Raw genomic sequence first — 72,089 nt, 5'->3', positions numbered from 1 at the left:
AGTGGAGACGGATGAAGCCCACTGAACCAATGTTACCGCAAAGGCAGTAAAAAGCAAGTTTTCATACCTTGTGTATCCTTTGTTGTGCTGCGGCGCCTGGGTCTGTTCAGTAAAAAGTTCCTGAAGGAGTGTGAGTTTGCACGGTTCCATTTTGTTGGATTCCTCTCGGAGGTCAAGTCTTGCGCGAGGGGCGTGGTCTCCACAGAGACTTCTGGTAAAGGAAGTTCAGGTGATGGTGATGTCACTCGACTCGTGTGATAGCTAGACATGCTGTTAGGCTGAAAATATTGTTGACCGATTGCCCTGTCTCCTGCCAGTAGTTTTAGAAAGTTGGCATTTTCTTGCCTAAAGCCTCTCGTATTCTTTTCAGAGTTAATACCCAACTGTCACCTGACAGCCTGCTGGGAAGTGTGAATGGCTCCCAGGAAAGGGAACCAAAGGGCCTTGGCTGGGAGGGACCTCCTCCTGAAAGGATGGCCCGGGGGATGTTCCCACCAATTACACAAGCTTCAAAGGGGTATTCCCTAATACAACCATTGTCCAAGTAGCCAATTGGGTAGAAAACAGGTTCCAGAAGGGGTTTGCAGAGGGAGTTCCTCGTTTCCATAGACACACCTCAGGAGTGTGCCCAGAGGTCTGACAGGTTAAGAAAGATTCTACCATGTTGGATTTTGACAGAACAGGGCACTGTGGGGCTGTTTAGGGAGAAACACTCACGAAATTATATTAAAGTCGATAGAGTTGCCCCTGGGAACTTCTTCCCTATTGGAAGTGGAGATTACCCCACCCACAAGCTAGTGCCAAGCCTACATGTGGCACCCTTGGTTATCTTCTTCAGAACACTGCTGGACCTGAGGAAGACAGAAGCAGGACTGCACCTGCTGAACCTCTTTTGCAATTACGAAAGCGGACGGCACCTACTGTAATCAGTTGAGAGAGACCCCACAGGGTGGACCTGCTCCTACTTGTATCCAGGACTGAGAAGTGGACTCCAAGGGTCAGGTGGCTGACCTCCTGTTACGCTATGGGGTCACACAAAATCTGCAAGAAGTCCACCTTCCTGAAGCGCCAAGAGTACAAGTTCCAACTGGACCTGCCCTGCACCCTGCTGGTGCCTTCTACGAGAGTGAGTCCTGACACCCAAGTGGTGTCCATAAGGTCTTGAGGCCCTTTGATAAGTGTCAGAGTGTACTTCTACTTCCTCACCCTAAAAGCTGGTACTTAGAAACTTTTTCAAGGATTTTTGCCAAAAGAAACAGAGGCTACCACCGGAATGCTGCCGAGCCACAGCCGCTGACATCAAACTGCTCAGCAGACTCAACTTGCTAGTTTGCCCCCACTAAAAGGATTTTGGCTTCCAAAAAAGTTTCTAAGTTCGAACATTGAGGACTTCACTGGAACCAATGCAGAGCAGCACTCCGTCGATGACTACCGTCCTGCACCTGATATTCAGACTCCGCCTGCTCTAAGTTTTCCTGTCTTTGACATTGAAGTTTCAGCCGGAGCTCCTATCGAGGTCCTGCATTCCAGCCAGCTGACCTCAATTAGCTCCTCTTTCAATCCAGCTGGCACCCCAAACCACTGACGGCCCAGTCGACAAAGTTTTCTTCAAGAAAGAAATCAGAAGGTAAACGTTGCACCTGATCAAACCTGGCCCCTGTATCCGACATGAGCTCCATCGCTCACTGCCAGCCTGATAATGCCAGATTCTTATCTTATCTTATCTTACCACTCTTAAGAATCCTCGGCCAACTGGATCTTTTTATCTGCTGAGAAGTGTAAAGGGGAGAGAACCAATATCTTCACCACCCACAGTATGAATTGATAGAATTAGACTTGGAACAGGATCACTGACTCTGAATTTCAACTTAGGGGTTTTATTACAAAGCCAAAAATAACTCAACATACAAACACCTCATGACGAGGTTAAAGAAATACATAGGCACTAACACGAAATTCATTCTGCGTATTAGTCTAATTCTGTGAATCATAGAAAGAATGAGAAACTCTAAAAATAACAAACAAGCGATGACTGCTCCGACATCTAAATCACTCTTCATGGATACTTACAAGAAAATCTGTTAACCTGTCCCTACACTAAGGTGACATCCCTACTTAGCATCTCCCAGGCAAAATCGAGAAAGGTGTCAGCTCGTAAAGACTTCCTAAGAAGTACACTCACATTGAAAGGGTCAGTAGCCAAAGCTACAGATTCGTTTTAAGTCCCCTTCCTCAGTATTGATCCCTTCCTTCTATCCTCTAACAGCTCTCTGCTCACATCTGCTTCTCCTCCTCCGGGGCACTGTCCCTAATACAAAATGATCACTCAATAGAACACGCCCCTGAAACACTTCCTCTGGACGGGCAACTCTCGTTGGTAACTTTCCACCGAAACTTGTACTCAGTCCAGCAGCGGTTGGTATGTCCTTGGGTCTCAGGCTTCTTTAACGAATTCCCAATTATCAGCATTCCGAGATACACTGTTGAAGGTCTCCTCCATACCTAACTCCTAAAACAAAGAGCATCAGTCTAACTAACGAGAACGATGTCCTTGCACCTGCAACGGAAAGCATGTGAACGAAATACCAAGCAGGCACATGAAATCTGCTGAATGTCTTCAACTGAGAGCTCCTCCAGGGAAACACAATTCGGACCTACACAATTCAGCTCACATAAGCAATAACAAATAGGCCTTTCACAGCAAACGTGAACATCCATTTAGGCCTGTACACAGCAAGGATTACACGTATTAATAACTTTGCATTTGCAAGCATTACATTTCTTCACCTTAAGGCACATTTAATCCCCTCTACACATGCAACTTTTACGGTTGAATCTAATGCATTACATTACATGTGAACTAATTCATTAAGCATCTTGCAGTAAGCGGTTACATTTAAATCTCTTTTATTCTTTCAACTAACACAAGCTAATTTTATCATTACACTAATACATTTCGTTATTACCCCACATTTCTAATGATTTTCATTTAATATAACATACGAATATATGCGGGTGCGGACTATCCGTGGTTATAATGCACCCCTACAATTTTCAGAACATCATGGCGCTCTATCAATTCCCCCCTTTGATGACTAGTGTCATCACCAAAATCACAATTCCCTGGAGAAAGAACTAACCTAAACAGAGCTCGTAGCCATTCTTCCCTGTTGGAACTTCTCTAAATTCTTGATATTCTGATAATGACTGTCCTACAGTCTAGCCATCCTTATCTCTTGCTCCCTAAGGGATTGTTCAACTTGATTCGCCTTGTACCACTGTTAAGCTCTAGCAATTCCCCACAAGCAAACCACACAAACCACAATTATAATGATGAGCTTCAGAACATAACCAAGAATATCTTTTCCCAAGTTCGCAAACCAATTTCCCACTTTGCCAAATCCCTTACCAACCTTTTCCCAGACACCCTCTTCAGTCAGATCCTTGATCTCATGATGTATCGCAGTGATGTTACTTATATATTTCTCCAGATGTTTGCAAAAAGTTCTTTGCAGAATCTTCCATCGTAAAAACATGATCACACGAACTTTGTCCTACATAGACCTTATCATAATAGGTCTATATGCGCTTCAGACACAACTTCCCCTTCTGCCCTAGATCCAATGCTATAGGGCCATAGCTTCCTTTCGCTCTGTGAGCTCTCTCCTCGTCTGTCCAGTCTACTGGACTCTCTCCAGTGTGACGTGTTTGCGTTAGCTGTCTATATCTATCCTCTATTTGATCTACAAATTTCTTCTCTACATCTGTTAGTGAGCAGGTCAGGTTATGTCTATGGGCATAAGAGGTATCTAACGTTGCAGCCGGTATGAAATACTTCCCAATCCTATCCTTCTGTTTATAGTAATCATACTTATTCAGGTGTTTGTAAGCTGATACATTCTGAAAGCACAGCATCATAATTCGTGAGAAGTACTCATAATGACCTCTCCTATAGAATATACTAAGCAACAGACTACATGAAATTCCATAAGTCAGTGGAAGATGGTGATACTTAATACCCTCATCCACCTTCGTATCCATCGCCTCCACATACTCATACAGCAGCTTGGCATACGCATTAAGCTTAAAATCACCTCTAGACAAATCTACATGCAACCTACGATTATTCTGATCTAGCAAAGCCTTTTCAGCTCGTATGATGCCCTCTTCCTTGGTTGAAGTACAAGGTGTAGGTGTTCCCTTCACCTCTCCAACTTCTACCTCATGTGGAATAGCTGCAAAAACAACAATTGATGGACAGAATGCAGAACAATGTCATACATTCACCCCAGTACAGAGATCTGGGCCTAAATCCATCGTTTTTTTGCTCACCATGCCGTTCCAGTTTGAACCCAGCCATATGCAAATCAGTCTTGACCCTGTGCCTCATGGGAACAGTCCAGCCCGAAGTGCCAAGCCAGGTCCTCCCTGGACTAGAAACAAGCATCCTAGGACCGGTTTCGGGGTTTCACCCCTCTTCAGCCAGGATAGCTTGATTCCAGTGGCATGGAGAGCAAGGGACCCACGTCTGGGCATACCCTTCCCACTCAGGGTGACAAATGCAAAAACAACAATTGATGGACAGAATGCAGAACAATGTCATACATTCACCCCAGTACAGAGATCTGGGCCTAAATCCATCGTTTTTTTGCTCACCATGCCGTTCCAGTTTGAACCCAGCCATATGCAAATCAGTCTTGACCCTGTGCCTCATGGGAACAGTCCAGCCCGAAGTGCCAAGCCAGGTCCTCCCTGGACTAGAAACAAGCATCCTAGGACCGGTTTCGGGGTTTCACCCCTCTTCAGCCAGGATAGCTTGATTCCAGTGGCATGGAGAGCAAGGGACCCACGTCTGGGCATACCCTTCCCACTCAGGGTGACAAATGCAAAAACAACAATTGATGGACAGAATGCAGAACAATGTCATACATTCACCCCAGTACAGAGATCTGGGCCTAAATCCATCGTTTTTTTGCTCACCATGCCGTTCCAGTTTGAACCCAGCCATATGCTTTTCGCCCCAAGTGGGATGGGTATTCCCAGACGTGGGACCCGTGCTCACTACGCCACTGGAGTCAAGCTATCCTGGCTGATGACGGCTGATAGCCAGAAACCGGTCCTAGGATGCTTGATTCCGGTCCAGGGAAGACATGGCTTGGCAGTTCGGGCTGGACTGTTCCCATGAGGCACAGGGTCAAGACTGATTTGCATATGGCCATGTCTGAACTGGGGTGGTGTAGTGGGCAAAAGAACGATGGATTTAACCCAGATCTCTTGACTGGGGGAGAATGTCTGCATTGTCAGCATTCCGTCCATCATTTGTTTGTTGTAACGCTTTTCGCCCCAAGTGGGATGGGTATTCCCAGACGTGGGACCCGTGCTCACTACGCCACTGGAGTCAAGCTATCCTGGCTGATGACGGCTGATAGCCAGAAACCGGTCCTAGGATGCTTGATTCCGGTCCAGGGAAGACATGGCTTGGCAGTTCGGGCTGGACTGTTCCCATGAGGCACAGGGTCAAGACTGATTTGCATATGGCCATGTCTGAACTGGGGTGGTGTAGTGGGCAAAAGAACGATGGATTTAACCCAGATCTCTTGACTGGGGGAGAATGTCTGCATTGTCAGCATTCCGTCCATCATTTGTTTGTTGTAACGCTTTTCGCCCCAAGTGGGATGGGTATTCCCAGACGTGGGACCCGTGCTCACTACGCCACTGGAGTCAAGCTATCCTGGCTGATGACGGCTGATAGCCAGAAACCGGTCCTAGGATGCTTGATTCCGGTCCAGGGAAGACATGGCTTGGCAGTTCGGGCTGGACTGTTCCCATGAGGCACAGGGTCAAGACTGATTTGCATATGGCCATGTCTGAACTGGGGTGGTGTAGTGGGCAAAAGAACGATGGATTTAACCCAGATCTCTTGACTGGGGGAGAATGTCTGCATTGTCAGCATTCCGTCCATCATTTGTTTGTTGTAACGCTTTTCGCCCCAAGTGGGATGGGTATTCCCAGACGTGGGACCCGTGCTCACTACGCCACTGGAGTCAAGCTATCCTGGCTGATGACGGCTGATAGCCAGAAACCGGTCCTAGGATGCTTGATTCCGGTCCAGGGAAGACATGGCTTGGCAGTTCGGGCTGGACTGTTCCCATGAGGCACAGGGTCAAGACTGATTTGCATATGGCCATGTCTGAACTGGGGTGGTGTAGTGGGCAAAAGAACGATGGATTTAACCCAGATCTCTTGACTGGGGGAGAATGTCTGCATTGTCAGCATTCCGTCCATCATTTGTTTGTTGTAACGCTTTTCGCCCCAAGTGGGATGGGTATTCCCAGACGTGGGACCCGTGCTCACTACGCCACTGGAGTCAAGCTATCCTGGCTGATGACGGCTGATAGCCAGAAACCGGTCCTAGGATGCTTGATTCCGGTCCAGGGAAGACATGGCTTGGCAGTTCGGGCTGGACTGTTCCCATGAGGCACAGGGTCAAGACTGATTTGCATATGGCCATGTCTGAACTGGGGTGGTGTAGTGGGCAAAAGAACGATGGATTTAACCCAGATCTCTTGACTGGGGGAGAATGTCTGCATTGTCAGCATTCCGTCCATCATTTGTTTGTTGTAACGCTTTTCGCCCCAAGTGGGATGGGTATTCCCAGACGTGGGACCCGTGCTCACTACGCCACTGGAGTCAAGCTATCCTGGCTGATGACGGCTGATAGCCAGAAACCGGTCCTAGGATGCTTGATTCCGGTCCAGGGAAGACATGGCTTGGCAGTTCGGGCTGGACTGTTCCCATGAGGCACAGGGTCAAGACTGATTTGCATATGGCCATGTCTGAACTGGGGTGGTGTAGTGGGCAAAAGAACGATGGATTTAACCCAGATCTCTTGACTGGGGGAGAATGTCTGCATTGTCAGCATTCCGTCCATCATTTGTTTGTTGTAACGCTTTTCGCCCCAAGTGGGATGGGTATTCCCAGACGTGGGACCCGTGCTCACTACGCCACTGGAGTCAAGCTATCCTGGCTGATGACGGCTGATAGCCAGAAACCGGTCCTAGGATGCTTGATTCCGGTCCAGGGAAGACATGGCTTGGCAGTTCGGGCTGGACTGTTCCCATGAGGCACAGGGTCAAGACTGATTTGCATATGGCCATGTCTGAACTGGGGTGGTGTAGTGGGCAAAAGAACGATGGATTTAACCCAGATCTCTTGACTGGGGGAGAATGTCTGCATTGTCAGCATTCCGTCCATCATTTGTTTGTTGTAACGCTTTTCGCCCCAAGTGGGATGGGTATTCCCAGACGTGGGACCCGTGCTCACTACGCCACTGGAGTCAAGCTATCCTGGCTGATGACGGCTGATAGCCAGAAACCGGTCCTAGGATGCTTGATTCCGGTCCAGGGAAGACATGGCTTGGCAGTTCGGGCTGGACTGTTCCCATGAGGCACAGGGTCAAGACTGATTTGCATATGGCCATGTCTGAACTGGGGTGGTGTAGTGGGCAAAAGAACGATGGATTTAACCCAGATCTCTTGACTGGGGGAGAATGTCTGCATTGTCAGCATTCCGTCCATCATTTGTTTGTTGTAACGCTTTTCGCCCCAAGTGGGATGGGTATTCCCAGACGTGGGACCCGTGCTCACTACGCCACTGGAGTCAAGCTATCCTGGCTGATGACGGCTGATAGCCAGAAACCGGTCCTAGGATGCTTGATTCCGGTCCAGGGAAGACATGGCTTGGCAGTTCGGGCTGGACTGTTCCCATGAGGCACAGGGTCAAGACTGATTTGCATATGGCCATGTCTGAACTGGGGTGGTGTAGTGGGCAAAAGAACGATGGATTTAACCCAGATCTCTTGACTGGGGGAGAATGTCTGCATTGTCAGCATTCCGTCCATCATTTGTTTGTTGTAACGCTTTTCGCCCCAAGTGGGATGGGTATTCCCAGACGTGGGACCCGTGCTCACTACGCCACTGGAGTCAAGCTATCCTGGCTGATGACGGCTGATAGCCAGAAACCGGTCCTAGGATGCTTGATTCCGGTCCAGGGAAGACATGGCTTGGCAGTTCGGGCTGGACTGTTCCCATGAGGCACAGGGTCAAGACTGATTTGCATATGGCCATGTCTGAACTGGGGTGGTGTAGTGGGCAAAAGAACGATGGATTTAACCCAGATCTCTTGACTGGGGGAGAATGTCTGCATTGTCAGCATTCCGTCCATCATTTGTTTGTTGTAACGCTTTTCGCCCCAAGTGGGATGGGTATTCCCAGACGTGGGACCCGTGCTCACTACGCCACTGGAGTCAAGCTATCCTGGCTGATGACGGCTGATAGCCAGAAACCGGTCCTAGGATGCTTGATTCCGGTCCAGGGAAGACATGGCTTGGCAGTTCGGGCTGGACTGTTCCCATGAGGCACAGGGTCAAGACTGATTTGCATATGGCCATGTCTGAACTGGGGTGGTGTAGTGGGCAAAAGAACGATGGATTTAACCCAGATCTCTTGACTGGGGGAGAATGTCTGCATTGTCAGCATTCCGTCCATCATTTGTTTGTTGTAACGCTTTTCGCCCCAAGTGGGATGGGTATTCCCAGACGTGGGACCCGTGCTCACTACGCCACTGGAGTCAAGCTATCCTGGCTGATGACGGCTGATAGCCAGAAACCGGTCCTAGGATGCTTGATTCCGGTCCAGGGAAGACATGGCTTGGCAGTTCGGGCTGGACTGTTCCCATGAGGCACAGGGTCAAGACTGATTTGCATATGGCCATGTCTGAACTGGGGTGGTGTAGTGGGCAAAAGAACGATGGATTTAACCCAGATCTCTTGACTGGGGGAGAATGTCTGCATTGTCAGCATTCCGTCCATCATTTGTTTGTTGTAACGCTTTTCGCCCCAAGTGGGATGGGTATTCCCAGACGTGGGACCCGTGCTCACTACGCCACTGGAGTCAAGCTATCCTGGCTGATGACGGCTGATAGCCAGAAACCGGTCCTAGGATGCTTGATTCCGGTCCAGGGAAGACATGGCTTGGCAGTTCGGGCTGGACTGTTCCCATGAGGCACAGGGTCAAGACTGATTTGCATATGGCCATGTCTGAACTGGGGTGGTGTAGTGGGCAAAAGAACGATGGATTTAACCCAGATCTCTTGACTGGGGGAGAATGTCTGCATTGTCAGCATTCCGTCCATCATTTGTTTGTTGTAACGCTCATGTGGAATAGCAACTGATACTATGATAACTACGACTACTGAAACTATCGCTCCCACTATAAGTGTACCTATCATACATTTGGACATACGGTTCGGATTTCCAGTCTCCATTCTCTTTGTCGGTTTGGATTTCAGCAAACGAACACTTAGAGCCTCTTTCTCCACCACAAGTTGCTATTCAACCAGTTCAGACTCCGGAAGTGCTGGAAATCCCTGTTACAGTATCTTTGTTCCTTATTCACACAGTCCAAAGAAGACTTCCTTAACCCTCTTTCTTCTTCTACGGAAAGTCCCTGAATGTATTCTTCCACTTAGGCCTAGGTTATCTTCTTTAAACACCTATTTACATGACACAGTTCATTCGCAATCTACAATGAGTTCAGATCCAATTGCAGCTAAAACATGTTGCAAAATTTCAAGACGAACAGTTACCAGTTCATGAGTTGATTGTTCAAATCAAAATGTCGGGAAAACTAGTTTGTGTAAGATCCGGATTCGCACCTTGCTCAAGACTGGAGGTTTCAGAACTGTGATTGTCAACCCCCCGTCGATTTCAAGTCCTGGTACCAACAGTACCACCTTGGTTTTCAGTAGCGGATTCCTGCTGACCACTCTTACGGACCTCAGCCTCCCGGAACTCACTACTCCCGGCATCAGTTATTGCGTAAGTCCACTCCGGGGTAGCGTATCTCTGGTTAGGCACTCTCGTCCTACTTGATCTCCTCAGGCTTTGATTCTGCTCTTCTTCGCTCTCTTCCAATTCAAAGACCTCAGACACAGGCACAGGATCTCTCTCGGGAGCCAGTCTCAGATTCTGCCTCCTCTGTTTTTCGCGCCACGCTTCTTCTGTGCTCCTAGCCCTTCTGCTTTCCTCTTGATTACTCTGCGCACCACTTCCTTCTGCTGAATCTGACTCTATGCCACTCCCAAAGTGACTTTCTTCCTTAGAGTCAATGTGCGGGTCATGGGTATATGGGTAGTGTAACTCTCCTCGGCTTGTTCTGGCGAGCAACGAGCTTTGTCAGCGACCCTTACAGCTTGGCCTGTCCCCTCTCGTGGCCCTGCTGTCACAACTGGATTTACAATTGTGAGAGGACCTGTTTCTTCCAAAGGTGCTGAAACTCTGCGAGTAAGAGAAGCGTGTACCCAATTTGGCAATCCTCCACACTTCACTGCCGTGTTCGTTACCAGTATCACCTGATAAGGGCCTCACCACCGAGCACACAGGCAGCTCTTCTTCATGTGCTTGCATACAAGTAGCCAATCCCCTGGGCACAGGTCGTGGCAAAGATCACTTGAAGCAGGAACAGCGGCAGCCTGCACCTGCTGAGACACAGAACAGACCACATCAGCTAGTCCTTTGCAGTAATCATGGATCAAGTCATCAGTAATGTTTATTAAAGCTGTGGCTGGTACCGCTGGCAACCGCATCGCCCTCCCTATTAAGATTTCATGCAGGAAAAGACCGGTCCTCCTATCTGGGACACTGCGCACACTCATCAACACCAAGGGCAATGCATCAGGCCACTTCAGGGATGTAGACGAGCACACTTTTGCCATCCGTGCCTTCAAGGTTCCATTAATCTGCTTCACTATTCCAGAAGCCTCTGGTCGATAGCTACAATGGAGTCTTTGATCAACACTTAAAGTGGTGCAAAACAACTTCATGATCTCACTGTGGAAGTGTGTTCCTCTATCTGACTCCAAAGAGGTTGGAAAACCGAATCTAGGTATTAACTCTCTCAATAGCAGCTTTGCTACAGTGAGGGTGTCACATCTCCGTGTTGGGTAAGCTTCCACCCACCATGAAAATACACACCACTACTAAAATGTACCTCAACCCATTGCACTTAGGCATCTCGATGAAGTCTAGCTGCATCCTATTGAAAGGTCCCCCCGACTGTGACTCAACGTAACCACAGTCTTCTTTCCAGCATTCATTTGTTGACAGGTAACACATCTCTGACACACAGCTTCAGCAACCCACAAAATCGTGGATTGTATCACGTTTGTCTGAACACTCGCACTATCGCATCTCTTCCAAGATGTACAGCACCATGAATCAGTCTTGCCATCGGACTCAGGAGATCATCTGGTAACACTGCTCGACCATCATTCGAGACCCAAATGTCAATATCCCCTTTCTCACATCCTGATCTGATCCATAGTTCCTTCTCCTGTTCTGTAACCCCTTCCTGCAGGCACTTGAGTTCATCCCAAGTGTCTTCCATGGCTAAGATCATGTTGAGCTCTGTTCTCTGTTGGCTCTTTCCAGTGTAATCTCCAGTAAATATACACCCTTGCTCAGCGCAAAAACGTGCAACTTCATCGGCATACTTATTGCCGAGAGAAACAAAGTCGGTTCCCCTCCCATGGGCTGCACATTTTACAACAGCAATTTCCTTGGGACATTGCAAAGCCTCCAACAATTGTCTCACATATTCCAAGTTTATGATGGGTGAACCAGATGATGTCATGTAACCCCTCTTAGACCATAGCTGTCCAAAATCATGAACCACACCAAACCCATACTGGCTGTCAGTGTAAATGGTGATTCGGATCTGATTAGCTGCCAAACAGGCACGAGTCGAAGCAATGATTTCGGCCACCTGTGCGGAGTGTACTCCTTCTAAACAAGCAGCTTCAACCACTCCTGCAATGGTACATACAGCAAATGCTGCTCTCAACTGAACAACATTGTCTCTTAAGCAAGAACCATCGACAAAGAAAATGTCATCAGGGTCATTCAGAGGTTCATCAACAATGTCAGGTCTCGGCTTGGTGCAAAGTTCAGTCACATCGAGACAGTCATGGTTTTCACAATCTTCATCATCGGCAGTTGGTAAAGGCATCAGTGTAGCAGGATTTAAAACAGAACACCTTTGCAGAGTTACATTCTCCGCAGCAAGGATAACTTTCTTGTAGCGTGTGAGTCTATTGTTTGTCAGTTGCTGAGTTTTAGTCCTCGTCATCAATAGTTCAACAGAGTTCGGAATGTACACAATCAAGGGGTGACCCATGACAATACTTTCACATCTCTCAATGCTGACACCCGTTCCAGCAACGGATTTGAGACATCAGGGCAACGCTGGAGCTACTGGATCTATAGTAGCAGAAAAATAGGCAACTGGTCTACGGACACCTCCATGATTCTGAGTCAAAACTGATAATGCGCAACCTTCTCGCTCACAACAGAACAATGAAAAAGGCTTGTTGTAGTCAGGCATTCCCAGAGCCAGAGCACAACACAGGCCCTCTTTCAACTCTAAAAACGCCATCAATCGTTGTCCCATGGTACCGGCTCACTCACATCCTTGTGCGTCAGCCTCTGCAAAGGCTTTGCCTTGAGAGAGAAATTGGGAATCTATTGGCGACAGTAGCCAATCATCCCCAGGAACATTCAGACTTCCCTCTGAGTGGTGGGTACAGTCATATTCATGATTGCAGCAATTCGATCTGGTGACACCTTTCTCCTGCCTTTCTCAATCCAATGACCCAAGTACTGTACCTCTCTCAAACAGTACTGCAACTTGTTATGGGACACCTTGTGTCCATTCTCTGCCAAATGATTCAGTAAATCAATCGTGTCAACCCTGCAAGCGTCCTCCGTTTCTGACGCAATGAGGAGGTCGTTGATGTATTGCACGAGAACAGAGTTCTGTGGCAACACGAGACTCCTAAGATTCTTTTTGTTAACACGCGGTCTTCCAGCCTGAAGGCAAACAAAAATTGGCTCTCCTCATGAAGGGGTATCGAGAAGAATGCTTGACACAGATCAATCACCGTAAACCATGCTGCTTTGCATGGAATCTGGAATAGTATTACTGATGGATTCGGTACCACTGGACAACATGGAACCACAATCGTGTTAACCTATCGCAGGCCCTGCACGGTTCTGAATTTCCCGCTAGGCTTCTGTCATACCATAATGGGTGAGTTGCATGGACTATCCCTTATCTCTTTCAAGATTCCTTGTTTGATCATGGAATCGTTTACAGGTTTGATCCCTGCGATCGTCTCCAGTGACAGATTGTACTGGAGTGTCCTCGGAAATTCAACATTCTGCTTAATCTGGATCTTGACTGGCTCAACACCTTTGATCAACCCAATCTCTTCTCCTGTAAAGTCCCACACATCCAATGAAACAGAACCTCTTAGGTTGAGTGGAAGCTCTTCCACTGTCAACACAGGATACATCTCTATGCACAAATGCTGATTCACAACCTTAAAGGTGGCATCATCATCCCTTGTCTGTACTTCCACTCCCTTGGGCGTGCAGTAGATGGTACAGTTCAATTTGCACAAAAGATCTCATCCTAACAGACAGACTGGACTTGAATCGCACACCAAAAACTGGTGTCGATCTCGGAAAGTTCCTATTCTCACAGCAATTGGCTCAGTCAATGGATTAGTCATTTTCTTATTCGCCACTCCTACAACTTGGATTGATTGTCCCGAGAGTGGTAGGTTGAAAACTACTGCAAATCTCACAGTAGAACGGTTAGCACCAGTGTCATCAAAAAAGGTGGTAGGATGACCGTCAACATCCGCCCCTACAAACGGTCCCCTGTGGTCTACCTCCAAAACTGCCCCAAGAGTGCAGTCTTCCTCCCCCCTCAGGCCACTTCATTTCAAGGCGTCTGAGCTGTACTCGTCATAATTCTCAAAAAGGGGCATCTGCTGGTACGTTCGACTCCCCTGCGGCATTCTCGGAGGTTGCGGGACTTGTACCTGCGGGGCCAATGTCCCCCTTGCATAGACCTGGGTCTTGTCACTCTATTGACGACCTCAGATACCTCTTGTTGCACTTGGTTAGCTGGGTTCAACCTACACTTGCGCTTCCACTTGTAGTCTTTTTCAGTGTTGCCACATCCATCCCTGTCTTGGGGTCTACAGGTTTCCCTTTCCCTTGACCCTGCGCATTCTGCGTTCCTCCTTGATTGTTTCCCTGTCTTCTCTCTAGTGTCCCTCCATTTGGCTGTGTCTGGAGTTCCCTATCAGCAGTTTGCATTTGGACTAGCATCAGCTTATCCTTAAGCTTCCTGTGTTTCGAGTCCACCTCATCGCTACAGTACATATCATACCGCAGTATTTTGTCCACTGACTGGTCTCAGACCCAAGACGAACTTGGAAACAAACTGTCCCATGTCCTTGGGTTCTAATGTTTCTAGCCCACTATACTGCTTAAAGACTTGTAGGAGCCTTTCATAGTACTTATGTACAGACTCCTTTGGTTCTTGACTCAATCAATGTCCTGTGGTAAGATCTTGGACTTCAGCCATGTAATTACCTGTTCAAACTTTTTCATAACGATAGGTGAAGGACCATTTGTAACAGGATCCCTGTCTGGTTCAGAAGTTGGCCAATCAACTGCGACCTTACAAGTTGCCCACAAGTCACTTGGTACTACAATGTCAAACAAAGTATTCAAATCAACCCACAACACTTTCGAGATTTTAACAAACCGATCAACCCACTAATTATCTCCTCTACCTCAGCTTTCAACCTTACCACGTCCAACATTTTTGCTTCTATAGCAACCTTCAGGGTCCCTCGGCTAGATGCACCACTCGATTCTTCGTTCTCACTGCTCTGATCTCCACATCGATTCCCTTCTACTATATCCCTAAGGGTTTGCCGATTTTCTAGAATTTCCCCGATCACAGTGTCCTGTCATCCTGTCTTCTGATTCCTCACTGGAGGTTCCCACATCCTTAGGTCAGATCGTGAATCGGCCAAAGACCTTGGTCTCGCCGTGCTTACATCCACCTGTCTTCTAGAGGAGACCGTGGTGGCTGGTAATGGGGTACTCGATTCTATGGGTCTTGGCAGATGAGCTATCCTGCCCACTATGCCATTCCCTCCAGAGCCAGTCTCCTCTCCTACTGGTGACTGTGCCAAACTTCCATTTCTCACTTATCTGGGTCATATACTGACACTATGGGGCCAATTGTAACCAGCACTGTAAGAGCATCTGGTAACCGTATAACTCCATTAGCCTCAACATTTTGCTGATGTCTGTGTCCTCATCCCTTCTGTTCCTGTTCCTGTTGCGATTTTCCCCATTACTCTCACATTGGGTTGAAACTGCAATTCTCCAATCCCCTCTGTCAGTCCCAACTTTCCCTTTTCTGAGTCTGGATTATAAGGGGGTAATTTTTCTGATAATAACCTTTCTACAAGCTGTCATCAGTGTCACTATCGTCTTCCTCAACACTCTTCTTCTGTGTGTCCCCCACCTTTACCATCAACGGGAATAACCTATCCCCCTCAATAGTTTCCACCCTCTCCAATGCATCCCATCGCGCATCTTGAAACGCCCTGATCAACTTTTTTACTCTATCCTGACTTCGATCTCTTTTCCTGTCATGTCCTGCTCTAATCCATGCATGTAGCGCCTCAAACTGTGTTGGTCTAGGCAAAGGTCGCAATGAAGACATCACTGTTTTCAACTGGTACAACGCTTCTAACTTGAAAGTACTTTCACGCGTAAAAGCCAGTTCTCCCTCTTTTTCCGTCATCTTGTGCCAATTTTCAAGCCAAATTATAGTATGCAATCCCACATTCGTAGCCATATAATGGGCTGCGGTATCCTCAGGAGGAGCTTCCTCTCCTCCCTGAGTAACCACCCAAGATGGCCGCACCTTGAGTGGGCTCTGCCGCCAAGCCGTTAATCTGCCACGATCCTGCAGACATCAGTGGAGCTTGCTCCACGCCATCCTGACTCTCATCTGGGGGCGCTGATCAATCCCTCTGCAGGCCCCCGCCACCGCCACCGCCGCTACATCGAGTTTCGCTGCTGGTTCCAAGCGCGGCTGCTGGGCCTCCTGCTGGCGTGTGACTGGTGTCCGTGCCGTGCTGTTGAGGTGCTGCCGAATTGCTGGTTCTCCTGTGCCCATCTGTGGGGACTGGATCGCCTCATCGGAGCTGGCCTGCCGCCCGGCCCCTTCTGGCCCCAGTGAGTTGCGCTGATGCGGGGGCTTCCCGCAGCAGGGTAGAGGGCACGCGCGCTGGACCATGGGGCCTGAGCTTCTCCTCTCTTCATTTGACGCCTACCGACACCACCCGGGGTCATTTTCTCCAGCTGTCTCCCTCGGGCCCCGCGACGTGGGCGGCATGCTCTCCACGTATCCCCGCTGCCTTTGACCCCGCGGGCACGGACTCCTCGCAGCGCTCCTGGTTTCTCGCCTCAGGGGCCGAGGCCCACGCGGCTACCATCTGCCTGCCCGCCGCCCGATGCACCAGACTTGCTACGCTGGCACGTCTACTTCTCTGAGGCCCGCGAACCTGCTCAGCGGCCTTCGTCATCCACCACCGCGAGCGGCGACGCTCCTGGGCTCTTATCAGCTTGTTCCTCAGAGTGTGGCTCGTCTGCTACTCCAGGGTCTTTTGCCGGGTTGGCCTTGCGGGTGTCACTGTGGCCGGATACTGGTTGCCTACTCCTTCATTCACCGCCATCACCTGCTCCCCGCCCCGCACGGCCTCCCTTGCCTGGCGCTGTTGCCGTTGCCTGCTGATGTTCCTTAGGCTGCACACCTCACCCGGAGCAGTTCTGCATACCTCCGTCACCTCTCCAGATCTTTCCATCCTGCCAGTGGGCACTGAAGTTACCGCAGTTTTCCCGTACGGGCCCTAAACTGGCAGCCCAGGGTCGCTGGCCAGCTCTCCACCCTCTTCAGCCTCCTTCTAGGGGCCTACACCTGCCGCACTGTACAATCCGCCTACCACGGCCACAGCCTTTTCCACCACCGCTTGCCTTCACTGGGCGCCGACTCACCGTCCTTGACCCTCAGCTGCTCTGGCTATGCGACTGTGTCTGGCCATAGGGAAAGTTGACCCCAAACAACCTAAGCTGGCCTTCGATCAACGCTGGCAAACACGACAAGATGGGGCGGTCAGTGACGCGGGTGACTCTGTCGCCCAGACTGACGTTGGCCCGACCAGAGAGGATGACTTGAAGGCTATCATGAAGGCTATCATGCTGGATGTGAGTCACTGGCATTGCCACCCAACTCAACCAGTTGTCAGCCCAACTGGACACGGTTAAGCCCCGGGTTGACTCGCATACACACGATTGACCCAGGTAGAGGTGAGGGTCTCGGATGCCGAGGAAGCCGCGACACAAGACCATCACAAGCTTCTACAAATGGACAAGGTTCTCAAGTTAATCAAGAACAAGAACGAGGATTTGGAAGCGCGCTCCCGTAGGAGCAACCTTCGCATCACGGGCGTGCCCGAATCCTCCAACATCTCCAAAATGGAAGATTTTGTGGAGCAGCTCATCCGTGACTTATTTGGCGATGTTCTCTCTCCCGTTTTCATTGTCAAGTGAGCTCACCGCTCCCTGGGCCCTCGACCTGCTCCTGCCCTGCCAGCTTACCCTATTATCGCCAAGCTGCTGAACTTTAGGGACCGAGACGCTGTTCTTCGTGTGGCCAGGGAGAAGGGGGAAATTCGACATCAGGGGAACTCCCCGGCCTTTTTTCCTGACTATACGATGCCGGTGCAGGCTGCCCACCGCGAGTTCCTCCCGGCCAAGCGACTACTCTTAAAACTAGACGTCTCCTACCCCTTGGCGTACCCTGCTAAGGTGTGCATCCGGCAGGGCTCCAAAATGCACATCTTCCCAGAGCCGAAGGCTGCACTGGCCTACGCGAAGAAACTTGATCAGTCACAACACTCTTCACAATCCGGCTCCCAGGCTGTTGTTGACGGAAATTTAAGTGATAATGACTGACTCCTGCCTCTGTTATGGTGTATTTGCAGTCTGTGATGTCTGATGCAATGCCGCCTTCCTTGGCTGATTTCCACTTTGTTATTGCATGTGTTCCTTCTTTCTACTGTTGCGCTCCTACTCTTTGACTATTGGGCCTTGGGCTCGTTATGGCTGTGGGGTTGCTCACTGTTCCTGCAGTACTGGCCATGCAGTCATTCCTGCCCTCCGCCCGCATCTGACGCTCTCCTGTTGCCCGGCATGTGGGCCCGGTGGTTTACCTTTGTCAAAGAGGCACCCATTGCTTCTAATACACCAGCCCTACACTCCCTTCTTCCTTTACGCAGTAATTATTGACTCCTGCTCTGGACTACCCATAATCTTGTTTGCTCCCATATGATGTGCCCGGGGAACAACCTTTACAACGCAACTTTTACAACGCACTACCATTACAACGCATTTTTTACAACGCATAATCCATTACAACGCATGACATTACAACGCATGACACTACAACGCATTTTTAAAAACTACCTTTACAACGCATTCCATTACAACGCATACTACCATTACAACGCATACCATTACAACGCATAATATTACACTATACTATCCAACACTTACCCTACTGATGCACCCCCTGGAGTTAGAATAGTAATTTTTACCCCTATACTATCCACCACTTACCCTACTGATGCACCCCCTGGAGTTAGAATAGTAATTTTTACCCCTATACTATCCAACACTTACCCTACTGATGCACCCCCTGGAGTTAGAATAGTAATATTTACCCCTATACTATCCAACACTTACCCTACTGATGCACCCCCTGGAGTTAGAATAGTAATTTTTACCCCTATACTATCCAACACTTACCCTACTGATGCACCCCCTGGAGTTAGAATAGTAATTTTTACCCCTATACTATCCAACACTTACCCTACTGATGCACCCCCTGGAGTTAGAATAGTAATTTTTACCCCTATACTATCCAACACTTACCCTACTGTTGCACCCCCTGGAGTTAGAATAGTAATTTTTACCCCTATACTATCCAACACTTACCCTACTGTTGCACCCCCTGGAGTTAGAATAGTAATTTTTACCCCTATACTATCCAACACTTACCCTACTGTTGCACCCCCTGGAGTTAGAATAGTAATTTTTACCCCTATACTATCCAACACTTACCCTACTGTTGCACCCCCTGGAGTTAGAATAGTAATTTTTACCCCTATACTATCCAACACTTACCCTACTGTTGCACCCCCTGGAGTTAGAATAGTAATTTTTACCCCTATACTATCCAACACTTACCCTACTGTTGCACCCCCTGGAGTTAGAATAGTAATTTTTACCCCTATACTATCTAATACTTACCTTAAATGTAATTTAATATTATGCGTTGTAATGGTATGCGTTGTAAAGGTAGTATGCGTTGTAATGGTAGTGCGTTGTAAAGGTATTTTTTAAAAATGCGTTGTAGTGTCATGCGTTGTAATGTCATGCGTTGTAATGGATTATGCGTTGTAAAAAATGCGTTGTAAGTGCATGCGTTGTAAAAGTGTGCGTTGTAACGTCATACATCCGATGTGCCCTGGTATATGAGGCACCCTATTGCCTTATATGTCTTCACTCACTGTCCGCGATCATCCGCGGCTTGGCCACCCTGTCCTAGTGGCAGGGGTGTTCGCTGTGCAGAGTCATGCCTCAACTGGATAATTCCCTTCATTTTTTACATTGATCTTCCCATTCCTCTTTGAGGTTTCTCTGGGTGGGTGGGGATGGTCTCTCAACCTGATTGGGGGGTTGGTGTGGGTAGTTGGGGTATGTTGCCTCCATTCCGAGGCCTGTTGACTGTCTCGTTCTATGACTTTTTCTGTACCGTGTTAATTGCTACACTGTCTTTTGCACTGCGCATCCCTTCTCAATCACATCTGGCTCCCATTCCGCATCTGCCCTCATCCGCCATTCACCTTCATGGCATAGCAATATGACGGCTACCACACTCTAGACTTGGAACGTCCGCAGTCTTAATGACCATCGGAAAGCCCGCCTAGTACATGCCCACCTCATCCGACATAAGGTTGACATTTGTTTCCTCCAGGAAACCTACCTATTACCTGCTACTGCCGCTACGCTTCACTCTAGGCACTGGTGCAAAATTCACTCCTCCTTTTACTCCTGTTACTCTCGCAGGGTATCCATCCTCATGCGCAGAGGGCTTCCTTGGCACACATCCCAGATTATTGCAGATCCTAAGGGGCGCTTTGTCATCCTGAATGGTACACTCCTGGCCCAACCCTTGATCCTAGCAGCGGTATATGGCCCCAACTCTGATGACCCTGAATTCTTTGCGCAAGTGTGGCTGCACATCTCTTCCTTAGGCCCTGCCGCACTGCTTTTGGGGGGAGATTTCAACATTACACCTTCAGCAACCCTTGATAGCTCCGGGCCTCATGCTCTGCACCCGCGCACTACATCTCTCTTGCATTCCATACTATCCGACAGCTTCCTGCTCGGCGCGTGATGGTACACCCACCCAGAAGTGCACAAAGGCACATGTGTTACGGGCTCTCTAGGCTGCTGGTTTCAACTGGACCTATGGATCACCACTCAGGACGATTTTGCGTGGGTCACCTCTGGCGAGCACATGGCGCATACTCTTTCTGACCACGCTCCGTCTGCCTCTGCTCGCTCCCCTGGCACTCCCCGCAGCGCATGTTTGCCTGGCAGCTGCCCCCCAATGCGCTTCACGATTCGGTGTTTTGCGATGAGATCCAAACCGCAATCGTGAATTATTTTGATCTTAACGCCGGCTCTGTTGACTCCCCTTCCACACTTTGTGAAGGCTTCAAAGTGGTGATTTGGTGCGAATGTATCTCTAAGCAGGCTGGCGTCTTGCGCTCTATTCGTGGTGCCCTTGATTGATTGGAGGGAGAAATCAAGGCTCTTGACTCTCTACATTCTCTTAGCCCTAATCCCGACATCCGTGCGCAGCTCCGGGGTAAACTTTCTGATTTTAATGATGAGGCCGATAGGGAACTCTCCTTTCTGGGTGGGGAGGCGAGGGCATGTCGATTTAGTGAGGGGGATCGCCCGGGTAAGAACTTAGACAATCTCCTGCGACTGCCTCATGACGCCTTTTATATCACAGAGCTCCAGGACGGGGGCCCGGAACGAACAACCTCTCCTGATGAGGTGGTGACCAAGTTCACCGCCTTTTATTCTCAACTCTACAGTGCTGGAAATGTTCCTTCGCACGACATCATTGACCAATTTTTCAACACTCTTGAGCTCCTCTGGCTAGGCAACAGCCATCGGGAGTACCTTGATGAACCTTTTTCTAAGGAGGAGATCCTGGCAGCCATTAATAGCCTGCTTGGCGATATGGCTCCGGGTTCCGACAGCCTACCTGCGTCATTTTGCAAAGCCTTCACGTCCCTTCTCGTTCCGCACCTTGCCGCTATGTAAAATGATTCCTTCGAGTGCGGCCACTTCCCCCTGTCACTTTGCGAGGCCCTGCTAACGCTGCTCCTGAAACTGGACAAGTCCACCGAGCTCCTTGACTTTTACCGCCCGTTATTGCTCATCAACACCGACAATAACATTTTTGCCAAGCTGTTGGCCTCCCGCCTACTTCCACCCATGCCCCTTATAGCTCACCCTGAACAGTCCGTTTTCATCCCTGGTCGTGCCACGTCGCATAATCTCCGAACCATATTCGCTGTTCTCCACCAAATCAACCCTGCTCTTCCCGCCGTGGCTGCCCTTTTAGACGCTACCCTTTGACACTCTTGAGTGGCCCTTCCTCTTTTATCTTCTCCCTCGCTTAGGCTTCAGCCCGGTATTTCAGCGCAAAGTCCACCTCCTTTATTCTCTCCCTACAGCCCGCCTTCGGATCAGTGGCCAGATCTCGGAGCCATTCCCCGTTTCTAGGGGCACAAGGCAGGGGTGCCCACTCTCACCCATGCTCTTAGCTGTAGCTATGGAGCCCCTTGCCGCTAGGCTCCGGCAGCATCCTACACAGAGGGGTCTTGGCTTTGCGGCCCGAACCTAGGTCGTCTCCATGTACGCGGACGACGTTACACTCTATGTTCGCAACCCCCAAGAAAACCTCGGCCCCATGGTACGTGAGGTGGTGCACTTCGGGGGCTTGTCTGGTATCCAGGTTAACTGGGGTAAATCTATTCTCTTTCCCCTGATGGACACCACTGTCCCCTTCACTTCGGACTATCCGTTTGTGTGGGCATCGGGGCCCACTAGATATCTGGGCGTTTGGCTCAGCAGGAACGTGGACGAACTTTGGAGGGCAAATTTCGGCCGGGAGGTTGACTGGCTTGAAACTAAGATCCCCCTCTGGCGGAGCTTGCTCCTGTCCTTGGCGGGGCGCATAGCCATCGCCAAGATGGCGGTGCTCCTGAAGTTTCTATACCTGTTCCTGAATGTCCCCATCCCTCTCACGGCTCATTTTCTTTCGTGCACTTCGCTCCCTCATTATCTCTCGCGTCTGGGCTGGGTGTCAGCCTAGATTTGCATATGATAGTCTCACAGCTTCCTTCACTTCTGGCTGCATCCGACGCCTTTTCAGCCTAGCGGCCCCCTCGCCACTCCAGACAGCCATCTTTGCTCCCGCAAAACCCCCGCACGGAGAGATCGACACGGTGGAGACACTGCGCTGGGCCAGGGACAGTCTTCGGAGATACTCTGCTCCAGTTTACTCTCCGCCAATGCCATGCCCCTCGTGTACAACCCGGCATTCCCTTCACTACAAACGGCCGGGATGGTAAAATGTGCGACTTGCCTGGGGCTGTCCACGTTGTCGGACCTCTACCATGCCGGCAATTTCTTTTCTCTTCCAGCCGAGTCCGGCCCCATGGACACTCTGCTCTATTACCAACTTAGAGCGTCCTGCCGGGAGCTGCACCCCACGTTTCCCCAGCCCCCTCCTTCGATGGCTGCCTTCGACCTTGCTTACACTTCCGCCTCTCCCCGCAAACTGGTCTCCAGACTTTATACCCTTATGCTGGCGGCATCTCCAATTTACGCTGACCACGCCCGCGCTGCTTGGAGCGCGGAACTAGGCACCGATCTTTCTCAGGAGGTCTGGCTGAATTGTTTCAAGCAGACCAAACGTCTGTCCCCTAACTATCGCCTGCGCCTCATACATTTTAAATATCTGCATAGACTGTACCGCTCCCCTGCTCAGCTGCATAGAAAAGGCCTTGCTTCTAGCGATAGATGTCTCCGATGCTCTGCCACCGCTGCTGACTTTTCTCAACTCGCCTGGCAGTGCCCCAAGGTTTCTGCATATTGGCGCGATGTGTGCACCGCCATCACTGAGATCATCTCCTCGCCCGTCACGCCGGACCCACTGATCTGCCTCTTTGGCTTTGTGAAACATTGTCCTGACGCCTCCCGCCGCCTCACCGCTATGCTGCTCGTTCTCGCACGACGCAGGGTCGCCATGCATTTGGGTAGGAGACCCGCACCCAAGGTTAGCGCTTGGCTTGAGGATGCTGCGCGTTGTCAGACGCTTTTGTACGAATTCAGGGATTTGACGCCGGCAACTTGCCGGCGGCTTGATATATGGGGTACCCTTGTTTCATACCTCCTACGCCGGAGCGCTTTGCCTTCTGCAACCTCTTCTGCACTTCCTGCCGGCTCATTGCCCACAGCGGCCGCCGGTGTTGGATCGTAGAGGATTGCTTCCCCATCTCTGCGCACTGCTGGTTCTCTGCGGCCCTCTCCCACCAGCACTTTGCCGCTCCTGGGCGCTCCACCATGTCCTTCCTGTTTCATCTCCCGTCACTCCCTCCCGTGTACTGATGTGGGCTACTAATGTACCATTGTTCCTATGATGTATGTAACAGATGTGGTTCTTCCTCTTTATTTGAGGAATCCCCGCCTGCATACCTTGTAACTTGATGTGCAAGTTTCTCAATAAAGGTCTTTGAAAAATAAAATATAATCAAAAAAACTCTGGCAACCATTTGTTCACGAAACGACCGGACAGCTGCCTTAGACTATGTGCCCACAAACTGCCGGGCAGTCATGTACTTAATCAACAGGATCCAATCACTAGATGTTCCACTTACAGCAACCCACAGCCTGCGTCGGTTACTCACGCACTCACACACACGTTTCGCTATCACTGGTGGGTCAGTCAACGACGTCTCATGACTCCCACAATCACTGGTCAGACAATTTCAACTCTGGGTGTCTTCTACACCGCGATCTCTTACCCCAGGGTATCAAAATCAAATCTCATGGACCGCGCACGCTCACAGTCCGAATCCACAATCACTCAACTCTCACCCCAACTCCGCAAGACATCACACAATCAACCCAACACCACAATCTAACAGGCAAACATCCCTGTTCATACTCAGTATCCCACGAACTGCTGTTTCGCCCACATCGCTACTCTCCGCCGGCTTCCATCAAACGCCATCGTCCTCCATTCACAATTCACTGCATCACCATCACTTGGGCTCTATGGGATCCAAATCTACCCTTCTCTAGTTCTCCCCTTACTCCAGAGATAACCATCCTACTCTGCTACTAACTGATAACGCTGGATTCTTATCTTATCTTATCTTACCACTCTTAAGAATCCTCGGACAACTGGATCTTTTTATCTACTGAGAAGTTTAAAGGGGAGAAAACCAATATCTTCACCATCCACAGTATGAATCGATACAATTAGACTTGGAAAAGGATCACTGACTCCGAATTTCTATCTAGGGGTTTTATTACAAGCCAAAAATAACTGAACATACAAACACCTCATGACGAGGTTGAAGAAATACATAGGCACTAACACAAAATTAATTCTGCGTATTAGTCTAATTCTGTGAAGCATAAAAAGAATGAGAAACTTAAAAAATAACAAACAAGCGATGACTGCTCCGACATCTAAATAACTCTTGATTGATACTTACAAGAAAATCTGTTAACCTGTCCCTACACTATCACTTAGGTGACATCCCTACTTAGCATCTCCCAGGCAAAATCGAGAAAAGGTGTCAGCTCGTGAAGACTTCCTAAGACGTTCACTCACATTGAAAGGGTCAGTAGCCAAAGCTACAGATTCGTTCTAAGTCCCGTTCCTCAGTATCGATCCCTTCCTTCTATCCTTTAACGGCTCTCTGCTCGCACCTGATTCTTCTTCCCCGGGGCATTGTCACTAATACAAAATGATGACTCAATAGAACAAGCCCCTGAAACACCTCCTCTGGCCGGGCAACTCTCGTAGGTAACTTTCCACCAAAACTTGTACTCAGTCCAGCAACGGTTGGTATGTCCTTGGGTCTCAGGCTTTTTCAACAAATTCCCAATTATCAGCATTCCGAGATACACTGTTGCAGGTCTCCTCCATACCTAACTCCTAAAACAAAGAGCATCAGTCTAACTAACAAGAACAATGTCCTTGCACCTGCAACGGAAAACATGTGAACGAAATAACCATGCACGTACATGAAATCTGCTGACTGTCTTCAACTGAGAGCTCCTCCAGGGAAACACATTTCGGGCCTACACAATTCAACTAACATAAGAAATAACAAATAGGCCTTTCACAGCAAACGTGAACATCCATTTAGGCCTGTACACAGCAAGGATTACACGTATTAATAACTTTGCATTTGCAAGCATTACATTTCTTCACCTTAAGGCACATTTAATCCCCTCTACACGTGCAACTTTATGGTGCACGGTTGAATCTAATGCATTACATTACATGTGAACGAATTCATTAAGCATCTTGCAGTAAACGGTTACATTTAAATGTCTTTTACTCTCTCAACTAACACAAGCTAATTTTATCATTACACTAATACATTTCGTTATTACCCCACATTTCTAATGATTTTCATTTAATATAACATACGAATATATGCAGGTGCGGACTATCCGTGGTTATAATGCACCCCTACAATTTTCAGAACATCATGGCACTCTATCAGCCTTATCTATTGACTTTAGCCTGGTCTAGCAGGACCAAATAACCACGATTGGTGCTTTGCGCTTTTTGGCGCTAGATACACCTAAATCTCTGAAAAATCATACCTTTGGTTCCCTGCATCTGATTTTGTTGTTTTGGTGTTTATTTGCTCAGTAAACTTTTCTCTCTTTTTATAAATTGGAATGGGATTTTTGTTTTGCAGTATGTTTCCTACTTTCTAACTGTTTTGGTAATTGGTAATGATAAATGCTTTACACGTTTCTCCTAAGTTAAGCCTGGCTGCTATGTGCTACAGCTACCAAAAGTTGTCCTCAGGTTTACATTATTGAGACCTAACCGGACCGTGTAAGGAATAGTGCCGTTAGTACTTGAAGAGGACTACCATCCACTTCAACTAAGGTGAATAAAATTCTTTCATAAGAAGGAATTAAACAGGAATAAAGATGTCCAAAGTTTATTTCATGTAGAGAAACTCCAGCCACCACTTATTTAGGCCTGGGCGGTGAACTTCGCTCTGTTAGAGGAGTTTGTGGAATTTTCTGCACTCTGCGGTGCACGTGGAGCAGAGTTTTTTCCTTGCTTGCGCTCGCCAATGTTAAGTTAATCCAACGCTAGACCACCTTCCAGCGAGATTTCTCAACACGGGTGGTCGAGGATGGTTGCTACCGCTCGTGTTGATAAACCTACTGTTCGCGGTGAGGAAGCTGCCATTCAAGTAGAACTTCTATTCGAGTGGCAGAAAGAAGCAGCGCCCTTTTGTGCTGCACCTGATGCAGTTTGCATAGATTTTACAGCTTGGGACAAACACCCAGCGTTAAAAATCAGCGTGTGCGGCGTAAGGTAACGCACTCTGCCACTTGCGGAACTCCGAATACTGCTGCAGAGTGTTTTTTGTCACTTCGCGGAGTTCCGCGTATGAAACTGCGAACTCCACCCAGGTCTATACTTAACGCGTTGCCAGATCTCCCTGCAACTGTCCTACCACACAGATTGAACCCATAACATTTTCTTTCAGTACTCCAGATAAAAGAATGCAGGTAAGAGTTCTAAAGATTGGAGAGAATACAAACTGCATCACGGTTCAGCAGTGACTATGTGTGCCCTGCTCCTCTGGCTTTGAGCCACTAACAAATTGGGAAATGTTCTTCATCTAAAAAAGACATGAACTAGACTTTCTGCAATGATGTTGTTATGTTATGTTATTTCAATTTATATATTGCACTAATCACCCTTGAGGGTCCCCTGGTGCTTAAGCAGGTGTGTAGGCATGTGGACCCTGCAGAGTTATTTGAAGAGCCAGGTAGTGAAATTTAAGAGGTGAGGAGGAGGCTCTGATGAGTTGAGGGAGATCATTCCACATTTTGGGTGCGAAGCTTTGCTTTTATGAATGCGGGGGTCTGTGCCAGTGAGATTGATGCAGAGGATAGTTGTCTGGCAGGCTGGTGAAAGGGAATGCAGTAGGTCAGGTATGTTAGTCCAATGTTGTGCAAGGATTTGTATGTGTGCATGAGAAATTTAAATTGGCTGCGCTTGTCAATGGGGAGCCAGTGAAGCGCCTTTAGGTGCGGTGTAATGTGGGTGTAGCTTGGGAGGTCGAGAATGAGTCTTGCAGCGGTGTTCTGGATGGTCTGAAGTCTGTGTAGGAGAAGCTTGGAGATTCCAGTGTAGAGTGTGTTGCCATAGTCCAGCCTGCTGGTGAGGGGTGCTTGCGTGACGGTCCATCTGGTATTCTGCAGCAGCCATTTGAAGGTCATTTGTAGCAAGTGTACAATGTGGAAGCAGGAGGTGCTCACTGCAATGGCTTCTGCCGGCATGTTTAGTTTGTCGTCAAGTATGAACCTCAAATTTCTTGCATGGGCAGTGGGTGTTGGAGTAGTCCTAGCTCCGACAGCCACCAAGTGGATTCCCATTGGGAGGTCTTCTTTACGAAGATCAGTACTTCTGCCTTGTTGGAAAAGAGCTCTAGGCAGTTGGTTCTCATTCAGTCTGCTACGATGGTCATGCAGTTGGTGAAGTTGGTTTTTGCAGTGGGATTCTGGCCCATCCCGAAGAGGATGAGTTTGGTGTCATCAGCTTAGGAAACTATGTTGATGCCCGGAGATTGAATGATGTTGATGAGCAATGTCATGTAGACGTTGAAAAGGAGTGGGGCTGAGAGAGGATCCCTGGGCCACTCCACAGATCAGGTTCTTAGCCCCTGAAATGAAGGGTGGCAATCTGACCCTTTAAGTTCTTCCCGAGAGGAAGCAGCAGATCGAGGTGATTGCATCTCCCTGGATGCTGATCTTGTGGAGCCTTCTGGTGATTTTTATTACTTGTTTCTCTATCCTGCACCCTAAGTGGATGCGTATTTGAATATTAGTTACAAGTGTTTCAAATGCTCTGCCCCCCAGAAAATGCTTTTTTAATGTTTGACACAATCACCAGCTTAAGAAAGGCAGATGTGAGTGAATTATTTGGTTTGCAGGGCAAAAGAAGATCAGACAGAATTATCAGGTCATATTGAAGTTCAGAGAACAAGGCAGAGCACCTTAAAATGGGTGACATGAATTACTGCTGACACCGTGAACTGCTAACAAATTGTCAAAATTCCGAAGCCCACATCCAAACCTTTCCACCAAGGCATCAGGCAGGCCTGTAAAAGTGGCATCAAGATAATCAAAATTCTTTCCTCTGGCGTGAAAGTGAGGATACTTTCCAGCAGACGTAACAAACCAAGATAGGTGTGCAACCTGAATATTGAACCCACCATATTGGTATGAAAGGATATTGAGGACAAAATATTGAGGGGAAAAAAATCCATGGGTAAGTAAGTCTAGATGTTGTATACCTAACTCAACCTAATTGTACCTAGTGGTACATATATGTTCACGGTAAATAGATGTGGAGGTAGGAATAGTAAATCCATACTTCCCTATATACACTTGCCTTTCAATGTTTTGACCCTCGATATTCTGGTCTCGATGTTACACCACGATATTGCTGGTGTTGATATTCAGTAGTACAACCACCAAAATAAAAACATTCAATCAATCAGGGAATTGTAAGCGCGCTACTCACCCGTGAGGGTCTCAAGGTGCTGAGGGGGGTCTGCAGATCTGTTTAGCCGAAGAGCCAGGTCTTGAGGGTCTTCCTGAAGGTGTCCAGGGAGGGGGCGCGTCTGATGTCTGTCGGTAGCTCATTCCAGGTCTTGGCTGCAATATGAGAGAAGGATCTTCCGCCTGCTCTGGCTCTGTGGATGCGCAGGGTTTCGGCCAGTGCAAGGTTGGAAGATCTGAGGTTTCTTTTGGGTACGTGGAAGTTGATTCTGTCGCTGAGGTATTTGGGTCCGTTGTTGTGTAGGCATTTGTAGGCGTGAGTGAGGATTCTGAAAGTGACTCTTTTCTCTACGGGGAGCCAGTGGAGACTTCGTAGGTGTTGACTGATCTGTTTGTGTCGGGGGATGCCGAAGACGAGTCTGGCGGCGGTGTTCTGTATTGTCTGGAGTTTGTGCAGTAGGGACTTGTTGATGCCGGCGTAGAGTGTGTTTCCATAGTCCAGTCTGCTGGGGATGAGTGTGTGGGAGACTGTCTTCCTTGACTCAGGGGGGATCCACTTGAAGGTCTTGTGGAGGATGCGGAGGGTGTTGAAGGAGCTGGAGGTGACAGCGTTGACCTGTTGGTTCATGGTGAGTGATGAGTCGAGTATGACGCTGAGGTTCTTGGCGTGGTCTGAGGGGGTAGGTGGGCTTCCGAGGGCAATCGGCCACCAGGTGCTGTCCCCTGCGGATCCAGTCCAGGGCTGTTCCTTGTATGCCTGCGTCGTGTAGTCTGGCGATTAGTGTGCGGTGGGAGACGGTGTCGAAGGTCGCTGATAGGTCGAGTAGGATGAGGGCTGCGGAGTGGCCTTGGTCCAGGAGGGTGTGGATGTCATCTGTGGTGACGAGTAGGGTGGTCTCTGTGCTGTGGTTGCGTCGGAATCCGGATTGGGACGGGTCGAGGACAGCGTTCTCTTCAATGAATCGTGTCAGTTTCCTGTTGACTGTTTTCTCTGCAACTTTGGCTGCGAAGGGGATGAGCGAGATGGGCCGATAGTTCTTGAAGTCAGTGGGGTCAGCTGTGGACTTCTTGAGCAGAGGTCTGACTTCTGCGTGCTTCCAGTCATCTGGGAAGGTGGTGTTGATGGTGCGTTGTAGTTCGGGTGCGATGGTGCTGCGTCTCTGTGGTTCATGTGAGGGGGTCAGGGGTCGGTGGGGCCCCTGAGTGGATGCTTCTCATGGTCAAGGCGGTGTCTTCGGCTGTGATCAGTGTCCAGTTGGAGATGGTGGGCTGGCTTGTGTTTCTGGAGGGCGGGGGGCATCTGTGGCATCTGTTGGATGGTCGATGAAGTTGTCATAGAGATTTTTGATCTTGAGGTGGAAATAGGTTCCAAGCTTGTTGCAGAGGTCTTGGGATGGGGTGATGTCTGTGGCTTCGCAACCTGGGTTGGTGAATTCTGGAATTACACTGAAAAGTTCCTTGGAGTTAGTGGAGTTGGCCAGGATTTTGTGGTGGAAGAAGTTCCTCATGGTGGCTCTGATCTGGTTGTGGTAGTCCTTCATGTCGTCCTTGTAGGTGGTGTGGTTTTCGGTTGTCTTGGTGTTTCTCCAGTTCTTCTCCAGGGGTCTGCAGGTGCGTCTGGCTTTTTGGAGAGCGGTGGTGAACCAGGTGGCTTTCCTGGGGCGTTGTCTATCAGGGTTGCGTAGCGGGGCGAGCTCGTCTGCGCAGACGGAGATCCAGGTGTGGAGTTCTCTGGCTGCGTCGTTTGCGTCGGGTGCCCAGGTGTGGTTGTCTCGGGTGAGGGTGGAGTTAAGTTGCTCGTCGGTAACCTTGCTCCAGTTCCTTCGTGGTGGGAATGGGGCTGGTTTGGCTGTCTTGGGTTTGTTGATGGCGAAGTGTACACAGTGGTGGTTGGTCCATGGCGGCTGCGTTGTGTGGCTGAATTGGACGCTGTTTCCTGCTGCGAAGATGGGGTCGAGGGTGTGTCCTGCTCTGTGGGTCGGTGTATTAACAAGTTGTTTAAGTCCGATGCTGGCGAGGTTGTCACAAAGGATAGTGGAGTTGGGGTTGCTGGGGTTGTCGAGATGGAGGTTCAGGTCTTCAATGAGTATGTAGTTTGTTGAGGCAATGCCGTGGGGTGCGATGAAGTCGGTGGTGGTGGCGGTGGTAGTGGCGAAGGGTGTTCGGGGGCCGGGGGGTCTGTAGACGAGGGTTCCTCGTGGCTTTGGGGGTAGTCTGGATCTGGAAGTGCAGATGTTCGGCAGATGGGAAGGTTTCGCTGGAGGTGGTGCGGCGGAGGGTGCTCTTGTGGGCGATGGCGAGGCCCCCTCCTGGGTGCTTGGGACAGTCTGTCCTCGGGATCTTGTATCCGTCAAGGATGGTGGTGCTGATGTCGGGGCGGAGGATGCGTTGGTCCAGGTCTCTGTGAAGAAGGCAATGTCGGGCGAGAGAGAGTCGAGTAGGTTTCAGATTTCCATGGAGTGTTTGTGTACGGAGCGTACGTTGAGGAGAATGCTTTTTAGGGTGTCGCCGGTGCTGGCGTCGGAGGTGTTGGAGGCCGGGGTGGTGGTGAGGGTCTGGCGGCAGTGGAGGCAGGAGAACTGGCTATGGGTCGTGTTTTCAATGAGGCCTGTTGGCATTCTCTAAGTCTTCTAAGATTGAGTGCGAGGAAGGTGGTGGTGTTGTAGCAATGGGTAGTGGGAGGTCCAGGGTTCCTGGCGCTGGCTGCGGTCGGGTCGCGGACGGGCTTACCTTTGTTGCGCCTTCGGTGCACCAGCAGAGCCGCCATTAATTAGGGGAGGTGGGAGGGAGGAGAGGCTGGGAGGCGGGAGTGGGGGAATTCTGGGGGAGGGGAATTCCGGGTGGGGGGGCCGCAGGGGCAGCGAAAGGCAAAATGAACAGGCTGGCATGAGAAAATAAAAACAGTGGTGGAATTAGAGCAAGACACAGATGGGCACAATAACAGTGGCACAACAGGGAAAAATTAAGAAGAAAAAAACGGCTGAGAAAGGTTACAGGTGGTTGCAGGCAGTCTGGTCCACGTTGGAGCGGGCAGCAGGCACAGAAGCGGGCAGCAGCCTCAAACCTCCCAAGGAGGCGGTCGGGGTCTGGAGGCAAGAGTCGGCAAAGCGGAGCTGCGGGGTGTGAGTGGACCTAGACTAGGCAAAGATAATACCCAGGCTTTTGGCAGTCCTCACAGATTCTGACCTGTGTATGCTAGACAAGACTGACATGTTAACCACCACAGTCAGGTTTTGTCATCATTCAGTTTCAGGAAGTTGGAACATATCAAACGTTAGATGCCCCTAACAACCTCTCTCAGATGCAATTTACTGCTCAAATAGTGATTGTCAAACTTTTGCAAAACTGGATTGTCATCTGCTTTGAAGAGTGCCTTGAAACTAAACAACCACCGACTTAGAGGGAAAATAATATTCCAGAGAGTTCAAAGCCTTTTGGCACCACCCAAGTAATGGAACGTTTGGTGGAGCGAAACGCGTGGAAAGCTACCACCTGTCCTTTTGGTGCAAAAGAACCTGAAGCATCCCAACATCGACTCAGTTACACTAACTACCTATAGACAGGCTACCAGTTACTTATGGTTAACCATGCTGAAAGCAGCCTGACAGGTAAAAAAGTCAAAGGCCTGCCTGGTTTCTCTGATCCTTCTTAATCCTAAACTCTCCAGGCATGAAACCCCTCTTAGGATTTATCCATATCGACTACACTGGGTGGTGTTAATAGCCTTTTACAATGGGACCGTGATGGCAGGGGTCATCGCTTGGGGCATGGGTAGTTTAAAGAGGCTAACTAGGTAACATATCAAGAAAAATAGTTTAATATTATTGTAAGTATTGTGTATTTCCATAGCAAAGAGACCATCATCAAACAAGTGGACAGAAAGAATTATTTGTGTATCTCTGGAATTGTACCTGATGGTGGTCTAATACTTGAGCCAAGAGCAACATGTATTGAAGAGACGTGGGGAGAGAGAAAATTCCCGTGGGACTGCGCATTGAACAGTGTAGGAGAGTAGGATCTGCTTCTTATAGTTACCCCCACTTTTTGCTGATGTTTCACTGTTTATTTACTTTAGTCTGGCAGGAGCCCTGCTAACCAGGATCCCAGCCTAGCTGCTTCCTCTCTAATTTGATTACCAGTACTTTAGGTACACTCCAGATTGGATTCTGGGGTATCCTTATAAGTCCCTAGTATATGGTATACTATGTACCCAGGGCATAGGTACACCAGAGGCCTACCAGGGGCTGCAGCACATATTATGCCACCCCTGGGAAGCCTTCCAAAATGACACTACAGGACTGCTACTGCAGCCTGGGTAAGGTGGTGCATGCACCCCTTACTGAGATATAGGTTCACTATCTCTCCATATCACTGCACATATAAACCTATCAGTTACCCCTATGGCAGGCCCTACCAATCCTGAAGGCAGGGTGCTGGGTTTTATGTGAGAGGGTGCCCATGCATGAGCAGAGCCCCTCTGCAGCCTTCGGAACCTTTATTCCGGGGTTGTTTGTGATGCAGCCAAACCATATACTCTTAAGTGCATTATAACCAAACGGTAAATGCTAACTTTGGGATGGCTGCACGGAAACATGTTGTGTTTGGTGTCAAACACCTTGGAATCATACCCCCACACCAGTAACTGATGTGGGATTATGATCCCACCCTTCTAGAGGGAGATACATGACAGCACCGGTATACCCGGTACCAGCTAACTGAGCCCTTGCATCACAAAATGGATGCTGCCAGCCACAGACACAAGTCTGCCCTCCTGCTTCTGGACGAAACTCCGGCAAGGGAGGCCTGGACAATAGGATTCCTGTCACAGGGAGGTTTCACCACCTCCCAAACCGGCTTTAGTGTATTGGGGCTGGGTGTGTGCACTCCAAGAGTGCTTTGAAGTCTGCACTGGGGGTACATTTGGTGTCCCTGTGCATAGTCCAGCTCAAACTGGTTGCAGGGGCTACCAGCCCCTGCTCTGGCGCAAAACTGGACAAAGGAAATCGGTGTAGCCAATCCTCTTTCCTGACCCTCCCATAGGTGGGTCCCTAGAGTTTGTCCCTCCCCTTCCTTGGGTATAAGATAGGAACCCCTGGCAACAGGACTTTAGATAACACCTGGACGAAACTCTGATACTGAACCCTGGAACTTCGACGATCTACATTGAACTAGATGACTGAAGAATCTCCCTTGGAGTAAAGGAGTGACTCCCCTGCAAGGCAGGCACCAACGACGCATCTGACTGATTTGCATCTCCGAAGCTCCCGCCGGACTCCGAAGAATTTTGCAACACAAGTGGTGGGTTTCCGTGGTCTTAGAGGTCTATCAGTGCCCCAAGCAAGTCTGAGGCCCGTATCCCTCATGGCGACCATGCAACCCTGGACACCACGTCACTTTGCAGAAGCATCAGCTTTCCAACAACTCCTGCAGCTGAGCTTTGGGTTACTTGTAGCCCTGACCCGAGCAGCATTTGCACCGAAGATTGCCCGCCTACACTCCACGAGTGTTCCGTAAACTGGCCCTTTGTGTTTTCTCTCGGGGTCCCTTCGCGATCCCTAGTCCGCTGACTGGTGGGTCCCTGTTAAGGCAACTTTAACTTTAATTGGGCTTACCTGGTTGCTCCAGACGTGCCCTGACTCTCCATCGCTTGGGGAGTCCCCAGGACCTTGCTGGTCCGCACCGAAGCATCTTTTCTCTTCCTGCGTGGGTTGCTGTTGCCAAGGCTTGTTGGGTCCAATCTGGGCACCAACACCGCAGAACTTGACATCCTTCGTGGGACAGCTCGAATCCAGCTCTTGGTTGTTGATGACGCCTCCTGGTCCTCGTGGCTGCAGAGTCAAGCTTCACCTCTTCGCACCTGAAACACCCGACATCGGTAGGCATTTGTCTATCGTGCCCCTGGTCACTGGCAAGTGACCCAGACTCTGTCCCCTCTGCTTTCAGGTTCTTCTGATCTTTGATCCAGGCTTGGATCACACCGGACACTTTTCTCCTTCCCGGCAGCAGAACTTTGCAGCAGATCGCCATTGAAATCAACAACGATTCCCGACACCATTTGACACCTATGCACCCAGCTTCCCTGGGTGAGGTAACTCGAGTACTCCGGTGCTCCCATGGGTGCGGGCCCTAGAACCCCCTAAGTCTAAAGGGGTTTGCTCAAAGTCCTCTCCTAAGTGTCCTTAACTTCTAAATTTTCAACCGCGACTTTCCCATAGAATAGTACTGGGCTCGCGCCTGTGTTCTCACACTGCACGCATCCCCCGTGGGTCTCCTGTGTCACTATCTTGGGTGGTTCCTTGGGTGGTTCCTTGGGGTCCCAGCGATTCTACGTGCTCTAGGCACTGTGTCTAGTCAAGTCGTGGTTCTTATACCACTTTCTTAATATATGGTTTGGTCCGCCCCTGGGGTCCATTGTATATTGTGATATTTACTGTCATTTTAGAACTGTATTATTGTGTATCTTGAACTCTAATCTCATAAAGAGATTAGTAGTGAGTGTTTAGAAATAAATACATATATTTTATATATACCTTGCGTGGTTCTCCTTTCATTTAGTAATTCAAGAGGTTATAATCTGGTAAACCAAGCTGCTTTACACTCCTTCAAGACTTAGCCTGAAGGCTGCTCTCCATAGCTACCACTAGGATAGCTTTCAATAAAGGTTGTCTTTAAACCTATCATCAATAAGGGTTGTTTGGACTGGTGCAAGGTGCCCACTATAACTAGTGGACAGCATATGCCAGGCCAACGTCTCACACAGAGTATTTGTTGAGTCTGATTATGAAGAAATCAGTAAATCCATTCAAGTCCTTTCCCTACACCCCGTCTATTCTAGCAGGGTGGTGTGGATACCCATGTTGTAGGCAGCTGAGAGATAAAAGAGTATTGGAGCAGGTTACTCTTCCTTTTTAAGGGTGACAAAGAGTATTAGCTGCCAATACTGATTCTGTTCCACAAGGTCTGAAACCAGAGTAGTAATCGTTCAGAAAAAGGTTCTGTTCTGCATACACTTGCAGATGCCTGGTGAGGTACCATTGTAGGATTTGCTAAGTTATTAGCAGTATGAGACTGGGAAAAACTTGGACAACACAAGTGAGTCCCATACTCTCAAGGAGGATGTATGATTCTAGGTTTCTAGGAGGAGTCAGGAATTGGACTGCTTAGAAGATAAAACATTAACTATGCTTGTAAAGTCAGTAATTAGTGATGGAAGGACATTTTTTGTGAAGGAGGAGGAGAAAATTCAACTGAGGGTTGGAGGTGTTGGTTTTCAGGACAAGCTGTCCGAAAGGTCTTTAAAAAAAGAGAGAAAAAAATCGAGAGTTGGCCAGAAGATGAGTGATCAGGCAATCGCCATGTGTTGCTGTGAGAATTCTTAGCCTCGAAGAAGTCCATAAAATGTTCTCAATGATGCTAGGGGGTGCTATATAATCCATAAAGGTTTACAGACTATGATTTTGGTGTGCATGGCCGAGAGGCACATTGAGGTTACAACATACTGTAGCAACAAAGAACTCTGCTACTACCAGCGGAAGGACAATGAACGTGTACACATGCGTATGGTGGACATGTCCCCCTCAAGTGCAGTGTATGAAGTAATTGCGACCTGAAAAGTGGCATGTGGTGTAAATGCACATACTAGTGTATACAACAGGGCTTTAAGTGGGCTGGGTCTTGCCGGCAGTTCTTAAAAATAGGTGCCGAAACACGTCTCTATCGGGCTCTTCATTTTTGCCCTCACACTCAGGGTGAAAATAATTCTTACCTCTATAGCAGTACCACTCTTCACTGCCTTTGAAGTAACTTCAAAGAGACTCCTTATAGTTCTTTTACAGTCTCATCATTTCAGAACGGAAGTATAGTCAATATTATATACAACTAAGCCATAGTTGTTGCTTATGTATCTTATGCAACTAACAGCCATTGATAAAGCCAATAGTCCAGGCTTGTTGTAGGTAATCTTACTTATTGAATTATAAATATGGATTAAATCACAGAAGCAGCAAAATGCTAAGCACAGATTTTTAGCTTACACATTTTAAGCCACGGCAACGTCCCTTTGAGAGACCCCACATTTTTTTCATCCCACTTAAAGCCCTGGTGTACAATATGAGAAGAAAGGCGCAGATGTAGTAAAAACCATGACATTCATCAAGTGATGACGGACAATGAATGTCGCTAGGGATGTATGACGTATTCATACATTCTTTTACAATGCATGCCTTTACAACGTGGGTATTTCAACAAACGTGTCGTTACCACACTTTCCATTACAATGCAAGTTGTTACAACGACTGCTTTAGGGAAGCACTGGCTTTTGGAATAGTATATATTACTATTCCAACTCCAGTCTGTGCAACAGTAGGGAAGGTGTCGGATTTAAAATCCGACAATGCGCGCTCTAAAGCAAGTCGTTGAAACAACTTGCATTGTAATGTAATGGAACGCGTGGTAACCACGCGTTCGTTTTAGTGGCACTTCGTAATTCTGTCTGCGTTGTAAATGCTGTTTCCCATTGCTAGTTGCAGCCAGACCCAATGGATTTTCTGCAGCACAGCAAAAGTGTAAACATGAAGACATCTATACAAGTCACCATGTTTCTGCTGCCGCTGGCTATATATTTTTTGCCCCATTGAACCTAATACGGTGTGAATACGGAAGACATCAAACAAGTGGTCCAGATAAACAAATCTAATAAGGTTTCTTTGAGAAACAAAACTCCAGAAATCTCTGGTTCTGCTAGAAGAGTGTACCGGCATAAAGTTAGGATACAGTGCTCTCGTCACACAAATAAATACATTTTCTATAATATTTAGAGATCTTATTGAGTGCTATGGGTCTCCTTCCGACGACTTCACACCACTTCTTAAAAGACCGAATCAAGTTAACAGTGGCGTAATTGCTGGCTTTTTTACCTATATAAACACACTTGGACCAGTACTCCGCACTACACGTTCAACTTCACTACCCAAGGTGAAGGATGTTGTGTCCTGCCGGGCACAGTCTAGTGTTTCACCAGCCTCCCTCACGAGGGACTGGACCGCGCGCAGGTGCTCGTGGCCAGTTCCAGTAGTATACACACTGTGCCTCTGTCATCATTTCCCTAGCATGTGGACCCAGGGACCACAACACAACAAAGGACAGAAGGGAAATAAACTGTATGCCACAATGCCAGCAAAACGTTGTTTGGAAATGCACTATTTAAAATGTACTTGATGCACAAAATATGTGGGCGCAAATTGGAGCCCCTATATTAGGACCACTGCTAATTCTGTGAAAAAACGAGGCGAAACACTTGCTTAATTTGAAGCTTTCTTAAATTAGCGTCATTTAGCGCAATTTATAAACTCTGACCATTTCGAGTAAAAATCCACACACCGACGCATTTCTCAGACCAGTCACTGAGTGTGGAAAGCGTCGGTTGTGCCGTGTAAATTCTGGTAATCCTCGCAGGAGAACAATATCCAGGGCATGGAAACGCCTGGAATGCGGGTGACACCCAGCAGCAGCAGAAAGGGCCTGTACTAGGAAGACAAAAAGAGCATTTGGCGGGGGTTAAAGTACTTCTTGTGCGGATGCCTTCTCGAAGATTATACATTTCAGCAGTTAGCTGAGGTCTTTGTTAATGGGAAATTCGATCCTCGCACATTAAACCTTCGCCGAACTCCCTCCAGTCTGTGGAAACCACGACAGGCTGCCTTTGAACATCCTTTGTTCCCATACAGTCATAGAACGGGAGAAATCCCTGGGACAATAGGGCGGCCAGAATGCGAGGAATGCCGGATCAACTGCAGAGCCAGGCCGGGGTGTTGGGTTTCCCTTCGCGCCGGCACTCGGCCTGCTTCTGTCGCTGGCCCCGAAGAGGGAGCTCGGCCCTGACGCAGCCGGTCGGTGGCTATGGCGCAGGGCAGCGCGGGAACGCGCTCGCGCGGCAGCGTGCTGTGCGCGCACAGTAATTACACCGTTTGTGTGGAGCAGTGGAACGTCACAACGTTAAAGTAACTAATAGGGGAAAGGGTCCAACGCGGACAGAAAACAGGCGCGGGCATCAACATAAAGAGTGCCCCCGAGCTAACGAATCAGCAAAAAAAGTTGCCCACATTTTACAAATGTGTGCAGTTATGAACTGGCGAAGACAGCCTGGGTAGGTGTTTTGCAAGCTATAAGGAGACTGCTTGTGCACGCTGCACGCAATGTTTGGTGTAATCAGTGAAATCAACAGTAAGCAAACATTGATAAAGCCAATTGGTCTGGCTGTTGGCTGCCAACCTTTTGGCTATTCTTTTGTCATGGTCTTTGCAAAACTTTATTGTTCAGGAAGTGCTGGGTACACATTAAATCCCCCCAAAAAATTGGCTAAAGGCAAAAGTGTTTTTCTTGTCTCAGAACAGTAGATATTACCATGGTACACCCGGCACTAAAGGGAAAGTACTTGTGGATGCGCTTCTTGTGAAAGGGCGAACAGCAAAACACACAAGATGATGGACGGAATGTTGCACATTGGCAAAACATTCACCCCCAGTCACAGATCTTGGTTTAATCCATCGTTATTTTGCTGACCACACCACCCCAGTTCAGACATGGCCATATGCAATCAGTCTTGACCCTGTGCCTCATGGGAACAGTCCAGCCCGAACTGCCAAGCTTTCTTGTGAAAGGGCAGCATGCCATAACTCAAAGTGAAGTCAGTCAATGGCTGTAGTGGGCTAACATTGCCCTTGATGCATGCTGGAGTTTGGTGTAAAAACATATTAATGGCACAGTCACAGGCTAATTGATGAAGTCTGGCTGAAAACCCCTAGCAGTAACTATGTTATGCATACTTTTAGTAAAAATTAAAATGTCTTGGCTAGCACAGACCTTAAAAATGTATCAATCTGGCATTGGCTGTTAGCCTCTCCTTTGATAAAGAAGGCAAGAAAGAAGTGATGAAAGGAAGGAAGGAAAAAAGAAGGAAGACAGACTAAAAGGAAGGAAGAAGGGAATGCAAGAAATGCAAATAGGAAGGTAGGTAGGCAAAAGAGGAAGGAAGGACGGCAAAAAGGAGGAAAGGAGGGATGAAAGAAAGAAGAAAAAAGGAAAATAGAAAGAAAGAAGGAAAGAAAAGAGGGAGGAAAGAAGGCAGGAATAAAAAAGGAAAGGAGGCAAAAAAGAATGAAAGAAAGAAGAAAACAGAGAAGACGAGAAAGAAGGGGAGACGGAAGGTAGGAAAGAAAGAAGGAAAAGAAAGTAAAAAATTAAAACCAAAGAAGGCAAACAAGAAAGAAAGAGGGAAAGAAAGAAAAAGAAAAGAAAGAAAGAATGAAAGTACACAATAAAAAAGGTAAAAAAAGAAAAAAGAATGAAGGAACGATGACAAGAATGTAAAAAGGAAGAATGGAATGAAAACGGGAAGAATGTAGAGTAAAGGAATGAAGGAAATAAAAATAAGAAGGCAAAAAGAAAGAAGGAAGGCAAAAAAGAAAGAGAAAAGAAGGCAAGGAAGAAAGAAAGAAGGAAAGAAGAACAGAAAGAAACAAAGAAGGAAAAAGGGAAAGAAGGGAAGAAATATAGATGCAAAAAAAAGAAAATAGGTAAGAAAGTAAAAAAGAGGGAAAGAAGGAAAGAAATACAAAAGGGAAAAAAAGGAAGGAAGGAAAGAAAAGTGAACCAAGGAAGGAAAACAGGAAAGAATGAAAGACAAGCATTTACAATGCAATGGTCTCGGCAATATTATAGGTAGAGCTATTGGTATTGCTCATTATTTTTTTATCATTATTGTATCCCTAAATAAATGGCATTGTCATTTCTATTGGCATTAGCTTTTTTTTTGCATATGTGATACCTATTGCATTAGAGAGAGAGAGTGAGGTAGTGAGATAGAGAGAGTGAGGTATTGAAATAGAGAGTGAGGTAGTGAGAGAGAGTGAGGTAGATAGAGAGTGAGGAAGTGAGATAGAGAGTGAGGTAGATAGAGAGTGAGATAGAGAGTGAGGTAGTGAGTGATGTTGTGATGTAGTGAGATAGAGAGAGAGGTAGTGAAAGAGAGAGTGAAAGTGAGTTAGTGAGATAGAAAGAGTGAGGTAGTGAGATAGAGAGTGATTGAGGTAGTGAGTGAGAGAGAGTGAAGTTGTGAGGTTGTGAGCTAGAGAGTGAGGTAGTGATGTTTTGAGAGAGAGAAGTTGTGAGATAGTGAGGTAGTGAGATAGAGTGCAGTAGTGAGGTAGAGAGTTATGTAGTGAGAGAGAGTGAGGTAGTGAAACAGTGATGTAGTGAGGGAGAGGGATGTTGTGAAGTAGTGAGATGTAAGCAGAGTGGTGTTGTGATGTAGTGAGATAGAGAGAGGTAGTGAAAGAGACAGTGAAAGTGAGTTAGTGAGATAGAAAGGCGCAGTAGCGACCCCCAGCTCCCCAAGCGAAGACGAGGAGGTTCTTGGCGCCGTGAGCAGTGGCAGGGTAAGGGCTTAAGCAGCGGGGGAGCGGATGCGGTCCGGCGGCTAGATTGCCGACCTTGGTGCGGGAAACCAGAGTTCGACACTCGGGGTCGCGTCCACATCTCGTGATCCTGGCTAAATCCCTTAACCCCCCCCTCATGCCTGAATGCGCAACGTAACCGGCGTGCATGTAAAGCGCTCCAATACCTTCGGGCGAGTTCGCGCTATATAAATAAAAAAAAAAAGTTAGGACAAGTACTTTACTAAAGCTGGCTCCTATTACTCCTTAATGTGCACCGGCATCCCCTCATTCCTAATGCACCGATCGTAAAGGAGTCTCCCCCGAGTGGAATGCTAAGTGGGCGCCATCGGTGCGGAGGGCGCAGGAGTCGTTGGAACAGATGCAAGCTGTGGCCTTAACTCTCGTGATCCTGGGTAAATCACTTAAACCCCCCCCCCCTCGTGCCTGAATGCGCAACGTAACCGGCGCGCATGTAAAGCGCTCCAATACCTTCGGGCGAGTTCGCGCTATATAAATAAATAATAATAAAAAAAGTTAGGACAAGTACTTTACTAAAGCTGGCTCCTATTACTCCTTAATGTGCACCGGCATCTCCTCATTCCGAATGCACCGATCGTAAAGGAGTCTCCCCCGAGTGGAATGCTAAGTGGGCGCCATTGGTGCGGAGGGCGCAGGAGTCGGTGGAACAGATGCAAGCTGTGGCCTTAACTCTCGTGATCCTGGGTAAATCACTTAACCCCCCCTCGTGCCTGAATGCGCAACGTAACCGGCGCGCATGTAAAGCGCTCCAATACCTTCGGGCGAGTTCGCGCTATATAAATTAAAAAAAAAAAAAAAGTTAGGACAAGTACTTTACTAAAGCTGGCTCCTATTACTCCTTAATGTGCACCGGCATTCCCTCATTCCGAATGCACCGATCGTAAAGGAGTCTCCCCCGAGTGGAATGCTAAGTGGGCGCCATTGGTGCGGAGAGCGCAGGAGTCGGTGGAACAGATGCAAGCTGTGGCCTTAACTCTCGTGATCCTGGGTAAATCACTTAACCCCCCCCTCGTGCCTGAATGCGCAACGTAACCGGCGTGCATGTAAAGCGCTCCAATACCTTCGGGCGAGTTCGCGCTATATAAATAAAAAAAAATAAAAAAAAGTTAGGACAAGTACTTTACTAAAGCTGGCTCCTATTACTCCTTAATGTGCACCGGCATCCCCTCATTCCGAATGCACCGATCGTAAAGGAGTCTCCCCCGAGTGGAATTCTAAGTGGGCGCCATTGGTGCGGAGGGCGCAGTGGTCGGTGGAACAGATAGTAACAAGCACACCACTGCCTTTCTCCGAGGCGAAGCAGAAATGCCTCGGAGAAACGCAGCGGCGGTTTTCAGATTCGGGGGCGTGGCTAAAAATTGGAAAGAAGAGCAGGGAACACGCCCCCGAATCTGAAAAAGACGGAGCCTATTTGGAGGGACGGCTCTCTCCTCCAATGGCTGGCCTCCGTTTAGGAAGCCAGCCAATGGAGGAGAAGCAAAAAGAGAGGCGGGCTAAATAGCCACTCTAAGAATCATTAAATCTCCGGACTTCCGGTTCTGCCTTCGGCAGACCGGACGGTCCCTCAACCTAAAAAAAGAAAGAGGGCTATTAAGAAAGAAATGAGGGAAGAAGGCAAAAAAGAAAGAAAGAGGGAAAAAGAAGGAAAGAGAATGAAAGTAAGGAGGAAAGATTGAAAGAAAAAGGAAAGAAAGAAGATTGAAGGAAGGAAAGAGGTTCATAAAATATTGGATAATAAAACCCAAATTATATCACATCTAGGTTTAAATAAAACTGTTATAAGTGCTAAACACGATAAAGTTTGTTTTTCTTCCTGGGCAAAGTTTATTAAAAAACAATTGGTGAAACCGAGTCCAGGAACACAATATGGTATACTGTGAAATAGCAGCAGTCCACTTCAAAAGGAATTTACAACAGCTTTGGAAGGAGGTTGGAACTGATAAAGCTGGAATGAGCCTTGCGCTCACAGCAAACGCATCCTATAGCCACACCAGGCGACACTGGCACTAAAAAGAACTACATTGTGCGTGAATGCCTACCTTGCGAAAGATCAAAATGCAGTCGCTCAAAATGCCATTAATCAGAGGGTGACCCATTGCCCCATGCTGTATGCTGTAGTAATGCTCCCACATAATATGCGTTTGCCCAGTTTTGAAAAATCTAAGATGTTTCTGATTGAAACTTGTGTTCCGTAAGCTTGGCATAAGACAATGTAATACGGCTATCTTTGCATGTCTGAGTGGTGTGAACTCGCAACTATCAGCTAGATGTGTGAAATTCCTCAAAGAAGCTCTAAAGCGCCTGAATTTGCCATTAAAGAGTTTTTAACTACCTTCCCCATCAAAGAGTCATCCATTTTCAGTCTGACTACACTTGGTTCCTGGTCTTTTGCTTTCAAACAGCTGTCCATATTGCATGCAAGAGCGATTGTCGGTGGAAGTTGTATTTGTATTACAGACTTTCTATAGCAGTATTAGACCAGCCACAGTACTACTTCCTAGAGCACATACCTTTGTACTGAAACAAGGTTTTATTGGCTGGGGTGGCCATGGCTTGCCTTGTACTGAAGTAGATTAATAGACCCCAGCCAAAATGCAATTCTTTTAGTAGGCCGCTGTGGCATTCCATCTAAACAACAATATAAACTATGTTCCTGCCGTTGGAAAAGCTGTAGAGACACTCTTTGAGGGTTTTGCTTAGTGCAGTTTAGTTACAATAATGTATCACTAAACATTTCCTCTTTATAGTTCTCGTGGTAGTCCACAAACCTTCTGTGCATGGATTAGGTTGTTATTTGTGCTTTAATTGGCAAACCTTCTGTGTATGGAGTAGGTTGTTATTTTTGCTTTATTAGATGGACCTTTTCATCTTATGTGGTCGTTTTCGCACCTTGGAATTTAGTGGATCTAGCTCCTTACAGAGTTAAGTGCTGCTACATACATCTACGGATTATGCCATGAATTTTCTGTTGTACAGTTTTATTTGTTTTAGCTAAATTGTTATCTTTTTATATTTATATTCCGATGGTTTTAAATAACTTGACACAATAAAATTCTGTCTATCTATCTATATGCTATAGCGGGCTGAAGCAAAATGGGAATAACACAACAACAGACCAATGAAGAGATAGCTGAAAGCCCATTTAAGTAAGTATAATATGCATATTATTTTAGTAAAATCAAATGGTCTTGGCTAGCATCAGATCTAAAAAAAAACCAGCCCCTTGGACCATAAAAGACCAGCAAACAGCCAAAAACCGCGAAAAGACTGGCCTGTCAGACCGCCCTTCGGCTGGTGTCTTGAACAGTTGATGGAATGAGCTGCACTATTTTACCACCTTAGACAGTAGTATATGGTGACTTGTCATAGGAACATTTAAGACCTGCTGTTTTAGGCTTGAAATGTAGCAGCATTTGTTGTGATAGCTAAAGAAAACAGCAAAACATAAACATAACGAAGCAACTAAACAACACATAATATAAAAGGGTGAAATTCAACAAAATTCAAACTAGAACAAGAAAATCACAGAACAACACAGCATGTATTCCAATAATGCAGTTCAAAAACATAACACATCAATAACTATAAAATGCCACACAACACATATACTCAACATTCTTTTCACGTTACTACCTTCACAAATCGTTTTTCATAAAACAGTGGTAAAAGGTGTTTGTTTTAAGCGCGGCTTTAATTGACCACCAAGGGCATGCAATAGTGCTAGTTAGAAATGTTTGGTGGTCTGGCCACCGGGTATTCATCTATTGAGGAGAATAATAGTGTTCTTATTTTCAGATTCTGAAAGGGCCAGGAGCAAATACTTGAAGAATATTTTTATTTTTGAGTTTAGCAATTCTGCTCTAATGGTTTGTATGATAGTTTAGGAGCAGCTTAAAAAGCTCTAACATACTTTTGAAGTGATATATTCTTCTATTTGCAGAATTAGCATTATATTTCAATGTGAAAACAATAATGAGTTTTTCTTATTTCCCCATTTATTTGACAGTAAATACAGACAATGTCGATACATTTCTGGTAATGTAACGGCGCTATGCTAGGGACTTAATGTTTTTTGTTTTTTAGTGAAAAGTGTGATGTGAGGAAGGGATGGGGATGACAAACTCCCTGTCTCATACATCAAGGCAGAGGATGAGTGTAATGACCACAAAGATCACGTTTATTCTGTTACAAAGCTCATTTTCTCATTCAAAATGTCATTAAACGCCCGCCACCCAGCCGTCACCACCCCCAAGATTCTAAAACTAATCAGCGTGCAGCAGTCCACACACACACACACACACACATGAGGGAGGAAAGTGGGGAAAGGAAGGAAACCAACAATGAAAAGACATCAATGCAAACAGCAGATAACCATATTACATCGTCTCCCTTTCTTGGAGGAGTTTACTCCATTACATAGACCTTGAACCTGACTAGCATTCAAACATTATGTGGCATGGGCTCGCCCAACACAATTTTACGATTAGTGGGAACATTAGATGGAGCACTGACAACATCTTGCGATACAGTCACACTGGGTTGTAATGGCCCTGTTACATGAGGATGGTCATGCGTGGATACATTGTTGGGATAGCAGTTTACATTTGCACTATTTTTACTATCAGCTGAGGAATTAGTTGACATATTAGATTGTGATACCCGTAGAGCATGTGAACCGTTCCACCAACTTCCACTTTCAGATTTTATGGTTGAACCAAAAGCTTTTACCACCCGCCGGATTACCAAACATGTTACCACTCAGTTTACTACGCAGACTTCTAATTCTGACCACTTTACCAACTTCAATTTTACTCTAAGTCACAGCCTTCCTTTGATCATAGTACTGTTTAATTTTTGATTGTTTTCTCTCATACATTCCACGTGTGGTCTTATTCTCATGGGTTTTATCAAGAGACACATCTTTTGTCTCTTTTTTAAACAGCAAGGTTGAAGTTTGGGTGAGTGTAACCTTCCTCTCAGTAGTTCATAAGAGAATGGGATTTTACCAGTCACATTATGAGTAGTGGTGCGGTGAGCCCAAAGGAGTGTTCTCAAATCACTTCTAACAGGTAAGTTGCTTTTTAAGTCTAACTATATCGTCTACTTAAAAATAGAATTCGATCATTCTGCCTGCGCACTGCTTTGTGGGCGATATAAAGTAGATTTGCAATGGCTAATGCCACAAGTTTTGAAAAAATCTGGAATTTCTGTAGATATAATTTGTGCACCATTATCACTCATAACATATTGTGGGAAACCTTCCCTGCAGAAAATTTCTTTTGAAAATTCCAATACCTTTTTGTTGTATGACACTCTGGGATATCCAAATCAATCCACTTACTATATTAATGTACTCTGACTGTGGCATAGCATATTTCAGCAGGTAATTTGTGCATTGGCCCAATTAGGTCAACCCCCACTTTCACAGGAAATGTAACTGGAGTAAGGGAACTTGAATGTACTATTATAGTTTTGTCGGCTTCCTTACATAAAGTGCATCCACTCACATACACACCTATATCATTAAACCATAGCTAGTCACCAGTATTCCTTTCTTAAATTTCTTTTTGTACCCATCACGCCTATGTGGTCTGAATGTGCTATGGCAAATAAACACGGTTTTAAAATAAATGGCGCTACCAACACACCGTTTCTGATAATTACTTTCCAGTACGGTCAGAGGTTCACCTCAATTCCGTTCTTCTTTGGTCAGCCATTAATGATAAATTCAGAGACATTAGAGTACTCTGGATGATCAGCAACAGTCTGTATTCCAATTAATTCTTTGCTCAAGCCTTTCGTACTGTCAGGCTTATCCATCAGCTGGGCAACAGTGCTCTCTTCAGCCATTTCAAATGTTATCTTCTTCACTAACATCATTTAAAGGCATGCAGGATAAAATGTCGGCAGTGATATTGGCTTTCATTGGAAGATATTCTACTTCAACTAAATATTCATGTAACTTACATGCAAATTTCGATATACGTGGCAACACTTTATCCAAATGACATTTGGTTTGGATACTCAGCAGTGGCTTTTGATCAGTCCTAATAAGGAATGGCTTATCTCACAGGAAACGTTTGAATTTGGACATAGCCCACCCACAAGCTAATAACTTTCATTCTATCACAGATGTTTTAGTTTCAGTTTCTCTTAGCTTGTGTGATGCAAAAGCAATTAGCCAATATCATTCAGGTGCTATTTGGCTGAGCACCGCCCGAATCCTATTGGGCTGGCATGAACAGTTACAGGAGAATGCCATGTCTCATCAAATGAATTCAACGATGGGGCGCACTGTAACTCTTACTTAAGTTCTTGCTTACTCCTGTTGCATCTTCTGTTCCACACAAAACCCCCAACTTCTTTTATCAGAATTTGCATGGGTTCCACCTTTTCGGCATTGTTTTAATGAATTTTGAATAAAATTCACACAGGCCAAGGAAAGATCTCAGCTCATCTTTGTTTGAAGGTGCTAGTGAATTGATGATGGCTGAGACTGTCAAGCTTTGCTTCATTCCATCTGCACCAATGACGTATCCAAGGTAGTCTACCTTATCCTTGAAAAACTTATTTTTTTCTCTTTTTAGGGTTAGATCACCTTCATGAATTATTTTGAGTACCTTTTTTAAGACTTTTTGATGTTCCTCATGACTTTCTGAAAAACTCTAGAATGTCATCCTGGAAGACTCTAACAACCTCCATTCCATTGAACAGTTTATTCATTACTTTTTTAAATACTGCAGAAGCAAAATTCAAACCAAATGTAATGCAGCAAAATCTGAATGCTACATTTTAGTAATAAACAAGGTAAGTTGGTGTGACTCTTTGTGTAATACAATCTGAAGATAAGCTGAGGTAAAGTCTGCTGTGGAAAATACCTTAGCATTACCCAATGTGGCGTCCCTTTCATGCACATGTGGTAAGGGTTGACACTCAACAACCACTTGCCACATTAACTGGTGTCAGTCTATGCACAGTTTGATCGTCCTAGTTTTCTTTTTCACTATGGCAACAGGTGCTAACCAAGAGAATGCTGAGAGGGACTCAATTATTTCTTCTTATAGCTATTTAGTTAACACCTTGTCAACCTTTTTGCATGCGGAGAGTGATACATTTCACACTTTCTGCTTAATGGGTATAGCTGTTTCCTTAATTTGGAACCCCTTCAAACATCCCGATTTCGTAGTGAAAACTTGTTCATAATCACGTAGAATACTTTCTGGATCAACCTCAGAGATACTAAATATTTGAGAGGCTCTACATGGGCTCACCAACCTTTGCAAACTTTGCTGTTTGGACCAAACTAAAATGTTAATTCCATGGTTAACCACATATACCTTGCCTTTAAATGTTCTGTTTTTAAAATTCAACTCGGTGTCAAAGACTCCATCTAGTCTTATATTATGCTCACCAGAGGCACCAAGTGAGATGCAAAAAGGTTGAAGAGTCTCTCTGTTAGGTAGCTTCTCATACTTTTCCTTAAATATTATAGTAATACGGGAGCATATGCTGACTACAACATCTACAATTTTCTAATTCATTTGCACAGTATTCTTTGGTTGATTCCCAGTTTTATGCCGGTTGGCCTTACTTCATGGAAACTCTTGCAAACTTCTTCTCCTCAGCAGTAAATCCTGTTCAGCGGCACCTCGCAGAAGGGGTATCCGGTCTTGTGGAGCTCTCGTCTTCTATAGCCTGCACCTTAGTCCCGCTGGAGTTTTTCAACTTCTAACAAAGAGAATAAGGGCCTGATTACGAGTTTGGTGGTGGGGCAGGGGGCTGCCACGCCAGCGCCCCGCTGCCACACCACCAAACCCGTACTGCTACCAACCACAAGATTCCGACTGAAATCCAGTTTGGGTGGTCCTGCTTTGGTGGTTCCACGACGGTGCTGTGCTAAGGCTCATATTTGAGCCTTAGCAAGGCATCGCCTTGGGACCACAAAAGCGCATTCCTGCATGGCATGGACTGTAAAGTCAGTCCATGCCGTGCAGGAACTGGGGATGCATGCAGACAGGGGGGCAGAACATGTGCCCCCTGCATGCATCCCTAGTCTCTGAGGCAACAGGGGGCCTTTCCTCACCACTACACTTTACATGGCGGGCTCACCACCATGAAAACTGTGGTGGTGAGGAAACTCGTAATATGCTTGGTGGTGCTGCAGCGGCACCACTAGGATATTGTGGTCCTCAAACTGCTCCAAGACGGCCAGGGATCACAGATCCCTGGCGATAGCAGCGGTCCCATGGCAGTCCGACCGTTCATCTCAGAATACGTCAGTCAGCAAACCGCCACCATGGGTTTGTCGGTCCATCGGACTGCCAAACTCATAATTATGCCCTTAGTGCGAACGTACAAATCTTCACTGCGACTTCGTGCAGCAACTCCCCGACAATGGCGCCTACTGCTTGGACAACGCCGGCCCCTATTAACTTTACTTTCTCAGACATTTTTCTACAAAAAATCTTCTAAGTCTGAAGGTAAGAGGAGACCAGGCCTAATCCAATTTGTGTATTTGAACTGCACTCCCTTGCTGTTGGCGATAAATGTAGGCTTCGCCCCAGTCTTGCGCGGCTAGATGTTCGCGGTTACTGCTTTGATCTTTTAGGCGCTATTTTACACTTTGAATTTTAAAAATTCATAACTTCAGTTCTACGGATTGGATTTTAGTCATATTTTTCTAAATTGGATTGGGGTTTTTCATATGTTATGTTTTCACTTTATTGCTGTTAGAGTGCTGCATAAATGCTTTACACATTACCTCTTAGTTAAGCCAAGCTAGCAGAAGGATAAGCACAGGTTAATTGAGTGACTTTTGGGGTTCACCCTGACAAGGATGGTGGTTGTTGTTGAGAAGGGCCCCACCAACCTGCCCCCCCCAGCCAACAACCAATTTCTCACAGACTGGACAATTGTTTATTGCTGCTACTGAATTTATTTTGAGTAGTGAGTCAGTGTTCAACCCCTGTCTCTACCCACCCCCCACACACCGTTGGACTGCTCGACCTGCGTAACCACTGAGAATCAAGTAGTTTGGGTCCCAGCTCAACACGAGTGAAAGGCCTCAATCTCCATGGTTATGCCTAGTAGCTCCTGCTTGCCCCGGTGACCCTCCAAACAGGGTTCTGACATGCTTCTACAAGAGACACACCTATCTCAGCACACTGAAACACATTTTGATAAATCATTGGGTCCACGTAGATATTTGATCTCCTACAGCTCTCATTTTAGGGAGTAGGCCTTTTTTGGGGGAGGATATTTGACACATTCAAGACAGTTTCGGGGCACCCCAAAGATGCACAATCAAAACATGCAATATTGAGTTATCTAGATGATGAGTGCTTCATGTGTGCAAAAAGATCTATCCCCCTGTCTGGGTCGCGTTTTGAGTAAAAAGGACATAGTTTAGACCTAGAGGAACTCTGATCCCCTGATATAGAGGAAGAGGACAATTGACATTCAGTACTCATGATGTAGTGTGGGAACAGAGGGCGTGGGAGGTCATAATATTGGTAACAGATCCACGTGGAATTAGTTGACATATTAGATTGTGATACCCGTAGACCATGTGAACCGTTCCACCAACTTCCACTTTCAGATTTTATGGTTGAACCAAAAGCTTTTACCACCAGCCGGATTACCAAACATGTTACCACTCAGTTTACTACGCAGACGTCTAATTCTGACCACTTTACCAACTTCAATTTTACTCTAAGTCACAGCCTTCCTTTGATCATAGTACTGTTTTATTTTTGATTGTTTTCTCTCATACATTCCATGCGTGGTCTTATTCTCATGGGTTTTATCAAGAGACACATCTTTTGTCTCTTTTTTAAACCAGCAAGGTTGAAGTTTGGGTGAGTGAAACCTTCCTCTCAGTAGTTCATAAGAGATTGGGATTTTACCAGTCACATTATGAGTAGTGGTGGGGTGAGCCCAAAGGAGTGTTCTCAAATCACTTCTAACAGGTAAGTTGCTTTTTAAGTCTAACTATATCGTCTACTTAAAAATACAATTCGATCATTCTGCCTGCGCACTGCTTTGTGGGCGATATAAAGTAGATTTGCAATGGCTAATGCCACAAGTTTTGAAAAAATCTGGAATTTCTCATATTGTGGGAAACCTTCCCTGCAGAAAATTTCTTTTGAAAATTCCAATACCTTTTTGTTGTATGACACTCTGGGATATCCAAATCAATCCACTTACTATATTAATGTACTCTGACTGTGGCATAGCATATTTCAGCAGGGAATTTGCACATTGGCCCAATTAGGTCAACCCCCACTTTCACAGGAAATGTAACTGGAGTAAGGGAACTTGAATGTACTATTATAGTTTTGTCGGCTTCCTTACATAAAGTGCATCCACTCACATACACACCTATATCATTAAACCATAGCTAGTCACCAGTATTCCTTTCTTAAATTTCTTTTTGTACCCATCACGCCTATGTGGTCTGAATGTGCTATGGCAAATAAACACGGTTTTAAAATAAATGGCGCTACCAACACACCGTTTCTGATAATTACTTTCCAGTACGGTCAGAGGTTCACCTCAATTCCGTTCTTCTTTGGTCAGCCATTAATGATAAATTCAGAGACATTAGAGTACTCTGGATGATCAGCAACAGTCTGTATTCCAATTAATTCTTTGCTCAGACCTTTCGTACTGTCAGGCTCATCCATCAGCTGGGCAACAGTGCTCTCTTCAGCCATTTCAAATGTTATCTTCTTCACTAACATCATTTAAAGGCATGCAGGATAAAATGTCGGCAGTGATATTGGCTTTCATTGGAAGATATTCTACTTCAACTAAATATTCATGTAACTTACATGCAAATTTCGATATACGTAGCAACACTTTATCCAAATGACATTTGGTTTGGATACTCAGCAGTGGCTTTTGATCAGTCCTAATAAGGAATGGCTTATCTCACAGGAAACGTTTGAATTTGGACATAGCCCACCCACAAGCTAATAACTTTCATTCTATCACAGATGTTTTAGTTTCAGTTTCTCTTAGCTTGTGTGATGCAAAAGCAATTAGCCAATATCATTCAGGTGCTATTTGGCTGAGCACCGCCCGAATCCTATTGGGCTGGCATGAACAGTTACAGGAGAATGCCATGTCTCATCAAATGATTTCAACGATGGGGCGCACTGTAACTCTTACTTAAGTTCTTGCTTACTCCTGTTGCATCTTCTGTTCCACACAAAACCCCCAAATTCTTTTATCAGAATTTGCATGGGTTCCACCTTTTCGGCATTGTTTTAATGAATTTTGAATAAAATTCACACAGGCCAAGGAAAGATCTCAGCTCATCTTTGTTTGAAGGTGCTAGTGAATTGATGATGGCTGAGACTGTCAAGCTTTGCTTCATTCCATCTGCACCAATGACGTATCCAAGGTAGTCTACCTTATCCTTGAAAAACTTATTTTTTTCTCTTTTTAGGGTTAGATCACCTTCATGAATTATTTTGAGTACCTTTTTTAAGACTTTTTGATGTTCCTCATGCCTTTCTGAAAAACTCTAGAATGTCATCCTAGAAGACTCTAACAACCTCCATTCCATTGAACAGTTTATTCATTACTTTTTTTAATACTGCAGAAGCAAAGTTCAAACCAAATGTAATGCAGCAAAATCTGAATGCTACATTTGGAGTAATAAACAAGGTAAGTTGGTGTGACTCTTTGTGTAATACAATCTGAAGATAAGCTGAGGTAAAGTCTGCTGTGGAAAATACCTTAGCATTACCCAATGTGGCGTCCCTTTCATGCACATGTGGTAAGGGTTGACACTCAACAACCACTTGCCACATTAACTGGTGTAAGTCTATGCACAGTTTGATCGTCCTAGTTTTCTTTTTCACTATGGCAACAGGTGCTAACCAAGAGAATGCTGAGATGGACTCAATTATTTCTTCTTATAGCCATTTAGTTAACACCTTGTCAACCTTTTTGCATGCGGAGAGTGATACATTTCACACTTTCTGCTTAATGGGTATAGCTGTTTCCTTAATTTGGAACCCCTTCAAACATCCCGATTTCGTAGTGAAAACTTGTTCATAATCACGTAGAATACTTTCTGGATCAACCTCAGAGATACTAAATATTTGAGAGGCTCTACATGGGCTCACCAACCTTTGCAAACTTTGCTGTTTGGACCAAACTAAAATGTTAATTCCATGGTTAACCACATATACCTTGCCTTTAAATGTTCTGTTTTTAAAATTCAACTCGGTGTCAAAGACTCCATCTAGTCTTATATTATGCTCACCATAGGCACCAAGTGAGATGCAAAAAGGTTGAAGAGTCTCTCTGTTAAGTAGCTTCTCATACTTTTCCTTAAATATTATAGTAATACGGGAGCATATGCTGACTACAACATCTACAATTTGCTAATTCATTTGCACAGTATTCTTTGGTTGATTCCCAGTTTTATGCCGGTTGGCCTTACTTCATGGAAACTCTTGCAAACTTCTTCTCCTCAGCAGTAAATCCTGTTCAGCGGCACCTCGCAGAAGGGGTATCCGGTCTTGTGGAGCTCTCGTCTTCTATAGCCTGCACCTTAGTCCCGCTGGAGTTTTTCAACATCTAACAAAGAGAATAAGGGCCTGATTACGAGTTTGGTGGTGGGGCAGGGGGCTGCCACGCCAGAGCCCCGCTGCCACACCACCAAACCCGTACTGCTACCAACCACAAGATTCCGACTGAAATCCAGTTTGGGTGGTCCTGCTTTGGTGGTCCCACGACGGTCCTGTGCTAAGGCTCATATTTGAGCCTTAGCAAGGCATCGCCTTGGGATAACAAAAGCGCATTCCTGCATGGCATGGACTGCAAAGTCAGTCCATGCCGTGCAGGAACTGGGGATGCATGCAGACAGGGGGGCACAACATGTGCCCCCTGCATGCATCCCTAGTCTCTGAGGCAACAGGGGGCCTTTCCTCACCACTACACTTTACATGGCGAGCTCACCACCATGAAAACTGTGGTGGTGAGTAGGCCTGGGCGGCAAATTCCGTTCCGTTCGCGGAATTTGCGGAATTTGGGTAATTTCGCGTTCCGCGGAGACGCAAAATTGCCCAAAAATCTACGTTCCGCGACTTCGCAAAATTTTTTGCTTGTTCGCGTTCTCAATATGCGTGTTCGCGAGATATTTCACCCCGAGCACGCAAACAGCGATCGCGAACAGGAAAAAAGTATCGCGAACAAGCAATTCCGCGTGTTCGCGGAGATTCAGCAACCCCAATAAAAGAATATCCAGCCAGATACTCACTTTCATGACAAAAGTAATATTTACATACAAACACAAAGTGAAAGACCTACACAAACAATATACAGAGCACTCCTAATGCTGGCATTCAACGTTGTCTGGGCAGGGTCCTGACTTTCACTTTCATGTCTACGGGCAGAGGCTATTCCCAATGTACAAAAGGTAACATTCAGATTAGGCCCCGCTAAGAATGTGAGTCTTAGAAGTTCTACTACTGCTTTTGTAGGAGTCAAAGTGTTCCATTGCTATAGCGCTATGAGGCAGGTGTGCATTATTCTCACGCTTTACTTCTTCTTCACAGGATCACAGCAATTAGAGACCAGACCCTCACAAAGATGAATAATCTTCCCACAGACCTGAAAAGTGACAAACATATTTGCAGGTGTAAGTGGACAGAAAGGGATCAGGACAAAAGCATTACTTTTAAAATGTCCCGTTAAGGCGTGGGAAGTCTCAGAGATATGCTTAGGTAAACAAAAAGCCCATTGAATGGTTGAATTTTTTCCAAATTTGCTTTGCTATTGACAGTCAATTCCTTTTCTTTGAAGTGACAGGCCCATCAAAGGCAACAGTTGCAATGTACATCAATCAGAGTTAATTAGAAATTTGCTACCTTCAATTACAAAAAATACAAAAATAAATAAAAAATTATTACAAAAATGTACACTCCTTGGGTCTGTTCATGATCTGTGTTTAGTAGTACTACAATAGTACTGTCACACATTACAAAATGCTTTTCATAAAACTATGGGCAAAGGGCTCCTCCTCTCCTATATTTTTATGTGTGTAGATCTCCACCCGAAATGTGGACATTTCCCCACATGGACATATACTATTTTTGTAGTAAATATAGGAGGGACAGAGAAGTGGCTGAATAATGGGCAATACATACAACTAAATAGGGCTTAGGGAGGAGCAAGGAATAGTTTTGGGAGGGCTACGTAGGGTTTAGGGTGAGGGACATGCACCCACCTATAAAAGAACAAGCCCATTCCTATTCACAAACTGCACTTTTAAAACTACTACAGCCAAAAGGTTTTAAATGTATGTAAGCTCTTACCTGTTGTTAGTCCAGCACCACACATGGTCAATCACTGGTATTGCAACACCCTCCCATATTTAATAATGGAGACAGGGACTTAAAATAACACCCAACAGGAAAATTAATTAATTTATTTATCTATAAATGTAATGTTAAAAAAGTATATACAAATAAAAGATAAGCACAATTTTAATATTTTAATAACTTATTCCAAAAAATAAATGCAACTTTAATTTTTTTCAATATTAATTAAATTAATTCTAAACATACATTCTAGCAATAGATTATAAATAAATTAAAAGATTTTACGTTAGGTGGGACTTTTTAAAATAAATATTTAAGAAATTATTTTAATTTAATGTAATATTTAAATGAATAAATATTTATTTCAAAATTAAGTGAATGGTGCTGTAGCATTTTTTGCTCCGCATGTAAAATATAGATATAAAATTCATTAACATTGTTATTTAACATAAAAATATTTTTAACTAGTTTAATAAATCTTTCTAAAATTTCCATATACTTTACCATAGGGAAATCTCTGCCTGGGAGGCGGAGACGTCCGCCTATGGGGCTCATTGCGATGGCGGGCGGATTTGATCCGCCCGCCACTGTAGCAGTGATTGGGTCCGACCACCATGCGTGCGGCGGTCCCGCCTATTCAATTATGATGGGACCGCCACTGCTGCGGTCGGATTCTGCACCTTTAACATTGCGGTGGTGGCTGCTGACAGCAGCCCCGCCGCGATTTTCAAAGGAGCATGTTGCCCATTTCACCTCACTACTTGGCAAGCACTACACTGTCCCTGCCACTTGCTGCAGTGAAATGTAGGGGGCTACCATGGGTAGCCCCCCAGTGCACCCACACATCGCCCCAACACAAAGGGGGCCCGCAACGGGCCCCAGAAGACATTCTCCGCCAACCTTTCAATGGCGGTTCAACTGCCACGGAAAGGCTGGCTACCACCATCATCACAATTGTGCTGACGGAGCTTGCGAGGCTTCGCCGCCATTGTTAGCATGCTGACCGTTCCGCCAGGCAATCGTGATGATTGCTACCGGCGGAAAAGCAGCGGCCTGACTTTCCCACCGCCGCAGTACCCACCGCCATCATAATGTGGCGGGGGTAAATCTCATGGCGAAAGCGGAAAGATCGCCACCTCAGGGCTGGGGGTGGCGGTCCTTCCGCCATCATAATGAGCCCCTATGTGTGAAAAACTACTAGTATGAACTTTACACTTGTAACTTTGGCTTGAAGGGGGTGAAGACAAGTAATTTATACTCGGAAATAGTGAATAGTTAAAAGTAGTAGATTTTCTACAAAGTGTCAGAGTAAATTTATGTGTGTTGATTTACTCACATGTTAAATTTACCTTTGTGAACAGGACACACAAAGAGGGGCTGATTACGATGCTGGTTGGACAAGCGCCTGACCAACATCGTAGCGGGAATGGGACCGACTGACAAGGAGTCGGGGGTCCCCCCGCCATATTAAGATGCAGCCACCAGCACGGTGGTCGGAAACATTCCCATTACTATTGTGGCATAAGCTGGTGGGCAGAAAAGGGTCAGAGCACAACCCGCAATGGTAAAAGGTATGTTTACATGGCTTAATGTGGTGTCACACAATGAATGGATGTTTTGGGGGGGCCTCATAGCAGAGGCTGCAGAGGGATGCGGGCCCTGCTAGGGGCCCCCAAAGTCCATTTCTGATGGCCTTTCAATGGCGGTCAGACCGCCATTGAAAGGCTGACTGAAAGGGACATCGTAATCCCCACGGCCGTGCCTGAGCAGGCACCGCCCTTATAGTATGGAATTACATTCCGATCGATGGTCGGATGAGTTCCTTGAGCCTGCTGGAACCGTCAGTCGGTCTCTCTGCCCTACCTCTGACCGCCGCGCACCTTAATGCAGCGGTCAGACTGTGGCACCAGATGTCGGTCATGAGTATGATGCCGGTCATATCAGTATGATGAGATGTTGTGTGGTGGTGTGTCGCTGCATTAGGTTAAACTAGGTTACCTAACATTACTTTACACTGCATCAGACACGGCCAATGCAGGTAAGAGCGGTGGGGCGGTGGGGACGGGTGGGGGGATTTCGACAGATGATGACAAGGGAAAATTAAATAAAACATTAATTTCTCCTCCTCGTCTGTTGAAATCCCCCCCACACGGCCCCACCGCTCTTACCTGCACAGACAGCGGCTGCACAGCATTGCGCTTTGTTGTGGCAAGTTACTTTTCATGTAGAAGCAGAGCAGCGAAGTTCCTTATGAGACCCTAACGTTAATACTTGCCTAGTTTGACTTGAATTTGTAAGTTTGGCCACAGGCCACGCACAAATTATGCAACTTGCAGTTCTTCAAAGTGAGGGGAACTGAAGCCCTGTGTGCTCCCATGGCGCCCCTCAGCTCCTGTCAGGTGAACTGAGGCTTTGACATGTCATTCAGATTGGCTTTTCTGACATGACCGAGCCTTGCCCCCTTTGAAGCATGGGCCCTATCAGAAATATCTCTGGCCAGAAGATAACATTGTTTCATGCAAAAATTCCAGCTTGGATACACGTGTTGACATACCTGATTTTCAGCATAGTCAGAAATGCCAAGGTCAGCCTGGCTCTGAGATTCCTAATGGCGTTTCTGTTCCATATGGCATTTCTTCCAGATGCCCGGGTCTGATCTGTGGTGGCACAAACCCTCTGAGGATGGCTTAGGTCTATTGTAGGACAAGGAACGCCAATAAAGTTTTAAAACTGAAGGACTTGCTTCATTAACAATAGATGTAATTATGCAGATGAGTAGAGAAAGGCCTGGGTAACAGCAAACAGTAAGCAACACTAATGAATGTCACTTTTGTTCTACACACTATAGGCCACAATTACACTCACATTTGCATTTTTATCTCAGTAGACGCTAATGGCCAGCTGCTGGGTATATGTTGCCTACTCCCACCCTTCCCCCCACCCCTTCCCCATTCAGAGGATTGAATTAGACAAGGGCCCCTTTGTGTTTATTTTTGTAACAAATGTAATGTTTGTGCACATTTTGGGCAGTCATTGCTTTGGTATCTCTTCGTAAACATTAGACCAAATTTGTACGGTGCACGGGTTGCTTTTACAACCAGTGCATCTGTATGGAGAGTTTTCGCAGCTAACCATGAACATTTATTTTGGTGTAAGAATGGAGTTTGCAGGATGGAGGATGAGAGGTGCCAACAGACAGGGTCCCCCCCACCCCACAGAGTTTTGCTGCCCTAGGCAAAAATACCTCATCACAGTCCAGACAGCCTACTTCCAGCCGTGTGTGGTACACACTGACACACTCAGACACACACACAGGTACTTTGCACAGACGCACAAAAGAACACATAAAAAAAAAATCACCAACTTATTTACATAAGCATTCTATGACGAAACATTATGTAAGGATGAGTGAGATCGGGAAGCTGTGCAGGCTTAATGTTATTTTAATTAAATTTAGATTCATCAACTTGATGTCAGGCATGCATTAAATAAACACTCCTAGAACATGAGACATTTTTGATTATGTAATATTATAATTACTGCCCAGAAGCAGCCTTCTTATTAGAGCACTCAATAAAAGCAACATATATAATCAGTAAAATACATGAATGCAGAATTGAACATTTACATTTGGGCTTAGAATTCAGTAAAAGTTCAATCAAAATCGGAGTTACCTTTATTATCACACGTAAAATATGTACTGAGCGGGACTACATAAATAGCGCTGGTTCTATTTCTGCAAAGAGCTAATGGTTTGGTGTGTAATGAGTGAGTGGTAATAAGAAGGATGTGATGAAAGGGCTTCCTTTGACAAAAGGGATCTTGCCACACCCCTGCAATTACACCCCCAGTGTCTGAGTGTTGCAGGGTATAGGGCTGACTCTACTCCCAGAAGACACACCCATCCCCCAGCTTCCTTTACCTCTTCTCCTTGGTTTGGATGCCTGTCTGTACAGGGTACCACCAAAGCAGAAGCCCATGCATTCTGGAAAGGGGGCATTACCAAACACTTCTTTAAGGAGGGGAACCACGTCCCTACCTAATGAGCCAGAATTTGTGAAGATGTGCTAGACATTGAGTACCAATGGGTCTGGTTCGGTAATAGTGGATAATTGTGAATTATGGGTAAAATAACTTTCAAATTCTATATTGCATTGTTTTGGGTCTGTTTTTTTACCATTCAGAGGGTTCTCCAGGTTTTGTGAACATTAGAATTTTGTTCGAAGCTTTGTGAACATTAGAACTTTTCAGTTCTGATATAGAGAGTTCAGTCATGGCCCCAGCTTTACATACCTGTGTTCAATAAGTATTATTTTGTGTCATTTCTATTCATGGAACCTGTTGTGCTGATGTAGTCAAAGTTGATACCCAGGGGGATATTTACAACACAATGTCGGAGTGCAGCGTTACTCCAAAATTAGTAACGCAGCTCTCCGACAATTTTAAAACACAGGGATATGCAATATTTACAAACATACCCCTGTGTTTCCCCTAGCGCTGGCACTAATGAAGCTGCCTAGCACCAGTGCACGCACCCTTGTGCCATGTTGCATGGGTGCTTGCGCTGCAGAGGTGATTAATTATGGGCAGGAAGGAACACCTTCCTGCACATAAACAATCTTGAAAGGTGATTTGCTCTTTCTATGTGTGCTGCAGAATGCAGCACACATGAAAAGAGCAAAATACGAGCAGAAATTAATAATTTCTCCTCGTATCGCCAGTATAGGACGAGGTATTCCCTGGTCTTCGTTTTTGGCACTGCCCAAGACTTGTAAAAATGGGCAGAGTCAAAAAGCAATGGCGTTGCGGTGGAAATTTGTAATACAAGAAATCCTCGGGTCTATGTCAGTGCACAACTATGCATCAAAAAATATGCATCAAAAGATAGAAGGATTGGAGTCTCACAAAATCACCCATATAAACAGGGGGACAATCCCTTTCAGGACGAAAACCCTCACCCACCATAGGTGGCATGCTGCATCATATGGGTTTCTCCTCCCAGTGGGAGACCTAGTCCCACTGAGGTCTACAACTCCCTCACTGTGAGGTAGGAGCTCTAGGATGTTTTCAAGATGGTAAGGACCTTACTAGGATGCTAAAATCCTTGTACCAAACCATAGAAATTCAGCAGTTATAGTTACCTGAGCTAGCATGAGACAAAAACAACAGGCAATGGACCAAACCTAAAAGCCTAACACACTGATATCTCCCGACAATGAGTTTGTTCAATCACATAATTTCAAATATAGCAATGTGTGCACTCACTGTAGGCACCCTCTGCCCAACGAGTGCCAACCTACATTAGGTGAGAACAGGTAAACACAGTAAACAGCGGTGCACCACTTTCACAGTTCCAATAATTTCAAATATATCCACAATGTTCCAAAGGTAGTAGAGATTCTTCTTTGTATTGTTGTATCATCACTGAATATCAAAAAGGTCAGCTTGTTACCTGAGCTAACTATAACTTACGCCCCCTCAATGCACTGCTTATGACCTCAAATATTTCATCACTCATGATATGGTCAGTGACATCATTGATAACATCACTGATGACATCTCAAATGACATCACTGATGACATCATTCAGTGGCTGTGTTTCGTAAACGTTTCTGAAATTTAAGGCTATATAGTAGTATACTGATAATGATTGGTACTTTTTCTAACATGTCATCTGGTTTTGTGACTGTCTGTATCCATGTGTAAGTAGTTTTCTGAGTGGCTGTATGGGTTTGTGAGTGGGTGTGTGAATGGCTGAATGAATGTATGGGTGTATAAATGGGTGTGTGAGCAGCTGTGTGGGTGACTTAATGGCTGTGTGAGTGACTGTATTGGTGAGTTACTGGGTGTGTAGGTGGCTATATGTGTAAGTGGCTGTGTGTGGGTGTACAGGTGAGTGAGTGAGTGAGTGACTGTATTGGTGAGGGAGTGGGTGTCTGAATCACTGTATGGCTGAATGAGTGAGTAAATGGCTGTTTTAGTGGGTGTTTGGTTTAGTGAGTTGGTGTGTAAGTGGCTGTGTTGGAGAGTATTTCTCTGTGTGAATGGCTGGCTCTATCGGTGAGTGACTGGATGTGGGAATGCTTCTATGAATGTCTGATTGGGTATTTAAGTGGTTGTGTGGGTGTGTGAGTGAGTTCTCGCATGGGTGAGTGAGTGGCTCTGTTGAGAGGCTGTATGGGCGAATAAGTGGGTGTGTGAGTGTCTCTATGGTAAGTGTGTTCGGTGTGTGAGTGGTTGTAAGGGTGAGTGACTGGTTGTGTGAGTGGCCATTTGAGTGAGTGTGTGGGTGTGTGAATGGCTCTCTGGATGGGTGAGTGGTTGTGTGATACTTGCATGGGTCTGTGAATGGGTATGTGAGTGGTTGTGTGGGTGTGTGAGTGAATGTATGTATAAGAGGTTGTATAGGGGTGTGGGTGGGTGTGAGAGTGGTTTTGTGGAAGATGTCATTTGTGGTAATCAGTGATGTCATTTGAGATGTTATCAGTGATGTCACTGACCATGTCATGAGTGATGTAATACATGAGGTCAGAAGCACTGAATTGCAGGGCCATAAGTTATTGTTAGCTCAGATAACTATAACAGTTGAATTTCTATGGTTTTGTACAAGTGAAATGTGAGCCTAACTATAACGTCTCTGTAACCTTTGGTTTTTTTCAGTGAATTTCTACAGTTTTTAAAAATTCGATTTCCTAACTATAATGTCCCTGTAACCTTTGGTTTCTTTAAGTAAATTTCTATAGCTTTTGAAATGTTATTTCACTAACTATAATGAACCCTGTAACTTTTGTTTTTTTAGGTAATTTCTACAGTTTTTTTATGTTATTTCCGAATTATAACACCCCTGTAACCTTTGTTGTTTTAGTGAATGGTTCTGTGAGTGGGTGTGTGAGGGTCTGAGTGGGGCTATCACTGGGTGTGAGAGTGTCTGAGCAGGTGCATGAGTATCTGAATGGGTCTATGAGTGCTTATGAGAGTGCCTGAGTAGGTCTGTGAGTAAGGGTATGAGTGGGTCTGTGAGTGGGTGTATCAGAATCTGAGTGAGTCTGTTAGTGAATGTGTGAGTGCCTGAGTGTGTGAGTGGCTGTGTGAGTGTCTGTGTGGTTGTGTCAGCAGCTGCGTTAGTGAGTGGGCCGCAATGGAACTGCATCTGCCCCTTTTTCAAAAAAGTTTAAAATTTTCCTTAAAATATCTACTCAAGTGGAGTACGTTCTACCAGTTACTAAGTGGAACCCCCTTGGGTAAATATCCAGTATTTATTCTATGCTACAACTGCATAATGGAGCATGAGAAAACATCACCAGTGAGGCAATATGATTGTTCCTCATGTGTCTCTATCCAGAACGCAAGGTGAATCACCGATTTATCGATCTAGCTTTAGCCCTGGCCAAGAGGCGAATCGCGATAACATAGAAATTAGAAACTGGGGCACAGTTAGGGGTTGGGAACTAGGAGGTGATAAACTGGGCGGCAGCAGAGGGCAGAGCCCTGAATGAAGAAGAGCTGAAGGGCATACGCAGGTGCCCTATTGCGAAGGCGTGGAGGGAAGTATTATACAACTGGGAACATCCGAGCTGCTCCAATAGTGGAGAAGAGGGGGATGGAGATGCATCGACTGGCTCCGATTGATAGGCTCATGTGCCCGATACCACACTCCACTGGGAGCCCCCTATACTCATTCTCTCCCCCCTCCTCTCCTCATGTCTGCCACCACCAGTGATACTTGCCAAGACATTGAAATGCACACAATACTACAGAGTGATGGGTGGCACCCCCCCTCCTTTTTCTCCGTCCCTCCTCCCCCCGAGAGTATCCACCGAGACGACAACTTCCAGCACTGGAGGAATAAAGGATGGCAACACCCACATGCACAGGCTGACACAGTTCTAACTGTTTAAGTTTAATGGCACATAGTCTGTGCTAGTAAGTGACATCAATTACAGAAATTACGAGATAACTAATCACACGAACGGCCCCAGGAATGAGAAAATCAGACTATAAGGCACACAAGGAAGGGATAAAAAGGGAGATATCACCCATATATAAGATACACTGGTACATGTGGCTAACTGCCTGTAGGAATGGAAAGCTTTGTGTATAGTTTCTGTGTATGTTGAATTTAAGTTGGGGCCAGCTATTTGTCCATCGTCCAGGCGAACAAGAAATAATGATTATGTGTGCAATAGTTTATATATCGTGAGCTAAGCTATGTAAATGTAAGAATATATGATAATAAATGCCAATAAACATATTTTCTTTTTTAATGTGTCTCTATCCAGAAATTTGTGATAATATGAATTTTTATACAGAAAATGCAACAAGAGTACAACAAGGTAAATCTCCACCAAATAAAGGTCCTTACTCTCAACTATCTGAAGTAAGTGCTTCTTTGTTTGGTGGAGGTGTCCTCATATTCCCCAGCATGACAACCCATCACCAAAAGTGCTGGGGAGCCTTTTGTTAAGCTGACCATCATCCTGGCAAAAGGCGGGAAGACCTTAGCAAACCACTAAGGTGGACGGAGTGAAGTCAAACAGGGGGAGCTTCCAGGTGATTTGCACATTTGCATACTAATAGTAATTTAAAGGGAAGAACCATAGACTCTGCTCTCTCCAGGAGATGACAAGAAAGAACTCAGGTGTCACAATCACTACAGATTGCGCTCCAATAGATCAACGATGCATTCACCTCCTTGAATGAATGAATGAATTAAAAAACATATATTAAGCGCATAGCTACCAGAGGGCATCCCAGCGCTGATAGTGCTACAAACAAGGAGACTACTAAACCAAATTAAGGAAAAAGCCAAGTTTTAAGAGTTATACAGTAGGCCAGATGATTAGGTTCACTGCGCATGTGGAGGGGAAGGGAGTTCCATATCCTAGCAGCATTATATGAAAATAAATGGCCACCTTTTATTCTGGGAACTTGAATCCTTGAAGGATTTTAGATAATTTTTCAATATGTAATTGCTGAGAAAAAACACTTGCTTTGCCTTCACCAAGCCCAGGAGTTAGGATCATTTGTCATTTACTGAAGTGGAGTTTCAACTTGGACACCTGCTTTGCTAATATTTGTAAGTGCTACCTGTTCAGGTTTAATTTATGCGAAATGAGCATCAAGGCCAGAATGGAAGCTCACCTGCCCGTTTATCCAACAAGAGTCCACAGTTTTGCACAAAATGTCTATGCAACTCGAGTACTTTCTCCTAGTTAGTAAGTGCTACCTCGTTGGGTAAATGTCCAGTACGTATTCTATACTACGGCTGTGTAATTGACCGCGAGGAAATATCTCCAGTGGTATTGTGTGCATTTGGCAAAGTGACTGTTCCACGTGCGTCTTTCTCCAGAAATCCGTGATAACATGACTTGTCTCATAGAGAGGACAACGAGTCTACAAAGAGGTTAATCGCTACCAAACAAGAGCCTTTCATCTTAACTCTCAGAAGTAAGTACTTCTTTGTTTGGTGGAGATGTCCTCACATTCCTCGCATCAAGAATGCATCAGCAGGGAGGAGCCAAGATGGCGACCGGAGCAGACGCTTGAGCGCCCGGCTCCGTCGGCCCTTGGCCCCGGACTAACATCCTGATTCCTATCCTTGCCGATTCTCGAGGTGAAACGTGTGCGACGACGCGCTGTCCACGCCGCCGCTTCCCCGAAGTCTCAGCCCGCCCGGATGCCGGAGTTCTTGGTGCTTTTGTTCTCCGCCCTGGACCCCTGCCGGCCCCCTGGAAGCTCCGCAGTCACCGGACCCGCTAGCGCAAACCCGAGCCCCGCGGTCCCGACCTCACCTAACACCACGGACTGTCGCCAGATGAGCCTGGGGAGGGACGGCCAGACACCTCCTGCACCCTGCGCCTGAAGGGCTGGGGCTGTAAGGTAAGCCCCGGTGCGGCGGGTCTCCTGCCCCGATCTGTGGACCGCGCTGTGGGAGGCTGCCGACCCCCTTCTTCTATTGCCTAGTCGGCTGCAAAGAGAATCCGAGGGAAGGGAGGCGACTGTTGGCTTTCCCAGTTGCGGCGCAGACCTGAGGGGAACTGACTCCTTGCTATGACCCCCCCCCTGGCCATTGACCGTCCGGCGGTAAAACATGGCGTTGTTTTCCTGCTCGCGGCTGGGGTGTGATACTCCGGCCTTGCCCGCTGCCCGCTTCGCCCTCCCTCCACCAGACACCAGCTCCACAGTGCCGTCCCGGATTGCTGCCGATGTGGGGGTGCAGCCTCCGCTGACATGCGGCTCCGTTCTGGCCGTCCTGCGGGACTTTCGTCTACAAATGTGTGCTTGCTTCCAGGCGCTGAGTGAGCAGTTTGACTCCATGCTGTCGGCTGCGGGCCGTGAGCGCTCCGTTTGTCACCAACACGGCGTGGGTCTGCCAGTGCTTTTGTCCTCTTGCGGGGACGCAACGGCTGTGTGTGATCGTGCTACACTGGTGCCTGCATCTGGCTTTCCCGGCACCCAGGATCAATTGCTCTCCAGCTCAACAGCGGATACTTTGTTTCCCCGTTCATTGCTGCCTGCTTCATTGTTGCCTGCCTCACCGCGTCTGCAAGAGTATCCAGCTGAGCAACACCTAACATCCTCGAGGACTCGTTCACGGTGGCCTACTGCTTCTTTTCTGTGGAACTCCTGTACTCTACATGCCATGTCTGGACTTCATGTGGTGCACAAAGGGACCTCTACAGATGGTCGGCGGCCATTTTGTGATTCTACTTCACCATCTTCTCCCAAGCGGCCATATTGTCTTTGTCTGCACGGGATGCGGGGCCTTCATGTAGGGGCTGGCTTAATCTCAAGCCCGCGATCGGGCCAGGGCTAGACTGATTTATATCGCTATGGTTTCACGGATGGGCTGGACTGGGACTGGAACTGTATGTATACTTTGTGCGCACTCGTCGCGATCTGTCTTCCTTCAATTAAATTGTGGTGACAATTCATTTTCACATGACTGCTTTTGGTGTAGTGGGTTCTCAGTGTGTGGAAGCCATAGATGGCCGATGGTTTAGGGCGCTCTGATGATACGTAGGCTCCTCCCCACTTTCTTCTTTTTGGGAGTTTAGATTAGAATAGTCCTATTCTTTTCTCACCCCCTTTATCATAGGTGTACTGTTTTCTTATCTTTCTTTACTCTATTCTTACTCTCTTTCTTGTCTATATTTCGGGTTTATTGGGCGACAGGCACTATGCAGGGGGGGGGGGCAGGCCGTAGCCTCCGCATTGGTGTAGGGTGGGGGGGTAATTTACTGTTTCTAATTAGTTCTATGGGCCTTTTTTTTTTCTTTTTATGTTTCTGCGCTATACTTGCTTCGATTCTGGGTCCGGGTGTGGGGTTGACTGAGTGGGGGCGGCACTGGAGGGGTGCGTAATTGCTTATGTGACTATCCTGTTATATAACTGCATTGCCTCACCGCCTGAGATTTGACTTCCATTGCTGTTTTAATGATGCTGCTGCTCTCCCGTGTGGTGAAGATATCGTGCGGACTCGAATCTCCTTGGTTCTTATTCTTCACTGACTTTTTCCCTGATAACATTATTTTGAAAAACTTTAAAATTAACCTTCACTTCTCCTTTCCCTGGGGTCAAGGATCTCTCCAGTGTATAATTCATAAATCGTTGCTAATCTTGACCGTTGAAGCACAGGGGCCGGAATGTCTGTATCAGTGCTTAACCGTATCGTGGCCGGCCTGAAGGTTGTAGGCCCGTATTTGTTCTTTTAATATGCACGAATAAAGGTTTTTAAAAAAAAAAAAAAAAAAAAAAAAAGAATGCATCAGCAAAATCGGTGGGAAAAACACTGGGGAGCCTTTTGGTAAGCAGCCCATCATCATGGCACAAGGTGGGAAGATCATTGCATGTAAGGTTGAGTAGTATGGTTGCGAGGTGTGTGCAGTAATATATTGCTTATATTAATATTATTATTATTTTTTAGTGAAATTTGGGAGCCGTGCACCTGTTGCGACCTGTTCCATTGGGATCATGACTGGCATGGTTTCAACAGAACTGAGTGGATATGTTAGGAGGCGCACACCTACTTGAACCTATGTACTAGCTATTCTGGTTGATAACAGGGGTGCAGCAGTGTAACGCTTGCTGCCAAGCCAAGTATAAAGAGCAAGAAACACAAACCAACTGTGCAGTGTACATGACCTCGTTGGTTTGTGTTTCTTCCTCTTCAACAGAACTGAAACATATATATAGACACTTTAAAGGTTTTGTTTAAGGTAAGAGATTTACTAATAAAGTAATAGAAGTAGTGTAATTATAGAGGAAAAACATTTTAAAGGTCGATTTAATACTTTTTGGGGAGTTAGGATACTGTCGCGCACCGGGCTGTCACGTATTTATGGAGCCACGCTGAGGACGCGACTCCAGCTTAATTTTGGCAGTAGTAAAACACATGTATAGACACTTTAAAAGTTTTGTTTAAAGTAAGAGGGTTAGTAATAGGGTAATTAAAGTAAGTAATTATAGAGGAAATACATTTTAAAGGTTGTTTTAATACATTTTGTGCAGTCGCGAAGCACAACGAGATTGCCCATCCCATGTGACACAGAAATAAATTGATTTTATTGATTAAGCACCTTTGTTTCTATAATACAGGAAGGCTCCACCCATTTTGTCGATCATTTTTGGAATGTGCATGTTTTTTACACCTCTGAACTGTCTTTAAAAATTCTGGTTTTCATTTTACTCTCAGGAAGATGGCATCTGCTGCACCTCCAACTAGAGACAACAACGAGAATTCGTTCCAGGAAGATGAACAGGTGAGGCATAGGAAAGAGAGCCTCATCCGGGAATTCTTCTCCATCCCTGCTCGAGGAAAGAAAGTTAATGCATGCAAAGTGACTTGCACGGTGTGCAATAAGGTGCTCTCCAGAGGGTCAGAAAAAAATATTTGTGGGACACAAACAGTATCATGGAGCACCTGTGGACCATACACTTGCCACGACTCTCCAGAGTGCTAAAAGAGAGAGAATTGAAGAAAATCATTCGTCTGCTGGTCCTGCTCTTACAAATGCTACTCCAGCCACCGTTCCTGAATTTTCTGCCGTGGGACCATTTTGTTTACAATTCAGGGCAATTTTGAATATGGGAGAGCAGTCCGTCCCTGCTCTAGTTGCCTCAATTAACACTCGCAGGTGTTCGTTTTTTAGTTTTTTATTGTCGGTACACGTTTTGTGCTTTTGCATGACAAGCACTATGTTTCCCATTTTTTGTAAATAAAGTTAAAAAAAACTAAAAAACTAAACTGTTTAGAAATAGGAGTTTAAAAAAAAGTAGAAAAACGGTTCTTGTTAGAACCACCAATTTTGGCTTAAGAAATAATAATTGTATGATATCTGTAAGTTTGTAAAAGTGTCAATATGTCTTGTTCTGTGTGATAGTGGGTGAGTGTATAGATGAGTGAGTGGGTATGTGAGTGAGTGTCTATATGGGTGAATGAGTGCATTTGTGAGTGGCTGTATGTGTGAGTGAGTGGATGCATGAGTGGTGTATGGGTGAGTGAGTGGGTGCATAAGTGGTGTATAGGTGAGAGAGTGGCTGTGTAAGTGTCTCAATGAGAGACTGAAAGGCTGTGTGAGTAGACTTTGAGTGACCGAGTGGGTGTGTCAGTGGATGTATGGGTGAGTGAGTATCTTTGTGGTATATGGGTGAGTGAATAAGTGCATGAGTGGTATATGGGTTATTGCATGGGGACATGAGTGTCTGTACGGGTGATTGAATGTGTATGTGACTGGCTGTATGAGTAAGTAATTGGATGTTTCAGTGACTGTATGGGTGAGTGAGCGGGTGTGCGAATGGCTGCAAGGGTGTGAGTAGGTGGGTGAGTAGCTATATAGGTGAGTGAGTAGATGCATGGGTGGTGAATGGGTGAATGAGTGGGTGTGTCAGTGGCTGTATGGGTGAGTGAGTGCATGCATGAGTAGTTGTATGACTTGGTATGTGAGTGGCTGTATGGGTGGGTGAGTGAGTGGCTGTGTGAGTGGATACATGGATAAGAGAGTAGATATGTGAGTGACTGTATGGGTGTGTGAGTGGTTGCATGACTGGGTATGTGAATGGCTATATGGGTGAGTGAGTCGTTGTGTGAGTGGGTGTATGGTTGAGAGATTGGATGTGTGAGTGACTCTATGGGTGTTTGAGTGGGTGTGTGAGTGGTTTATGGGTGAATAAGTAGGCAAATGAGTACATGTATGGGTGAGTGGGTGTGCGAGTAGCTGTATGGATGAGTGAGTGGACACATGAGTGGTGTATGAGTGAGTGAGTGGGTGCATAAGTAGTATATAGATGAGTGAGTGGCTCTGTGAATGTCTGTATGAGTGAGTGAGAAACTGTGAGTATTGGTTATGACAGGTACATCAGTGCCTGAGTGAGTGAGTGTATGAGTGGTATATGGGTGAGTGAATAAGTGCATGGGTGGTCTATGGGTGATTGAATGGGTGCATGAGTACCTGTATGAGGGATTGAATGGGTGCATGACTGGCTCTATGAGGGAGTGAGTGGGTATGTCAGTGCCAGTATGGGTGAGTGAGTGGGTATGTGAGAGACTGTATGGTATGTTAGAGGATGTGTGAGTTGCTGTATGGGTAAGTGAGTGGATGCATAGGAGATGTATGGGTGAGTGAGTGGATGTGTCAGTGGCTGTATGGGATAGTGAGTGCATGCATGAGTGGTGTATGGGTGAGTGAGTGTCTGTATGGATGGATGATTGGGCGTGTGAGTGGATGTATGGTTGAGGGAGTGCCTGTGTGAGTATATGTTTGGGTGAATGAGTGGGTGTGTCAATAGCTCTATGGATGAATAAGTTAGTGTGTGAGTACCTGTATAGGTGAGTGCATGTCTATATTGGTAAGAAAGTGAGTGTGTAAGTGGCTGTATAGGTGGGCGAGTGGCTGTGTGAGTAGCTGTATGGGTGAGTGAGTGGCTGTGAGACTTGGTCTATGGATGAGAGACAGTGTGTGTAAATGGCTGTATGGGTGAGTGAGTGCCAGGGTGCGTGTCTGTGTGGGTGAGTACATGTGTATGTGCCTGTATTGGTAGTGAGAGAGTGTGTGAGTAATTGTATGGGTAAGTGAGGCAGTGTGTGAGTGTATTATGGGTGAGTGAGTGGGTGTGTCAGTGGCTGCATGGGTGAGTGAGTGCCTATGTGACTGTATATATGGGTGAGTGACTGGGAATGTGAGAGGCTGTATAAGCAATTGGGTCTGTGTGTTAGTGGCTGTATGGGTACATGAGTGAATGTGTTAGTGTATGTATGGATATTTGACTGTGTGTGAGTAGCTCCAAGGGTAAGTGAGTGGGTGTGTGAGTGGGTATGTGAGTAGCTGTATAGGTGAGTGAGTAGATGCATTAGTAGAGTATGGATGAGTGAGTGGGTATGTCAGTGGCTATATTGATGAGTGAGTTAGAGGATATGTGAATGGCTATATAGGTCAGTGAGTGGGTGTCTGATTAGATGTATGAGTGATTGAAAAGGTACATGAATGGCTGTATGGGTGAGTGAGTGAGTGAGTGAGTGAGTGAGTGAGTGAGTGAGTGAGTGAGTGAGTGAGTGAGTGAGTGAGTGAGTGAGTGAGTGAGTGAGTGAGTGAGTGAGTGAGTGAGTGTATCAGTGGATGTATGGGTTAGTGAGTGGATATGTGAGTACCTGTATGGGCGAGTGAACATATGTGTGAGTGGCTGTTTGGATAAGTCAGTAGATATGTGAGTATCTTCATGGGTGAGAAGGGATCAAGTGCCACAGTAAAGCAGCAATCAATTGCATGGGAGTTATTCAGAATGTCCTCCTGGCAAAAGAAAGTGGTGGCAAAGTACATCAAGTGCTCATTATGAATGGAGATTCTTTCCACGAGTATCTCAAAGAAGTATTTCTATGACACTACAAGTATGTTGACACATCTAAAGGCATATCCTTACAAACAATTCAAAAGTTGGTCGCACTCTGCTCGTCACACCAGCAAGTTGCCCCAAGGAACTGTGGTAGATGTAGTGGCGGCGGCGAGTACGCCTATGCCACGATGTATGTAGAAAAGTATGTGTATGCATTAGCCATCCCTGGACACGTGTTTCGAGGTAGTTGCCTCTCGTCAGCTCGGAGCAGGTCAGTGTAAAGGGGTGCCGTGTGGACTGCCAAAATGTAATTAAAACAGGTGAAGTACCTCTCATGGCGCGCAGGTGCAGGTCCAAGGCTCGTCAGCCCGTTGGCTCAAGGGAGCCGTAATAAATGATTCAAAAGTTGGTCGCACTCTGCTCGTCACACCAGCAAGTTGCCCCAAGGAACTGTGGTAGATGTAGTGGCGACGGTGAGTACGCCTATGCCACGATGTATGTAGAAAAGTATGTGTATGC

The sequence above is a fragment of the Triturus cristatus genome, chromosome 5_2 (genome assembly GCF_964204655.1).
Source record: "Triturus cristatus chromosome 5_2, aTriCri1.1, whole genome shotgun sequence".
Classification (NCBI taxonomy): Eukaryota; Metazoa; Chordata; class Amphibia; order Caudata; family Salamandridae; genus Triturus; species Triturus cristatus.
The sequence above is the reverse complement of the archived record's forward strand: the minus strand, read 5'-3'. Positions refer to the sequence as shown.